The following is a 72,089-nucleotide window of genomic DNA, read 5'->3' as shown; positions in this document are numbered from 1 at the left end:
ACACCAGGATGTCATCAATGAATACAACGACGAATGAGTCCAAATAGGGATGGAATACACTATTCATCAAATGCATGAACGCTGCTGGGGCATTGGTCAGCCCAAAAGACATCACCAAGAACTCATAATGGACATATCAGGTTCTGAAAGCTATCTTGAGAATATCTGAATCCCGAATCTTCAGTTGGTGATAACTGGACCTCAAATCAATCTTGGAGAACACCCTCACTCCCTGAAGCTGGTCGAATAAATAATCAATACGAGGCAAAGGATACTTGTTCTTGACTGTGACTTTGTTCAACTGCCTGTAATCAATACACATTCTCATGGAACCATCCTTCTTTTTCACAAATAGAACCGGTGCACCCCAAGGTGACACACTAGGCCGAATAAACCACTTATCCAGGAGTTCCTGAAGTTGTTCTTTTAATTCCTTCAACTCCGTCAGTGCCATACGATACGGTGGAATAGAAATGGGCTGAGTGCCCGACACCAAATCAATACCAAAGTCAATATCCCAGTTAGGCAGCATGCCTGGTAGGTCTGCAGGAAACATATCCGGAAAATCACGTACCACCGGAACAGAATCAATGACAGGAGTATTTGTACTAACATCCCTCACAAAAGCCAAATAAGATAGGCAACCCTTCTCAACCATGCACTGAGCCGTCAAATATGAAATCACCCTACTTGGTACATAATCTACAGAACCGCTCCACTCAACCCTCGGAATTCCCGGCATAGCAAACGTCACCGTCTTAGTGTGACGATCTAGAACAGCATGACATGGAGATAACCAATCCATACCCAATATCACATCAAAGTCAACTATACTGAGCAACAATAGATCCACTCGGGTCTCCAGACACCCAATAGTCACCACACATGATCGATATACGCGGTCCACAATAATAGTATTGCCCACAAGAGTAGATACATGTACAGATGAAACTAAGGACTCACGGGGCATATCCAGAAAATGGGCGAAATATGAGTAAACATATGAATACGTGGAACCGGGGTCAAATAATATTGAGGCATCTCTGTGGCAAACTGAGACAATACTTGTAACCACAGCATCTGAAGCAATAGCATCTGGTATGGCAGGGAGAGCATAGAAAAGGGCCTGACCACCCACTGATCTACCTCCCCCTCTAGGGCGACCCCTAGCTGACTGACCTCCACCCCGAGCTGACTGGGTGGGTGGTGAGGTAGCTGGTGATGTAGTCGGAGGCTGACTCCTTTGCTAAGATAGACCTCCATGACAATGAGGACACTGACTCCACATATGCCAAATCTCTCAACACTCAAAATAATTCCATGGTGCTGGCGGCGGAAACTGAAGGGAACCCCTAGTACCGGGGATGACTGATAAAAGAACCTGGCATGGAAGAGCCATGAACAGGTGGAGCACGGGACGAACTCTGAACTGGAAGGGCACTAAGTGATGAGTGGCCCTGATGAGAACTGTGAGAACTATGGCCAGATGATGCACCCCGATGAAATGGCCGAGCTGACTGAGCCTGTCTAAAATGATGACCTCTACCGTGATGGAACTGACCCCCAAAAGGAACACCGCTGAATCCACCCTGACCATGAGGCCTCTTGGCCTCCCGCTCAACCCTCTCCTGACTGCGAACCATCTCAATCTGCAGAGCAATGTCGACAACCTCATCAAAGGTAGTACCTGAAACCCGCTCCCTGGTCATGAGCAACTGTAGCTGATAAGTGAGGCCATCAATAAACTTCATGATCCTCTCTCTGTCCGTGGGAACCAACCAGATAACATGACGGGCCAACTCGGAGAACCGCATCTCATACTGTGTCGCAGACATATCACCCTGGCACAGCCGCTCAAACTGTCTACGCAGCTCCTCTCTGCGGGATCGAGGCACGAACTTCTCCAGAAAGACCACGGAGAACTGCTGCCAAGTAAGGAATGCTGCGCCAATAGGCCTGCGCCTCTCGTAAGTCTCCCACCATCTGAGTGCAGCCACAGAAAACTGAAAGGTAGTGAATGAGACCCCACAAGTCTCCAAAATACCAGCAGTACGGAGTATCCTCTGACTCCTGTCCAAAAAGTTCTTAGCATCTTCTCTCTTTGTGCCACTGAAAGGTGGTGGCTGAAGTCTCCCAAACCTCTCCAACCTACGCTGATTATCCTCAAGCATAGTAGGAACCACATAATCCTGAGCAACAGCAACCGGCTGGGCTGGTGGTGCCTCTGGTGTCTGAAGTCCCTGAATAACCTGCTCGGGTATGCGAGCGACAAGAGTCTGAGTGCCTCCCCTGGCATGAGAAGCAGCTGTGGCCGTCAAAATAGAGACCGCCTGAGCAAGGCCAGTACACGCTGTCAGAATCTGAGCTAGGGCCTCCTGAAGGCCTGGAATCACAATAGGCACAGGTGGTGCCTGAGCTAGTGCATCAACAACTGGAACCTGGTCCTGATCTGGGACAACCGGTGGATCTGTAGGTACTGCCCCAACTGCTGTACGGGCTGCACCTCTGCCCCTACCACGGCCTCTACCGCAGCCTCGGCCTCTCGCGGCCCTGGCTGGTGGTACTGGTGGCTGTCCCTCCTGACCGGTAGTACGAGTCCTCACCATCTATGAGAGAATGAAATAATAGATGTTTAGTTACTATAATCAACAGATTCGCACGACAAGAATTCAAGAATGTGGAGTTTCCTAAAGGTTCTGCAGCCTCTCAAAGATAAGTACAGACGTCTCCATACCGATCCCAAGACTCTACTAAACCCGCTCATGACTCGTGAGACCTACGTAACCTATGCTCTGATACCAATCTGCCATGACCCAAACTAACCTCTGTCGTGATGGCGCCTATCGTGGAACTAGGAAAGCCGACTAATTTCCAAAACAAACCGATACATTCATTTCAAAGATAATTTCAAGGTTATTTAACATAAAACCTCCATTTAAAGAGTTCCAATTAAAGAAAAATAGAAGTGCGGAAAAGAAAAGCCCAACATTGGGGTGTCACTAGTCATGAGCATATACTACAATCGGTCTAACAATAACTAGGGTAACTCAGCCCGAAAAATAGCTAAATACAACTAGAGGAAGATAAGAGGGAGAAGAACAGGCGCTGCGATCTCCAAAAAACTACCTTGCTATCTCCAAGAAAATCTACACCCAAAACACTCAATAACCGCTACCATGTCCAGCTACACCTGGATCTGCACACAAGGTGCAGGGAGTAACGTGAGTATGCCAACTTAGTAAGTAAAAACAATAAATAAATACTGAGCAGTAGTGACGAGCAATAAAGCATATAAAGTTCATATCAGGAAATCTCAGTAAAGTACAACATGTTTTAAAAATCAGTGTTTGAATCAAATCATCTCGTTTAAACCCAATTCCAGTAAAAATCATATAAAGACTTTTTTTTTCCAACAGTTTTTCAAACAAAGGCTCAATGCAAAGGTGAGCAAAAATGATAAAATCATAAACAGCTCCTCGGGCAAAACATCACGCATATATAGCCCCTCGGGCAAACCTCACAGTCACTCGTGCCACTCGGGCATACCTCAATATCACTCTTGATATTCGGGTATACCTCACAATCACTCTTTCTACTCGGGCATACCTCACAATCACTCTTGCCTCCCAGTCACTCAGCACTCGGCACTCGTACTCAGTAGGTACCTGCGCTCACTGGGGGTGTGTATAGACTCCGGAGGGGCTCCTTCAGCCCAAGCGCTATAATCTGCACGGACATCTCACGTGCGATAATAATAAAGTATGTTGCAGGCGGGCAGCCCCGATCCACTCTCATCCTCATAAATCAGGCCCTCGGCCTCACTCAATCATAAAGTATACTGCAGGCGGGCAGCCCCGATCCACACTTATCCTCACAAATCAGGCCACTCGGGGATTTCAGTAAAATAGGGCATTCGGCCCAAAATATTTATATGCATCAAAATAGAGTTATAAAACTGAGTTATGCGGTAAACAAGTATAAACATGACTAAGTATAGATTTTCAATCGAAAACAGTGAGAGGATGGTAAGAAATAGCCCCTAAGGGTCCAAACAGCATTGGCGCAAGGCCCAAACATTGCATTCAACCCCATTTATAGAAAAGTTTTCTAAAACATATAAGTATCAATGGTTTCAACAAAGTATGCAACTTTACAGTTTCTACGGGACGAACGAAGTCACAAATCCCCAACAATGGACGCCCCCATGCCCATCACCTAGCATGTGCGTCACTAAAAATAGTAGAATGATACAAAATCTAGGGTTTTATACCCTCAGGACTAGATTTACAATCGTTACTTACCTCAAACTGGTCAAATCTCTAACCCGCAATGATCTTGCCTCTGGAATCGGCCTCCAAATGCTCCGAATCTATTCACAATTAGTACAATACCATCAATACGCGCTAATGGAATGAATTCCACAAGAAAAACTACAAAATTAGACCAAAACCCGAAATTGTTTCAAACCCGACCCCCGGGCCCACGTCTCAAAATGTGACAAAATTCACAAAACAAGAAAGTTCATTCACTCACGAGTCTAACTATACCAAATTCATCAAAATCCGACATTGTTGGGTCCTTCAAATCCTTAAATTACTCTCCAAAAATTCCCAGCCCTAACCCCTCATTTTCACAAATTACCATGATTAAAACAACTGGAAATCACCATATATACAAGTATTAGGGCTTAAGTAACTTACCTCAATGAAATCCCCTTGATTCCCTCTTCAAACCTCTCCCAAAAGCTCAAAAAACCGAGTTGAAATTGTGAAGAATGACCAAATTTCGCGAAGGGTTCTATTTACGATTTCTACCCAGGTTTTTCGCACCTGCGACCATTTTCTCGCACCCGCGCGACCGCACATGCGGTCCAAGAAGCCGCACCTGCACAACGTACTAAATCACCCAGATTTCACACCCGCAGACCCCTTCCTCGCACCTGCGGACTCGCATTTGCAGTCCCAGGTGCGCATCTGCGAAACCAGTCCAAACTTCTCATCTCCGCATCTGCGCTCAAAGCCTCGCACCTGCGGGCTCGCAGATGCGGCCAATTCTTCGCACCTGCATTCCCAGGGTTGGCCCATTATCTCCCGCACCTACGCACTCCCCACGCGCATTAGCGGCCTCGCAGCTGCGACCCTTTCTTCCGCAGGTGCGGAAATAGCAGAAGCAGCAGCTCCAGCTACAATTTCCAAATTCAACAAATCCGTTAACCACCCGGAATCACCCCGAGGCCCTCGGGACCTCAACCAAAAATACCAACAAGTCATATATCAACATGACAACTTAGTCGAACCTTTGAATTACTCAAAACAACATCAAATCATCAAATTACCATCGGATTCAAGCCTAAGAACTTCTAAATTTCCAAATTCGGCAACCGATGCCAAAACCAACCAAACCACGTCCGAATGACCTCAAATTTTGCACACACTTCACAAATGACACTACGAACCTATTCTGACTTTCGGAATTCCATTCCGACCCCGATATCAAATTTTCCACTGCCGACTAAAATCGTCAAATTTCCAATTTCGCCAACTCAAGCCTAATTTTACCACGGACCTCCAAATCACATTCCTGACGCACTCATAAGTCCAAAATCACCTAACGGAGCTAGGGGAACCATCAGAATTCAAATCCAAGATCGTTTACACATCGGTCAATATCCGGTTGACTTTTCCAACTTAAGTTTCTATTTAAGAGACTAAGTGTCTTAATTCACTCCGAGTTCCTTTCGACCCGAACCAACTAACCCGATATAACATAATATAGCTGAATAACACAAAAAGAAGAAGAAATGGGGAAAATTGGGTTATAATTCTCGAAACGACCGGCCGGGTCGTTACACTTTGTTTTAAATTTTTCTTCTATTTGTTCTAGATGCTTATCTGTAAAATCAAAATTTTCTTCTAATTCGGGAAACTTCTCTTTAGAATATTCTGGAAGTTTTATTATTGGATGTGTTTCGATTTTAGAGGTTGTTATGGATCTTGTGGAGATTCCTAATTTATTAGTATCCTTTAATTGATTTGAAACTACATGTAATTGTCACAACCCAAAACTAACCCCTGTCGTGATGGCGCCTATCGTGGAACTAGGCAAGCCGACTCATTTCCAAAACAAAACGATATTTTCATTTCAAAGATAATTTCAAGGCTATTTAACATAAAACCTCCATTTAAAGAGTTCAAATCAAAGAAGAACAGAAGTGCGGAAAAGAAAAGCCCGACATCGGGGTGTCACTAGTCATGAGCATATACTACAATCTGTCTAACAATATCAAGGCTAACTCAGCCCGAAAAATAGCTAAATACAACTAGAGGAAGATAAGAGGGAGAAGAGCAGGGGCTGCGATCGCCAAACAGCTACCTTGCTATCTCCAAGAAAATCTGCAACCAGAACACTCAATAACCGCTACCGTGTCTAGCTACACCTGGATCTGCACATGAGGTGCGGGGAGTAACGTGAGTATGCCAACTCAGTAAGTAACAACAATAAATAAAGACTGAGTAGTAGTGACGAGCAATAAAACATATAACGTTCATACCAGGAAATCTCAGTAAAATACCACATGCTTTTAAAAATCAGGATTTGAATCAAACATCTCGTTTAAACCCAGTTCTAGTAAAAATCATTTAAAGACATTTTTCCAACAGTTTTTCAACCAAAGGCTCAATGCAAATGTGAGCAAAATGATGAAATCATAAACAACCCCTCGGGCAAAACATCACTCATATACAGCCCCTCGGGAAAACCTCACAGTCAGTCGTGCCACCTGGGCATACCTCACAATCACTCTTCCCACTCGGGCATACCTCACAATCACTCTTGCGACTCGGGCATACCTTACAATCACTCTTGCCTCCCAGTCACTCAGCACTCGGCACTCGTCACTTGCACTCAGTAACCTGCGCTCACTGGGGGTGTGTACAAACTCCGGAGGGGCTCCTTCAGCCCAAGCGCTATAATCTGCACGGACAACTCACGTGCGATAATAATAAAGTATGCTGCAGGAGGGCAACCCCGATCCACACTCATCCTCACCAATCAGGCCCTCGGCCTCACTCAGTCACAAGTATGCTACAGGCGGGCAGCCCCGATCCACACTCATCCTCACCAATCAGGCCCTCGGCCTCACTCAGTCACAAGTATGCTGCAGGCAGGCAGCCCCGATCCACACTCATCCTCACAAATCAAGCCACTCGGGCATTTCAGTAAAACAAGGCATTCGGCCCAAAACATTTATATGCATCAAAATAGAGTCATAAAACTGAGTTATGCAGTAAACAAGTATAAACATGACTGAGTATAAATTTTCAATCGAAAACAGTGAGAGGATCATATGAAATAGCCCCTAAGGGTCCAAACAGCATTGGCGCAAGGCCCAAACATGGCATTCAGCCCAATTTACAGAAAAATTTTCTAAATCATATAAGTATCAATGGTTTCAACAAAGTATGCAACTTTACAGTTTCTACGGGGCGGACCAAGTCACAAATCCCCAACAGTGCACGCCCACACGCCCGTCACCTAGCATGTGCGTCACTTCAAAATAATAGAATAATACGAAATTCGGGGTTTCATACCCTCAGGACTAGATTTACAATCGTTACTTACCTCAAACCGGTCAAATCTCTACCCGCAATGCTCTTGCCACTGGACTCTGCCTCCAAATGCTCCAAATCTATTCACAATCAGCATAATACCATCAATATACGCTAATGGAATGAATTCCACAAGAAAAGCTTCAAAATTAGACCAAAATCCGAAATTGGCTCAAACATCGCCTGTGGGGCCCATGTCTCGAAACCCGACAAAAGTTACAAAATCCAAAAGCCCATCCAACCAAGAGTCTACCCATACCAATTTTACCAAAATTCGACCTCAACTCGACCCTTAAATCTACAAATCTTATTTCCAAATTTCTAAGTTTCAATCTCTGATTTACACCTTAAAATCATGTAATCTAGTCGGATTACTCGATGATAATTCAATATTATGGAGTAGAAATGATCACAAGGGACTTACCTCAAGTTTTCCTTGAAAAATATATCAAAAATCGCCTCTCCCCAAGCTCCAATTGGTCAAAAATGGCAAATGGGACGAAGTCCCTGTTTTATAATTCTGCCCAGACATCCTCGGTTCTGCCTCGATCTTGGCCCTCGATCTTGGCCTTCGATCGAGGTCCTCGATCCTGCCCCTCGATCCTGGTTCACGATCCTAGCCCTCAATTATGTCTTCGACTGTGACCCTCGACCGTGGGCTCGATCATGCCTTCGATCGTGGCCCTCGACTCTAGGCTCGATCATGCCTTCGATCGTGGCCCTCGACTCTGGGCTCGATCATGGCCCTCGACCCTGAGCTCGATCTGGACTTCGATCATGGCCCTCGACTCTGGGCTTGATCATTGCTTCCATCATGGCTTCGATCATGGCCCTCGACCCTGAGCTCGATCTGGGCTTGATTTCTGGGCAGAAGCAATTTCCAACAGAAGGAAATTGCAGCAGCTGTTCTAGTTCAATTTTTGATCCGTTAACCATCCGAAACTCACCCGAGGCCCTCAGGACCTCAACCAAATATACCAACAAGTCCTAAAGCATCATACGAACTTAATCGAATCCTCAAATCACCTCAAACAGCACTAAAATAATGAATTACACCCCAATTCAAGCCTAATGAACGTTGGAATTTCTAATTTCTACAAACAACTCCGGAACCTATCAAATCACGTCCGATTGACCTCAAATTTTGCACACAAGTTCTAAATGGCATAACAAAGGTATTCAAATTTTCAGAATCGGATTCCGACCCCGATATCAAAAAGTCAACCCCCCGGTCAAACTTCTCAAAAATAAAACTTTCGGCATTTCAAACCTAATTCCTCTACGGACTTCCAAATAATATTCCGGACATGCTCCTAAGCCCAAAATCACCATACGGAGCTATTGGAATCATCAAAATTCAAATCAGAGGTTGTTTACATATAGGTCCATATCCGGTCTACTTTTCTAACTTAAAATTTTCAATTATGAGACTAAGTGTCTCATTTCACTCCGAGTTCCTTCCGGACTCGAACCAACTAACCCGATATAACATAATATAGCTGAATAACACAAAAAGAAGTAGGAATGGGGAAAATAGGGTTATAACTCTCGAAACGACCGGCCGGGTCGTTACATCCTCCCCCTCTTAAACATCTGTTCGTCCTCGAACGGGTCTAGAAACATACCTGGAGTCTCGAATAGGCGTGGATATCTACTCCGCATCTCCCGCTTGGTCTCCCAAGTGGCCTCCTCCACAGGCTAACCTCTCCATTGCACCTTCACTAAAGCTATATCCTTTGACCTCAACCTTCGAACCTGCCGATCCAAAATAGCCACCGGCTCCACATCATAAGTCATATCACCCTCTAACTGAACCGTGCTGAAATCCAAAACATGGGACGGATCTCCAATATACTTCCAGAGCATGGAAACATGAAACACTGGATGCACACTCGACAAGCTGGGTGGCAAGGCAAGCTTATAAGCCACATCTCCTATCCTCTGAAGCACCTCAAAAGGCCCAATGAACCGGGGGCTCAACTTGCCCCTCTTCCCAAACCTCATAACACCCTCCATGGGTGATACCTTCAGCAAAACCTTCCCCCTACCCATCAAAGACACATCACGGACCTTCCTATCCGCGTAGCTCTTTTGCCTAGACTGCGTCGTGCGAAGCCGCTCCTGAATCAAGTTCACCTTATCTAATGCGTCCTGGACCAAGTTTGTAACTAGGAGCCTAGCCTCACCCGGCTCAAACCATCCAACCGGAGATCTACACCTCCTCTCATATAAAGCCTCATAGGGAGCCATCTGAATACTCGACTGATAACTGTTATTAAATGCAAACTCCGCGAGTGACCGAAACTGGTCCCACGAACCCCCAAAGTCAATGACACAAGCACGCAACATGTCCTCCAATATTTGAATAATGCGCTCGGACTGCCCGTCCATCTGATGGTGAAAAGTTGTGATTCATTCAACCTGAGTACCTAACTCTCGCTGCACGGCCCTCCAAAACTGCGATGTGAACTGAGTACCCTTATCTGAAATGATGGAAACTGGGACACCATATAGGCGAACGATCTCTTGGATGTAAATTTCAGCCAACCGCTCTGAAGAGTAAGTAGTACCAAATGGAATGAAGTGCGTGGACTTGGTCAGCCAATCCACAATAACCCAAATAGCGTCGAACTTCCTCGAAGTCTGTGGGAGCCCAACTACAAAGTCCATAGTGATCCGCTCCCACTTCCACTCTGGGATCTCTAACCTCTGAAGCAAGCCACCCATTCTCTGATGCTCATACTTAACCTTCTGACAGTTTAGACACCGAGCCACAGACCTAACTATATCCTTCTTCATCCGCCTCCACCAATAGTGCTGCCTCAAATCCTAGTACATCTTCACGGCACCTGGATGGATGGAATACCGCGAGCTGTGGGTCTCCTCAAGAATCAGCTCTCAAAGCCCATCTATATTAGGCACACATATCCGGCCCTGCATTCTCAGCACCCCATTATCACCAATAGTCACATCCCTAGCATCACCTCTCTGAACCCTGTCCTGAAGAACGAGCAAGTGAGGGTCATCATACTGATGCTCCCTGATACGGTCATAAAGAGAAGACTTGGAGACCACACAAGCCAATACCCGACTAGGCTCCAAAATATCAAATCTGACAAGCTGGCCTGCCAAGGTCTGAACATCTAATGCCAATGGTCTCTCTGCTGCTGGAAGATATGCTAAACTCCCCAAACTCTCTACCCGGCGACTCAAGGCATCGGCCACCACATTGGCCTTCCCCGGATGGTACAAGATACTGATATCATAGTCCTTAAGAAGCTCCAACCATCTCCGTTGATGCAAATTAAAATCCTTCTGCTTTAACAGATACTGCAGACTCCAGTGATCAGTATAGATCTCACAATGAACCCCATAAATATAATGACGCCAAATCTTCAAGGCGTGAACAATGGGTGCTAACTCAAGGTCATGGATAAGATAGTTCTTCTCATGGATCTTCAACTGGCGCGAGGCATAGGCAATCACCCTACCCTCCTGCATCAAAAGACAACCAATGCCTATCCTCGAGGCATCACAATACACGACGTAAGAACCTGAAGCTAATGGCAAAACTAACACTTGAGTTGTGGTCAAAGTAGTCTTGAGTGTTACAACCCACATTCGCGTACCTTAGATCACGTCGTAAGTTAGTCGACGTAAATCGAAGAAGATATTATCTTTGAGATGATAAGAAGTTAATCCTATTGGTCTTAAATGATACAAGGGTTTATAAGAGTGGTTAACAAGTATTTGAAGTTAAACGAATCAAGGATGTTTTAACCCGTATTTTCGGGTAACACTAGAGGTGATTAATTGTACCAAGAGGTCATGTTTTAATGTATTTGAATCATATAATATCCATATCATAAGTCTTGAAGTCAAGCGAGTTATGAAACAAAAGTCGATAAAAGTTGTCGCAACTTACGTTTATAATTTTACTTAAACTTTAGGTCAAATGTTACTACATTTTTCTCCCAATGTAATTGGAATTATGGGGTGATATACCTATCAAATTTAATATCTATGAGTCTAGTTTCCAACACATTAAACCGTTCATCGATACGATCTCGTAATAGAGAGATATTCACGTTTTCGCGAGAGTGCGCCAAACAGCTCTCTATGGGGCCCACATAGGTGGTTTAAGACATATGGATATATATATGATACCTCAACCCCGTTTTAAGTCATTATTTTTCAGTATATTCAGACCTTAGAACCCTAAAAACAGTCTCTCAAGGTTCTCTCATGATCCAAGACCCAAACAAAGGGCAAACAACACAAATCAAATGTCGGGAATCCCGTGGCGCTAGTAAGTTTCTTGTTCTTCTTGTTGTTGCTGATTTTTGTGTTGTTCCAGCTCATGTGGGAGGTTGTTTTAAGTGTTTTATGTTCTGTAAATACACCTTAAAGTTTTTAATATCAACCCTAGGTGATTTCAAGTCTTCTAAAGTAATTCTAGTGCCGAAAAACCCGAATTAATTGCTAGTTTTGCTTCCTTGTTCTTGTGGCAGAATTGGAGGGATATTTCGTGGAACATTAAGGTCGAATTAGAGTTTTTCTTTCTGTTTAAAGGTAAGGAACCTCTTACTCTATATATATATATTTAAGATTATCCAAGTTGCGGCTAAGTCGTTGAAGCTAGAACTTGTGAAATATATATCGAAAGGCTTGGTAGTAATGTTGTTGGTTGGTGGACTGTTTTGGAGGCTCAATATGATTATTAATGATGTTGTTTGGGCTGTTTGGTGATTGTATTGACTTGTGGGAAGTCATATAAATAGGGAAGGTGCTGTCCGTTTCATCGTAAAATAGGTTGCGGTCGATACATAATAGTTACGATGCTTAAACGATAATGATAGTGTCATTTGTCTTATTGTAGACTAAGGAGTCATGACATTTGCATAGCTTGAGGTTGGGCAGTATATACAAGGTATGTGAGTCTATCCCCTTCATTCTTTTGCATGACTCCGATTGTACATAATTTAATGAACGAGCTCCCAAAGATACTCTACTCTTAGAAGCTAGCAGTACTTACATTGCTGCCCTTCTTATGAAACGATTGATATTGATGTTACCTCTCTTATTCTTATATTATCAATGTTGTTGGTAGTTCCTGATTCTTATAAGATTCTTGATGAAGAGTTAATCCTAATAACGTGTACGAAGGATACCGACCTTACGTCACTCCGAAAGGTTCAAAATGTGATTCCAATGAGTCCAGCATGCATCATATATATGTATCTATTTTACTCTACCGAGCCGCGCTATAGTCGGTCGGGTATGGCACCTATTGTGCAACCACTGATCAGTTGGGTTTTACCGAGCTCCACATGGCCGGGTACGATTCTACCGAGCCCTATGATGGCCGGGTACGTTTTACCGAGCCTATTACGGCCGGGTACGATATGATGATGGTGATGCCCACAAAGACATATGTTTTAAAAGTTTATGTATATATATATATGTATGTATCATGTATTTCATGTCAGTAGCCCTCAGAGGTACCCAGATGTCACAGGTTGTATATTCTCTATCCCTGTTTACATTACTGTTCTTACTTATGCTTTCCTGCCTCACATACTCAGTACTTTATTCGTACTGACGTCCTTTTTATTTGTGGACGCTGCATGTCGTGCTGCAGGTCCTGATAGACAGGTAGACGCAGCTCCCCCACCACAGTAGGCTGTCCAGTTCAGCGGTTATTGGCGAGATCCCTTCTCCGGATTTGCCATGGTCTTGGTATGCATTTTTGTTATAGACATTATGGGTATGTCAGGGCCCTATTCCGGCAATGTTGTAGCACTTATGTTCCTTTAGAGGCTCATAGACAGGTGTCGACTTATGTATGGTTTAGAATGCCTTGTCGGCTGATTTTTGTTGTGTAGTCTTTCATGGCAGCATGGTAGCTCGTACCTTATATATAGTTTCTTGACAGTCTTGTCGTCCCATGTTATGTATGTTCATGACATTATCTTTCATTGTTGGATGTTCATGATCCACGTCTACTATTTATATTGATCTTGTCGGCCCTTAAAGATAATAAGGAAGGTTAGATAAAATGTACGTTGGTGCTCGGCAAGTATGGCCCGGGTGCTAGTCATGACCCTCCAGTTGGGTCGTGACAAACTTGGTATCAAAGCAAGTCTGTCCTAGGGGTTGTCTATGAGCCGTGTCTAGTAGAGTTTTGATTATGGATGTGTAGCGCGCCACATTTATAATCAGGAGGCTACATGACATCTAGGGTTGTTACCTTCTTCCTAAATCTAGATCGTGCGTAGAGTTGAGTCGTAAGTGTTCATATCTAATAATCACCTTGTTTTCTTTCAGCGATGCCTTCGACTAGGAAGCAAGCGATTAGTAAACGGCTTGATACAGCTGTGGGAGAGGGTAACATTCAGGTGCCTCCAGCCAGAGCAGGCCAAAGTGAGGCTCAGAGTGAGATGCCATCTCATACCTCTCCGTCTCCTCCAGAGGATATTAGGAGGCACCCAGTACATCCAGTTCCTCCGTCTGGCACTACAGACCATGATATGCGCAGTGCGGTGCAATTGTTGACTAGCTTGGTAGCTGCTCAGGCTCAGAGGCAGAATACCGGTGCTGCTGATAAACCGGTTAGTGCGAGAGTTCGTGATTTTATTAATCTAGACCCTCCAGTGTTTACCGGATCAGACCCCAAGGAGGACCCACAAACATTTATTGATCAGATTCATCGTACATTGCGGGTTATGCATGCTAGTGATACGGAGGCAGTAGAGTTGGCTTCTTATCGGTTACGGGATTTAGCGGTTTTCTGGTATGATAGTTGGGAGAGATCTAGGGGTCCGAACGCTCCTCCAGCCGTGTGGAAGGAATTTTCTGAGGCCTTTCTTCGTCACTACTTGCCAGTTGAGATACGACGAGCTAGAGCTGATAAGTTCTTGAACCTTCGACAGGGTAATATGAGTGTACGAGAGTATAGTATACAGTTTGATTCTTTAGCAAGGTATGCTCCCCATATGGTGGCCGAGATGAGTGATAGGGTGCATCTGTTCGTGAACGGGTTGGGACCACATCTGATAAATGAGTGCACAACAGCCTCCTTGGTAGAGGGCATGGATATTTCCCGTATTCAGGCTTATGCCCAGACCCTAGAGGATCGTAAGCGCCAGCAAAGGGCAGATAGGGAGCAGGATAGGGGCCAGCATAAGAGGGCAAGATTTGCAGGGTATTCTGATGAGTTCAGAGGTAGTATCAGGCCCCAATCTTTGAGGAGTTCGGCGCCACCTGTAGCTAGTGCTCCTCCACAGTTTTAGAGGCCTTTGATCGATTTACCTATTCTGGTTCAGGTCAGAGTTCAAGGTCACCAGGCTCACAATTTCATAGAGATACTAGTCAGACGAGACCCCCAACACCTCGTTGTGAGCAATGCGGCAAGGCCCACTTTGGACTGTGCCGTCGAGGTTCCGATGCGTGCTATTCTTGCGGACAGCCTGGCTATATGATGCGGGATTGTCATAACAGAGGAGGTGGTGGTATGGCTCAGCTGACTGGATCTGTGTCTGGTTCTTCCTCATCAGTTCGACCTCCAGCACAAGGTTTTCAACAGTCGACAGGTCATGGTAGAGGTAGAGGTTCAGTGCCGAGTTCGAGTGGTGCTCAAAATCGAACCTATGCTCTAGTAGGTCGACAAGATCTCGAGTCGTCTTCGGATGTTGTTACAGGTATATTGTCTGTGTTTTCTTATGATGTATATGCGCTAATTGATCCAGGATCTACCTTATCATATGTTACACCCTTTGTGGCTAATAAGTTTGGCATTGAACCTGAATTGATAAGTAAACCACTTGCGGTATCCACTCCGATAGGAGATTCTGTGATTGCTAGAAGGGTATATAAAGGTTGCACTGTGATGATTTGTAGTCGTCAAACCTCGGCAAATTTATTTGAGTTAGAAATGGTTGATTTCGATGAGATAATGGGAATGGACTGGTTGGCCTCATGCTATGCAAATGTTGACTGTCGTACGAAGATGGTTAGGTTTCAGTTTCCTGGTGAACCCACCATTGAATGGAAGGGGAACATTGCTACGCTGAAAGGTAAGTTTATTTCCTATCTTAAGGCAAGGAAGATGATCTCAAAAGGTTACATTTATCATCTTGTTCGCGTTAGGGATGCGGAGGCGAAGCCGCCTACTCTACAATTAATCCCCGTGGTCAATGAATTTCCAGATGTTTTCCCAGATGAACTCCCAGGCCTTTCTCCTGAAAGGGAGATTGAGTTTAGCATTGATGCATTGCCTGACACTCAACCGATCTCTATCCCTCCATACAGGATGGCCCCGGCAGAGTTGCGAGAGTTGAAGGCGCAGTTGAAGGACTTGCTGGATAAGGGTTTCATTAGGCCTAGCACTTCACCTTGGGGTGCACCAGTCTTGTTCGTGCGAAAGAAAGATGGGTCGTTAAGGATGTGTATCGATTATCGACAGTTGAATAAGTTTACAATAAAGAACAAGTATCCACTTCCAAGAATTGATGACCTGTTTGACCAACTCCAGGGTGCCAAGTATTTCTCCAAGATTGACTTACGTTCAGGGTATCATCAGGTGAGGGTTAAGGAGAAGGATATTCCAAAGACGGCCTTTCGGACAAGATATGGGCATTTTGAGTTCTTGGTGATGTCGTTCGGGATAACAAATTCCCCAGCAGCTTTTATGGATCTCGTGAATAGTGTATTCATGCCCTATCTTGATGTGTTCGTGATCGTATTCATTGATGACATTCTGGTGTATTCTCGTTCGGAGGCGAAACATGCGGGCCACTTGCGGATAGTATTACAGACCCTTCAGGATCATAAGTTATATGCTAAGCTCTCTAAATGTGAATTCTGGCTGAACTTAGTAGCATTCCTTGGCCATGTGATATCTGATGAGGGTATTAGTGTCGACACTCAAAAGATCGATGCAGTGAAGAATTGGCCGAGACCTACAATACCGTCAGAAGTCCGCAGCTTCCTGGGGCTAGCAGGATATTATAGGCGGTTTGTAGAAGGGTTTTCCTCTATATCAGCACCATTGACTAAGTTAACATAGAAAGCTACCAAGTTCCAGTGGTCTAATGCTTGTTAACATAGTTTTCAGGAGCTAAAGAATCGATTGACATCCGCGCCAGTGCTCACTCTCCTAGAAGGAACAGAAGGTTATGTGGTATATTGTGATGCCTCAGGTATAGGTTTGGGGTGCGTATTGATGCAACGTGGGAAGGTGATTGCTTATGCATCAAGACAATTGAAGAAGCATGAAAAGAATTACCCGACTCATGATTTGGAATTGGCTGCAGTAATATATGCTTTGAAGATATGGCGGCACTACTTATACGGCATCCATGTTGACATCTACACAGATCACAAGAGTTTACAATACATCTTCAAGTAGAAGGAGTTGAATTTGAGGCAGCGTAGGTGGCTTGAATTACTGAAAGACTACGATGTCGAGATATTGTACCATCCCGGTAAAGCTAATGTTGTGGCAGACGCTCTCAGCCGTAAGTCAATGGGAAGCTTAATACATATTGAGGCAGGTAGATAAGGGTTGACCAAAGAGCTTCACCAGCTGGCCAATATGAGAATCAGATTGTTGGACTCTGATGACGGAGGTGTTACTGTACAGAATACAGCAGAATCATCTTTGGTAGCCGAGGTAAAAGCACGGCAATATGAAGATCCTACCTTAGTAAGATTGAGAGAGGGAATTCAGCAGTGTAAGATTACAGCTTTCAAGATCGGAGGAGATGGGACACTGAGATACCAGGGCCGATTATGTGTACCTAGTGTGGCAGGGTTGCGAGAGAAGATTATGATTGAGATTCATCAGTCCCGATATTCTATCCATCCTGGCTCGACAAAGATGTATCATGACGTTAAGGAGCAGTATTGGTGGGATAACATGAAGAAGTCTATTGCAGAATTTGTAGCGCAGTGTCCTAATTGTCAACAAGTAAAGATCGAGCATCAGAAACCTAGTAGATTGATTTAGAATATAGAGATTCCAACCTGGAAATGGGAGGTGATTAATATGGACTTCATTATTGGATTACCTCGCTCTTATCATAAGTTTGACTCCATCTGGGTGATAGTTGATCGACTTACAAAATCTGCCCATTTTCTGCCAGTTAAGACAACTTACACGGCTGAAGATTATGCGAAGTTGTATATCAAGGAGATTGTTAGGCTTCATGGTGTGCCGGAATCTATTATATCAGACAGAGGAGCTCAATTTATGGCTAGCTTTTGGAGGTCTTTTCAGAAGGGTTTAGGCACACAAGTAAATCTCAGTACTGCATTCCATCCGCAGACTGACGGACAGGCTGAACGTACCATTCAGATGCTTGAAGATATGCTACGAGCATGTGTTCTAGATTTCAAGGGGAATTGGGATGACCATCTTGCACTTATAGAATTTGCCTACAATAATAGCTACCATTCCAGTATTAAAATGGCCCCGTATGAGGCACTGTATGGGAGGAGATGTAGATCACCAGTTGGAAGGTTCGAAGTCGGTGAGACGGAATTATATGGGCCAGATTTGATTCACCAAGCCATTGAGAAGGTGAAAGTGATACAAGAGCGACTGAGGACGGCACAAAGCAGGCAAAAGTCTTATTCCGATGTCTGGCGTCGTGATCTGGAATTTGAGGTTGGTGATTGGGTTTTCCTGAAGATCTCGCCGATGAAGGGTGTTATGTGTTTTGGGAAGAAGGGTAAGTTGAGTCCGCGGTATATTGGGCCATACAAAATTCTTCGACGAATTGGACAGGTTGCTTACGAGTTAGAATTGCCATCTGAATTGGAATTTGTCCACCCGGTATTCCATGTATCTATGTTGAGGAAATGTATTGGAGACCCTTCTCGGGTCGTCCCTATCAAAGATGTACAAGTTACAAAGGATCTATCATATGATGAAGTGCCAGTGGGTATATTAGATCGACAAGTCTGCAAGCTGAGAACAAAGGATGTAGCTTCCGTCAAAGTATTATGGAGCAACAAGAATATAGAAGAAATGACATGGGAAACAGAAGAGGAGATGAATTCTAAATACCCTTACCTATTCCAGAGTGAAGATAATGAGGATGCCGGGGGAAAGAAGGATGCATTATAAGGTGAAACGGCTCTATGAGGTAAGCAATAGCTTGTAAATACTCTTTTATTTAATACAAAATGGTGATATGCAGATAATGTACATATCCATAATGCTTTGTATAGTCTTGTAAGGCCATAGGTTGGGTTTAACGGCTTGCAAGTTTGGCTAGTTTCCATTTTATAGGGGAAACTCAGCCGGAAATCTCCGTCGGAATCCACGATGAGTTAGACACGCCATAAACCCTTACATTCGAGGATGAATGTTCCTAAGGGGGAGAGGGTGTTACAACCCACATTCGCGTACCTTAGATCACGTCATAAGTTAGTCGACGTAAATCGAAGAAGAGATTATCTTAGAGATGATAAGAAGTTAATCCTATTGGTCTTAAACGATACAAGGGTGTATAAGAGTGGTTAACAAGTATTTGAAGTTAAACGAATCAAGGATGTTGTAACCCGTATTTTCGGGTAACACTAGAGGTGATTAATTGTCCCAAGAGGTCATGTTTTAATGTATTTGAATCATATAATATCCGTATCATAAGTCTTGAAGTCAAGCGAGTTATGAAACAAAAGTCGATAAAAGTTGTCGCAACTTACGTTTATAATTTTACTTAAACTTTAGGTCAAATGTTACTACGTTTTTCTCCCAATGTACTTGGAATTATGGGGGTGATATACCTATCAAATTGAAGATCTATGAGTCTAGTTTCCAACACATTAAACCGTTCGTCGATACGATCTCGGAATAGAGAGATATTCGCGTTTTTGCGAGAGTGAGCAAAACAGCTCTCTATGGGGCCCACATAGGCAGTTTAAGACATATGGATATATATATATGATACCTCAACCCCGTTTTAAGTCATTATTTTTCAGTATATTCAGACCTTAGAACCCTAAAAATAGTCTCTCAAGGTTCTCTCATGATCCAAGACCCAAACAAAGGGCAAACAACACAAATCAAATGTCGGGAATCCCGTGGCGCTAGTAAGTTTCTTGTTCTTCTTGTTGTTGCTGATTTTTGTGTTGTTCCAGCTCGTGTGGGAGGTTCTTTTAAGTGTTTTATGTTCTGTAAATACACCTTAAAGTTTTTAATATCAAACCTAGGTGATTTCAAGTCTTCTAAAGTAATTCTAGTGCCGAAAAACCCGAATTAATTGCTAGTTTCGCTTCCTTGTTCTTGTGGCAGAATTGAAGGGATATTTCGTGGAAAATTAAGGTCAAATTGGAGTTGTTCTTTCTGTTTAAAGGTAAGGAACCTCTTACTCTATATATATATATTTAAGATTATCCAAGTTGCGGCTAAGTCGTTGAAGCTAGAACTTGTGAAATATATATCGAAAGGCTTGGTAGTAATGTTGTTGGTTGGTGGACTGTTTTGGAGGCTCAATATGATTATTAATGATGTTGTTTGGGCTGTTTGGTGATTGTATTGACTTGTGGGAAGTCATATAAATAGGGGAGGTGCTGTCCGTTTCATCGTAAAATAGGTTGCGGTCGATACATAATAGTTACGACGCTTAAACAATAATGATAGTGTCATTTGTCTTATTGTAGACTAAGGAGTCATGACATTTGCATAGCTTGAGGTTGGGCAGTATATACAAGGTATGTTAGGCTATCCCCTTCATTCTTTTTCATGACTCCGATTGTACATAATTTAATGAACGAGCTCCCAAAGATACTCTACTCTTAGAAGCTAGCAGTACTTACATTGCTGCCCTTCTTATGAAACGATTGATATTGATGTTACTTCTCTTATTCTTATATTATCAATGTTGTTGGTAGTTCCTGATTCATATAAGATTCTTGATGAAGAGTTAATCCTAATAACGTGTACGAAGGATACCGAACTTACGTCACTCCGAAATTTTCAAAATGTGATTCCAATGAGTCCAGCATGCATCATATATATGTATCTATTTTACTCTACCGAGCCGCGCTATAGTCGGCCGGGTATGGCACCTATTGTGCAACCACTGATCAGTTGGGTTTTACCGAGCTCCACGTGGCCGGGTACGATTCTACCGAGCCCTATGATGGCCGGGTACGTTTTACCGAGCCTATTACGGCCGGGTACGATATGATGATGGTGATGCCCACAAAGACGTATGTTTTAAAAGTTTATGTATATATATGTATGTATCATGTATTTCATGTCAGTAGCCCTCAGAGGTACCCAGATGTCACAGGTTGTATATTCTCTATCCCGGTTTACATTACTGTTCTTACTTATGCTTTCCTGCCTCACATACTCAGTACTTTATTCGTACTGACGTCCTTTTTATTTGTGGACGCTGCATGTCATGCTACATGTCCTGATAGACAGGTAGATGCAGCTCCCCCACCACAGTAGGCTGTCCAGTTCAGCGGTTATTGGCGAGATCCCTTCTCCGGATTTGCCGTGGTCTTGGTATGCATTTTTGTTATAGACATTATGGGTATGTCGAGGCCCTGTTCCGACAATGTTGTAGCATTTATGTTCCTTTAGAGGCTCATAGATAGGTGTCGACTTATGTATGGTTTAGAATGCCTTGTCGGCTGATTTTTGTTGTATAGTCTTTCATGGCAGCATGGTAGCTTGTACCTTATATATAGTTTCTTGACAGTCTTGTCGTCCCATGTTATGTATGTTCATGACATTATCTTTCATTGTTGGATGTTCATGATCCACGTCTACTATTTATATTGATCTTGTCGGCCCTTAAAGATAATAAGGAAGGTTAGATAAAATGTACGTTGGTGCTCGGCAAGTATGGCCCGGGTGCTAGTCATGACCCTCTAGTTGGGTCGTGACATTGAGCTTCTGAAAGCTCTCCTCACATTCATCCGACCACCTAAATGGAGCACCCTTTTGGGTCAATTTGATCAAGAGCGATGCAATAGATGAAAATCCCTCCACAAAGCGATGGTAGTAACCCACCGAACCAAGAAAGCTCTTAATCTCCGTGGCTGAGAACGGTCTGGGCCAACTCTACACCGCCTCTATCTTCTTCGAATCCACCTAAATACCCTCACTGGACACCACGCGCCCCAAGAATTCTACTGAACTGAGCCAAAACTCACATTTAGAGAACTTTGCATAAAGCTTCTCCTCCCTCAATCTCTGCAATACAACCCCCAAATGCTGAGAGTGCTCTCCCTGGCTACGAGAGTACACCGGGATGTTGTCAATGAATACAACGATGAATGAGTCCAAATAGGGCTGGAATACACTGTTCATCAGATGCATGAAAGCTGCTGGGGCATTGGTCAGCCCAAAAGACATCACCAAAAACTCATAATGGCGATATCGGGTTCTGAAGGCTGTCTTGAGAATATCTAAATCCCGAATCTTCAGCTGGTGATAACCGAACCTCAAATCAATCTTGGAGAACACCCTCGCTCCCTGAAGCTGGTCGAATAAATCATCAATACGAGGCAAAGGAAACTTGTTCTTAACTGTGACCTTGTTCAACTGCCTATAATCAATACACATTCTCATGGAACCATCCTTCTTTTTCACAAATAAAACCGGTGCACCCCAAGGTGACACACTAGGCCGAATAAACCCCTTATCAAGGAGTCCCTGGAGCTATTCTTTCAATTCCTTCAACTCCGCCGGTGCCATATGATACGGTGGAATAGAAATGGGCTGGGTGCCCAGCACCAAATCAATGCCAAAGTCAATATCCCTGTCAGGTGGCATGCCCGGTAGGTCTGCAGGAAACACATTCGGAAAATCACGTACCACCAGAACAGAATAAATGACAGGAGTCTCTGCACTAACATCCCTCACAAAAGCCAAATAAGATACGCAACCCTTCTCAACCATGTGCTGAGCCTTCAAATATGAAATCACCCTACTTGGTACATAATTTACAGAACCGCTCCACTCAAACCTCGGAATTCCTGGCATAGCCAACGTCACCATCTTAGCATGAAAATCTAGAATAGCATGACATGGAGATAACCAATCCATACCCAATATCACATCAAAGTCAACCATACTAAGCAACAATAGATCTACTCGGGTCTCCAGACCCCCAATAGTCACCACACATGACCAATATACGCAGTCCACAATAATAGTATCGCCCACAGGAGTAGATACATGTACAGATGAAACTAAGGACTCACGGGGCATATCCAGAAAATGGGCGAAATACGAGGAAACATATGAATACGTGGAACCAGGGTCAAATAATACTGAGGCATCTCTGTGGAAAACTGAGACAATACCTGTAATCACAGCATCTGAAGCAATAGCATCTGGTCTGGCAGGGAGAGCATAGAAATGAGCCTGACCACCCCCTGATCTGCCTTCCCCTCTAGGGCGACCCCTAGCTGACTGACCTCTACCCCGAGCTGACTGAGTGAATGGTGAGGTAGTTGGTGCTATAGTCGGAGGCTGACTCCTTTGCTGAGATAGATCTCCATGATGACGAGGAAACTGCCTCCACATATGCCCAAGCTCCCCACACTCAAAACAACTCCCTGGTGCTGGCGGCGGAAACTGAAGGGAACCACTAGCACCAGGATGACTGGTAGAAGAACCTGGCATGGAAGAGCCCTAAACAGGTAGAGAACGGGACGAACTCTGAACTGGAAGGGCACTAAGTGATGAGTGGCCCTGATGAGAACTGTGAGAACCATGGCCAGATGATGTACCCCGATGAAATGGCCGAGCTGACTGAGCCTGTCTGAAATGTCGATCTCTACCGTATTGGAACTGACCCCCAAGAGGAGCACCGCTGAATCCACCCTGACCACGAGGCCTCTTGGCCTCCCTCTCAACCCTCTCCTGACTGCGAACCATCTCAATCTGCCGAGCAATGTCGATAACCTCATCAAAGGTAGCACCTGAAACCCGCTCCCCGGTCATGAGCAATTGTAGCTGATAAGTGAGGCCATCAATAAACCTCATGATCCTCTCTCTGTCCGTGGGAACCAACTTGATAGCATGACGGGCCAACTCGAAGAACCGCATCTCATACTGCGTCACAGACATATCACCCTGGCATAGCCGCTCAAACTGTCTATGCAGCTCCTCTCTGCGGGATCGAGGCACGAACTTCTCTAAAAAGACCACGGAGAACTGCTGCCAAGTAAGGGGTGTTGCGCCAACAGGCCTACGCCTCTCGTAAGTCTCCCACCATCTGAGTGCAACCCCAGAAAACTGAAAGGTAGTGAATGAGACCCCACAAGTCTCCAAAATACCAGCAGTACGGAGTATCCTCTGACACCTGTCCAAAAAGTCCTAAGCATCCTCTCTCTGTGTGCCACTGAAAGGTGGTGGCTGAAGTCTCCCAAACCTCTCCAACCTACGCTGATCATCCTTAGGCATAGTAGGAACCACATAATCCTGAGCAACAACAACCGGCTGGGCTGGTGGTGCCTCTGGTGTCTGAAGTCCCTGAATAACCTGCTCGGGTGTGCGAGCGACGGGAGTCTGAGTGCCTCCCCTGGCCTGAGAAGTGGTTGCGGCCGTCGAAATAGAGACCGGCTAAGCAAGGCCAGTACACGCTGTCAGAATCTGAGCTAGGGCGTCCTGAAGGCCTGGAATCACGATAGGCACAGGTGGTGCTTGAACTGGTGCATCAATAACTGGAACTTGGTTCTGATCTGGGACAACCGGTGGATCTGTAGGTACTGCCCCAACAATTGTACGGGATGCACCTCTTCCCCTTACACAACCTCTACCGCGGCCTAGGCCTTTCACGGCCCTGGATGGTGGTACTGGTAGCTGGCCCTCCTGACCGGTAGCATGAGTCCTCACCATCTGTGAGAGAATGAAACAATAGATGTTTAGTTACTAGAATCAATAGATTCGCACGACAAAAATTCAAGAATGTGAAGTTTCCTAAAGGTTCTGCAACCTCCTGAAGATAAGTACAGACGTCTCCGTACCGATCCGCAAGACTCTACTAAACCCGCTCATGACTTGTGAGACCTATGTAACCTAGTCTCTGATGCCAATTTGTCACGACCCAAAACTAACCCCAGTCGTGATGGCGCCTATCGTGGAACTAGGCAAGCCGACTCATTTTCAAAACAAAATGATATTTTCATTTCAAAGATAATTTTAAGGTTATTTAACATAAAACCTCCATTTAAAGAGTTCAAATCAAAGAAGAACAGAAGTGCGGAAAATAAAAGTCCGACATCGGGGTGTCACTAGTCATGAGCATATACTACAATCTGTCTAACAATAACTAGGGTAACTCAGCGCGAAAAATAGCTAAATACAACTAGAGGAAGATAAGAGGGAGAAGAGCAGGGGCTGCGATCGCCAAATAGCTACCTTGCTATCTCCAAGAAAATCTACAACCAGAACACTCACTAACCGCTACCATGTCCAGCTACACCTGGATCTGCACACAAGGTGCAGGGAGTAATGTAAGTACGCCAACTCAGTAAGTAACAACAATAAATAAAGACTGAGCAGTAGTGACGAACAATAAAGCATATAACGTTCATATCAGGAAATCTCAGTAAAATACCACATGCTTTTAAAAATCAGGATTTGAATCAAACATCTCGTTTAGACCCAGTTCCAGTAAAAATCATTTAAAGACATTTTTCCAACAGTTTTTCAACCAAAGGCTCAATGCAAAGGTAAGCAAAATGATGAAATCATAAACAGCCCCTCGGGCAAAACATCACTCATATACAGCCCCTCAGGCAAACCTCACAGTCAGTCGTGCCACTCGGGCATACCTCACAATCACTCTTGCCACTCGGACATACCTCACAATCACTCTTGCCACTCGGGCATACCTCACAATCATTCTTGCCTCCCAGTCACTCAGTACTCGGCACTCGCACTCAGTAGGTACCTGCGCTCACTGGGGGTGTGTACAGACTCCGAAGGGGCTCCTTCAGCCCAAGCGCTATAATCTGCACGGACAACTCACCTGCGATAATAATAAAGTATGTTGCAGGCGGGCATCCCCGATCCACACTCATCCTCACCAATCAGGCCCTCGGCATCACACAGTCACAAGTATGCTGCAGGCGGCCAGCTCCGATCCACACTCATCCTCACCAATCAGGCCCTCGGCCTCACTCAGTCACAAGTATGCTGCAGGCGGGCAGCCCCGATCCACACTCATCCTCACAAATCAAGCCACTCGGGCATTTCAGTAAAATAGGGCATTTGGCCCAAAATATTTATATGCATCAAAATAGAGTCATAAAACTGAGTTATGCAGTAAACAAGTATAAACATGACTGAGTATAGATTTTCAATCGAAAATAGTGAGAGGATGATACGAAACAGCCCCTAAGGGTCCAAACAGTATTGGCGCAAAGCCCAAACATAGCATTCAGCCCAATTTACAGAAAATCTTTCTAAATCATATAAGTATCAATGGTTTCAACAAAGTATACAACTTTACAGTTGCTACGGGGCGGACCAAGTCACAAATCCCCAACAGTGCACGCCCACACGCCCATCACCTAGCATGTGTGTCACTTCAAAATAATAGAATGATACGAAATTCGGGGTTTCATACCCTCAGGACTAGATTTACAATCGTTACTTACCTCAAACCAGTCAAATCTCTACCCCGCAATGCTCTTGCCTCTGGACTCTGCCTCCAAATTCTCCAAATCTATTCACAATCAGTATAATACCATCAATATACGCTAATGGAATGAATTCCACAAGAAAAGCTTCAAAATTAAACCAAAACCCGAAATTGGCTCAAAATTGCCTGTGGGGCCCACATCTCGGAACCTGACAAAAGTTACAAAATCCAAAAGTCCATCCAACCACGAGTCTACCCATACCAATTTTACAAAAATCCGACCTCAACTCGACCCTCAAATCTACAAATCTTATTTCCAAATTTCTAAGTTTCAATCTCTGATTTACAGCTCAAAATCATGTAATCTAGTCGGATTACTCGATGATAATTCAATATTATGGAGTAGAAATGATCACAAGGGACTTACCTCAAGTTTTTCTTGAAAATATATCAAAAATCGCCTCTCCTCAAGTCCCAAATCACGATACGGAGTTACCGAAACTGTCAAAACTCCGATCCGGGTCCGTTTGCTAAAAATGTTGACTAAGGTCAACTCACTTGAATTTTAAAGCTCTATTTCCCATTTTAATCCATTTTTCACATAAAAACTTTCCGAAAAATTGTACGGACTGCGCACGCAAGTCGAGGAATGATAAATGGTGCTTTTCGAGGTCTTAGAACACAGAATTATTTATTAAATTTAAAGATGACATTTTGGGTCATCACATTCTCCACCTCTAAAACAAACGTTCGTCCTCGAACGGAGTTAGAAAGAAGTACCAGAGCTTTTGAATAAGTGTGGATATTTACTCCGCATGTCTGACTCGGACTCCCAGTTAGATGCCTCTACCGACTGACCTCTCCATTGCACTCGAACTGAAGGATAACTCTTTGACCTCAACTGTCGGGCCTGCCAGGCTAGAATATCCACCGACTCCTCCTCGTAAGTCAAATCTTTGTCCAATTGGAGTGAGATGAAATCAAACACATGGGACGGATCACCATGATATTTTCGGAGCATAGACACATGGAACACTAGTTGAACCACTGATAAACTAGGTGGTAATGCAAGCCTATAGGCTACTTCGCCCACCCTTTCAAGAATTCCAAAGGGTCCGATATACCTAGGGCTTAACTTACCCTTCTTCCCGAACCACATTACACCTTTCATAGGTAAAACCCGGAGCAATATTCTTTTTCCAACCATGAATGCAATATCACGAACTTTTTGATCGGCATAACTCTTTTGCCTAGACTGAGCTGTGCGAAGTCGATCCTGAATAATGTTGACCTTATCCAAGGCATCTTGTACCAAATCGGTACCCAACAACCGAGCCTCTCCCGGTTCAAACCAACCAACTAGCGATTGGCATCGCCTTCCGTATAATGCCTCATATGGAGCCATCTGAATGCTCGACTGGTAGTTATTATTATAAGCAAACTCTGCAAGTGGCAAGAAATGATCCCAAAAATCTACAAAGTCTATAACACAAGCGCAGAGCATATCTTCCAATATCTGAATAATGCGCTCTGACTGTCCGTCTGTCGGTGGATGAAATGTTGTACTCAACTCCACCCGCGTGCCTAACTCATGCTGTACAGCCCTCCAGAAATGTGAGGTAAACTGCGTACCTCGATCCAAAATAATAGACACGGGCACACCGTGAAGGCGGACAATCTCACGAATGTAATTTTCAGCTAACCTCTCTGAATAATAGGCAACTACCACTGGAATGAAATGTGCTGACTTGATCAACCTGTCCACAATGACCAAAACTGTGTCAAATTTTTCTCTGAGTCCGTGGGAGCCCAACAATAAATCCATAGTGATACGCTCCCACTTCCACTCAGGAATTTATAACTTCTGAAGTAAACCACCAGGTCTTTGATGCTCGTACTTAACTTGCTAACAATTCAGACACCGAGCTACATATGCAACTATATCCTTTTTCATTCTACTCCACCAATAATGTTGCCGCAAATCTTGATACATTTTGGCAGTACCTGGATGAATAGAATACCTGGAACTGTGTGCTTCTTCAAGAATTAATTCACGAAGCCCATCCACATTAGGAACACAAATACGGCCCTGCATTCGTAGAACACCATCTTCCCCTACAGCAACCTCTTCGGCATCACCGTGCCACACCGTGTCCTTAAGGATAAGTAAATGAGGATCATCATACTGCCTCTCTCTAATGCGCTCATATAAAGAAGACCAAGCGACTGTGCAAGCTAGAACCCGGCTGGGTTCTGAAACATCTAACCTCATGAACTGATTAGCCAAAGTTTGAACATCTGTAGCTAAGGGTCTCTCACCAACCAGAATATACGCAAGACTACCCATACTCACAGCCTTTCTACTCAAGGCATCGGCCACCATATTGGCCTTTTCGGGGTGATACAAAATGGTGATATCATAGTCTTTCAACAACTCCATCCATTTCACTGCCTCAGATTAAGATCCTATTGTTTGAACAGATACTGGAGGCTACGATGATCAGTAAATACCTCACACGAGACACCGTAGAGGTAATGCCTCCAAATCTTCAGCGCATGAACAATGGCTGCCAATTCTACGTCATGAACAGGATAATTCTTCTCGTGAACTTTCAACTGCCGCGACGCATATGCAATTAACTTGCCATCTTGCATTAATACTACACCAAGCCCAATGTGAGATGCGTCACAATATACCGTATACGATCCTGAACCTGTGAGTAATACCAATGTTGGCGCCGTAGTCAAAGCGGTCTTGAGCTTCTGAAAGCTCAACTCACACTCATCTGACCATCTGAATGGAACACCCTGGGTTAGTCTGGTCAAGGTGCTTGCTATAGATGAAAACCCTTCCACGAACCGACGATAATAACCTGCCAAACCCAGGAAACTTCGAATCTCTGTAACCGAAGTAGGTATAGGCCAATTCTGAATAGCCTTAATCTTCTTAGGATCCACCTTTATGCCTTCTGCCGATACAACATGTCCCAAAAAGGCAACTGAGTCTAACCAAAACTCGCATTTTGAAAATTTGGCATATAAGTAATTATTCTTCAAGGTGTGAAGCACACTTCGAAGATGCTGCTCATGCTCCTCTCGACTGCTGGAGTAAATCAAGATATCATCAATGAATACAACCATAAAAGAATCCAAATAAGGCTTGAACACCCGATTCATCAAATCCATAAATGCTGCTGGAGCATTTGTCAACCCAAATGACATCACTAGGAACTCGTAATGCCCGTACCGAGTCTGAAAAGCTGTCTTAGGGACATCAGACGCCCTAATCTTCAACTGATGGTAACCAGATCTCAAATCAATCTTCGAAAATACCTTGGCACCCTGAAGCTGATCAAATAAGTCATCAATTCTTGGCAACAGATATTTGTTCTTAATAGTTGTTCATGAGCAATTACCGAACTGCAAATTAACCTCATGTAAAAAAAATCTCGTTGCAAACCTTCACAATACTGATAACAATATGCGAGGCATGAAGACCTCATAATTATTTACCCGAATTAACGAGTAACATTTAACGCCACCTGGGCGAGCACCTACTTCGTAGGTTAAAATTCAATAATTACAAACACGAATTTTGGCAAATGTGCACAGAGAATTTCATACAAGAATTCTCAAATAAGCCTAACAAGAATGACTCCCTATTAGTACTATAGTACAAATTTAATTTCACAAGGGAGAGCTTAAACACAAGAATTTTCATCACAAGGATCTCGTCCTTATATAACTTCCACTGCAGCTCGTAGCCCGGTTTAAACATATCAATTTATTTTCCTTTAAAAAGGGAGGATCTCATCCTCAGTTCTGAATCACAAGTAATATGCATATCGTGCCAATCGAAAATTTTCATTTTTCTCCTTTTAAATAATTTCGGTTACACAAAATCACAACAAATAATGAACCCCATACCGATAGGGCATATAATTCATAATTTGTAATTAATTATCCATAAATCACATCAAAGCTTACCGAAATGAGTAACAGAAAGCGACATTTAGCCTTACAGCTCTTATTAGTGACCAACATGGAATGATATGCGTAGTTATCTCCATAGAATCTCCCAACAGGAGTAAACACATAAGTAGATTATAGAATTACGAAGCTTTTACATACGTGGGGCACAATAAGATGAATCATCTTGGCACTCAGAATCGAATCAAGTTAAGGAAATTATTCCTATATTTTAAATTGAGGTCGTACCCATAATGAAACCACCTGATGTAACGACCTCCGCCATACCATAAAACAAATATAACAACGACTGGGTCTCCACCTCTAGGACGCCTTCTACCTGCTTGTCCTCCACCTCTAACGGTCTGACCTCCACCTCTAGGTACCTGACCCCTGGCATAAGTACCCCTACCTCTAGACGAGGAACCACCGAAACCACCGAACTGACGAGCCCTCTTATCAGACCTCTGTCCTCTCCCCTGTGCAAGAACCATCTCGATCTTTCTCGCGACATTAGCAGTCGCCTAAAAAGAAATCTCACTCCTAGTCTCCTTGGCCATCTTATGTTTGATAGGATGAGTGAGTCCCTCCATAAACCTCCTTAGTTTCTCTCCCTCAGTAGGTAGTAAAAGGAGAGCATGACCGGTAAAATCCACTAAACGGGACTCATACTGAGTAGCAGTCATACTGCCCTGCTGTAGATGTTCAAATTGTTTTCGGTAATCCTCCCTCAATGTGATAGGAAGGAACTTCTCCAAAAATAGCTGAGAGAACTGCTCCCAGGTAAGTGCAGGCGATCCAACTGGTCTAGTCAATGTATAATCCCTCCACCACCTCATGGCAGAACCCCTCATCTGAAATGCAGCAAAATCAACCCCATTGGTCTCAACTATACCCATGTTCCGTAGCACCTCATGGCAGCGTTCTAGATACTCCTGTGGGTCCTCGGAAGGGGTACCACTAAAGTGAACTAGAAAGAGCTTGGTAAACTTATCCAGTCTCAATAAAGCCTCAAAGACATGGCAGCCTATCACTGGTATGTGCCGCAACAACTGGCTGAACTACCCCAACTAGCAGGGCTGCTGGAGTGGCTATGAACCTTCCGGGACCTGAACTGGTCCAATTGGTAAATTTTGAACTGCAACCTCCTCCTGAAGATCCACCTAAGGTTCTACAACAGGTGCGGATGCTCGAGCTCGACCTCGGCCTTTGGCACGACTTTGTCCTCGGCCTTTGCCCCTAATCATAGCTATCACTGGGGGCTCTGGCTCCTGTCCAGTTATAGACGCAGTGCGTGTTCTCGCCATTTGCGAGAGGACAAGAATAGAAGAGTTCAATCGTCAATGATAGAAATAAATCACACGACAGAGTAGAATAGAAGTGAAACTTGTTCCTACACTTCATAGCCTCTAGAAGATAAGCACAGACATCTCCGTACCAATCCTTCAAACTCTACTAAGCTTGCTCGTGACTCGTGAGACCTATGTAACCTAGGGCTCTGATACCAGCTGTCACGACCCGAAATTCCCACCTTCGGACCATGATGGTGCCTAACATTTCACTTACTAGACAAGCCAACGTTAGAATAATATTATCCATTTTTAAAACAATTTTAAATTTATTAATAACAAGGAAACAAATACGGAAGCAAAGTTTGAAATATAGTGAAATAATCCATCAAGCAACGGTGTCTAAATACCATCCTAGAATTGGTGTCACAAGTGCACGAGCTTCTAGAATAAATACAAATAAAGGTCTGAATAAAATAAAGTTGTCTAGAAATAAACACACAACCAAAGTAAAATAGACGGGGACTTCAGAACTGCGGATGCCATGCAATTATAACTCAAGTCTCCTCTGAATAACTGAAATCTGAGCAAAACTATGGTACGCCGCTGGGACCAACTCCAAAATCTGCACAAGAAGTGCAGAGTGTAGTATTAGTACAACCGGCCCCATGTACTGGTAAGTGCTGAGCCTAACCTCGACGAAGTAGTGATGAGGCTAAGGCGGGCCACTTACATTACCTGTATGCAATATTAGAAACAATAACAATAATAGAAATAAATCAAGTAACTCATTTATAATAATCGAAGCCAACTCAGTAATCATAATCAATTATCATTTCCATCAATTCAGTTGCAGCGTGCAACCCGCTCTCACAATATATTCATTTTAACAAGTCTGTTGCGGCGTGCAACCCGATCCTCCAATATTGACTTTTAATAAGTCTGTTGCGGCGTGCAACCCAATCCTCCAATATTGACTTTTAAGAAGCCAACTCAGTAATCATAATCAATTATCATTTCCATCAATTCAGTTGCAGCGTGCAACCCGCTCTCACAATATATTCATTTTAACAAGTCTGTTGCGGCGTGCAACCCGATCCTCCAATATTGACTTTTAATAAGTCTGTTGCGGCGTGCAACCCAATCCTCCAATATTGACTTTTAATAAGTCTGTTGCGGCGTGCAACCCGATCCTCCAATATAGACTTTTAATAAGTCTGTTGCGGCGTGCAACCCGATCCTCCAATATAGACTTTTAATAAGTCTGTTGCGGCGTGCAACCCGATCCTCCAATATAGACTTTTAATAAGTCTGTTGCGGCGTGCAAGCCGATCCTCCAATATTGACTTTTAATAAGTCTGTTGCGGCGTGCAACCCGATCCTCCAATATTGACTTTTAATAAGTCTGTTGCGGCGTACAACCCGATCATCCATTATTGACTTTTAATAAGTCTGTTGCGGCGTGCAACCTGATCCTCCAATATATTCATTATAATCAATCATGTTGCGGCGTGCAACCCACTCCTCCAACATTTTCATTTACCAATTCTTATAGAAGAAATTTTCCCAATAAATGTAACAATTAATATAAAATTACATGACAACAAGCATACAATAATTATTATTTAATTATGAAGCAAACAATGATAAATAGCAAATTATTATGAAAATCAGGGAGCAAATAGGCAGTTTAATATTTAATATGCTAAATGTCAAATAACAATTAAGGCACATAATTCAAATAGCATGTAACAATTAATGCAGGAATTCAAGAATTTATATTTGCAAAGAATAAGTGAGAAACAATTATTATAATAATTAATTTATGATTAAAAATAATTTATGATTTTTCAAGTAAGCAGACAAACAATTAATTTGACGACGTATAGACACTCGTCACCTCGCCTATACGTCGTTTACATGCAATTCACATAACAAAAAATTTAAGGGTTCTATTCCCTCAAGTCAAGGTTAACCCCGACACTTACCTCGCTTTGCAAATTCCAATCAATTATTCAACCACAGCTTTTCCTTTTAAATTTGCCTCCGAAAGCTTCAAATCTATTCACAAATAATTCAATATATTCAATACTAATCATAGGAATTAATTCCATATGAATTTATAATTTTTTCGGATAAAAATCTGAAATTCATTAAAATATTCGACAGTGGGACCCACGTCTCAAATCCCGAAAAAACTCTCGAAATTCGAACACTCGTTTCTGATACGAGTTCAACCATACAAAATTTGTCCAATTCCGATATCAAATGGACCTTCAAATCTTAATTTTTTATTTTTGGAAAGTTTTACAAAAATTCCAATTTCTTCCATCTAAATCCGAAATAAATGATGAATATAGACATGGATTTGTGAAATATAATCACTTTATGATAAAGAACACTTACCCAGTTCAAAGTCGTGAAAATTCCCTTTGAAATCGCCCAAATCCGAGACTTAAAACTCAAAAATGAGTAAAAATGTGCTAAGACCCGATTTTATGTATTCTGCCCAGCATTTTCGCATTTGCGGGCTATATTTTCACACCTGCAGTCTCGCATTTGCGAGACAAAGCTTACATTTGCGAAATGGGGCTGCCAGACGAGGTTCCGCACCTGCGGACAAAATGTTGCAGCTGTGACGTCCGCTTCTGCGCAAAAGGGTCGCACCTGTGAAGACCGCATCTGTGATCGAAGTCTCGCTTCTGCGAGCTTGCACCTGCGGTCAAAATTCCGCAGGTGGGATTACACCAGAACTCAAAATTTCAGATTTTGCTTAAGTCCAATTCTTGTTCCGATTTCGATTCGTTTCACTCTCGGGGTACTCGGGACCCCGCTCGAATATACCAACAAGTCCCGTAACATAATACGAACTGACTCGGGGTCTAAAATCACGTCAAACAACACTGAAATTACAATTCACACCCCGATTCGAACTTTGAGTTTTAAACTTTTAATTTGTAAATCTCGTGCCAAAACATATTAAATAAATCCGGAATGACTTCAAATTTGGCACACAAGTCATAAATGACATAACGGAGCTGTTCAAATTTCCAGAATCGTATTCCGGCTCCGATATAAAAAAGTCAACCCCGGGGTCAAACTTGGAACATTTAGCCTTTAAATTGCTAGTTCCGTTAAATGGTCATAACTTGAGCTACGGACCTCTAAATTAGATTCCGGACATACGCCCAAGTCCCAAATTACGATACGGAGTTATCGGAACTGTCAAAATACCGATCCGGATCCGTTTGCTAAACATGTTGACTAAAGTCAACTCACTTGAATTTTAAAGCTCTATTTCCCATTTTAATTTATTTTTCACATAAAAACTTTCCGAAAAATTATACGGACTGTGCACGCAAGTCTAGAAATGATAAATGGTGCTTTTTGAGGTCTTAGAACACAGAATTATTTATTAAATTTATAGATGACATTTTGGGTCATCACAACCATGTGTGTGAACCAGGGCGTAGGTAAATAAAGTTATACCAAGCGTCCATGTAATCTTTGAAATTATATGTTTGGGGTCTGAATTGTACAGAGAGCACTATCAGGGTGTGCAAATGATCCATTCCCCATTCAAAAGGGCTTATAATTTTGTTAATGGTAAATTTAGAATACCTAATACTGTTAGGATCTTTGTCATCTCTAAGGGTATGCTCAAAAGTGACTGATCCTGTATCTGTAAGAATAAATTCGTAATACCTCCTTGATTTTAGGGGGTTACTGGTTTCAACATAGTTTCTGTTGGTGTAACAGGGTCTTATTAAATCTTGTTTATCAAAGTTTTCGTAACCTTTGTGTAGTGCTACCATTTTAATTGGTGCCTTGGAGATTATTTCAAATGTTTCTTTTTCCTGAGAAACTGGTTTTTTACCTTCCTTTTTGGATGGTGTCTCTGGCTTGACTGCTTGTGCGAATGACTCTGGGGTCTTCGTTATGTAATCTGAACTGGTCTGTATCTTACTAGTTTGGCTTGTCGAAGCTTTGGAAGAAGCTTGTTGGAACGGTCCTTCTATCTTTAAGATAGTACCAAGGACACTCATTTTTACTGGTTTATTTGTGGTGGGAACTCTCGGAGGGGTTACCATTATATATATAGGTGGTCTCACGGGTAAAGGTGGGCAGTAATCTACAAGTGCAGAGTACCTATTCTCTCTTATTGGTGAGGCCCTGAAGGGACCCTTCTGATTTGGTCTCATTTTTTCCCTATAGGAATTCTCTGGTTAGAAAGTCGGGTAAAGAGTTTTCTTCACCTTTAATAAAATCAATTTGAAAATCAAAACTAGATAATAATGCTTGCCATCTGGTAAAAATCTGTTTTGAAATGAGGTTTTTAACATCTTTTTTGTAAAATCTCTTTAGCTGATTTGCAATCAACTCTTAATAAAAATTCTTTATTTATTAAATCATCTTGAAACTTTGTAATACATAGTACTATAGACAAAATCTCTTTTTTGACTGTACTATAATTTTTCTGAGCCGAATTCTAGATTCCGGAAGTGAAACGAACTAAGTGTTCTGAAGAGTTTGAAGAGATTCGTTGTTTGAGAATACCACCATACCCTTCATCAGAAGCGTCGGTTTCAACTATCATGAATGCCATAGGATTCGGAATACCTAGACAAGGAAGTTTTTGAATAATAGAGTCAGTTTGTTCTTGACTCCATGGGACCGGATTCTTTCTGAGACGTCTGTATAGTGGTTCACAGATTTTCCTAATATCACGAATGAAGTCTGCTACATAATTAAGGCTTCCTAAGAACCTTTGTAATTGTGTTTTATCTAAGATTTCATCAGGGAATTTAGATGAGAACTCAATGGCTCTATAGATTGGTTTATCGGTGCCTTGGTATAGGTCATGTCCCAAGAATCTAATAGTTGTTTGGAATAACTTAATCTTCTTAGCACTCACCACTAATCCATTATGTTTTACAACTTTAAAGAACGTATTTAAATGTTTAAAGTGAGAGTCTATATCTTCAGAAAATATTAAAACGTCATCAATGTAAACAATTGACATATTACTGTATGGATTGAATATGTTGTTCATAATGTTTTGAAATGCTGATGGGGCATTTTTTAACCCGAAAGGCATAACATTCCATTCATATTGTCCAAATGGGACATTGAAAGCAGTTTTGTATTTATCTTTCTCGCTAATTTGGATTTGCCAGAATCCTGACTTCATATCAAATTTGCTGTAGATATTGGCTTCATAAGTTCTTTTTAATAAATCTCTTTTATTAGGTATCGGGCACCTAATCCATTGTAGGACCTTGTTTAATGGTTTATAATTAATAACAAGTTTGGGAGCTCCTCTTTCTTTTCAAAATTTGTAACTCTAATGATTTACATGGCTCTGATACCATTAAGAGGATCATAAGTTTTATCTTTAAAACAGATAAAATAAGTGTGGAATTAAAATAGTAAGACAGAAATACTTACTTGTTAAAAGCTTTATTCAAACATAAGAGAAATTTTTATAGAGGGGGGAGAAAAGATAGGGAAAAATCTTAGGAAATTTTTCGGATGGATTCTATTACAATTTTTGGAAGTCTTATATAGACTTCAGATTTCTGTTGAGTTAATCTCAATCGTATAAATGGACGATCTCAGTTTGCTGTCTGTTGCTTTACTGAAAGGTCGTCTGCTACTTTTTTGAAGAGGCAGGTACTGTTTTTGTCTTCTTGTGGTTGTCATTGTCAGGTGACGGCTTCTTTTTTGAAGAGTCGTTTGTCTTTGTCTGGAGAGTCATTGTCTTCAGATGCTATTCTTCTTCTGCATAGGCACGATAGGCTTGGGCTATACCGTGTGGGTCCTCCATGTCCTCATTGTCTTGGTTCTCCGTGGAGGAGGATGCTGATACTATGTCTAACATAGCCTGTACTTCTACTGGGCTTGCTGTATCAATATTTGCTAAGACTTCCAAGAGTCTCTTTTTTAATTCTGCTTGTGAACTGGTAGATCCACTTCTGCTAGCTGGTTTGGGTTTCTTTATTTCTCTTGATTCAGGAACCCATCCTTTGATTTTTGGTAATTTAACTAAATATTGAATCCGTTCGATCTGTTCAATTTCGAACGTCCAACTAATTATAAATAAAATTATTGTGCAAAATAATTTTATTAATATCTTTGTTAGTTGGTCTACTATCTGTGTGAACACTTTCTCTTTTTAAAGGGGAAGTTGTGGTTACTTTACTTTGAACTGGTATTAGAATTTCTTCTAAAGGTGGATTAATGACTTCTATTATACCTTTGTTTTTGGTATACCATTTATTAACTAACATTTGAAGAGATTCTTTTTGATTTGGAATCTGTCCTGTTATTTCAAACCATTTAAAGAATTCAATATCACATTTGATTCTTTTTACTATATATCACATTCTTTAAATGGTTTGAAATAACAGGACAAATTCCAAATAAAAAAGAATCTCTTCAAATGTTAGTTAATAAATGGTATACCAAAAATAAAGGTATAATAGAAGCCATTAATCCACCCTTAGAAGAAATTCTAATGCCAGCTCAAAGTAAAGTAATCACAGCTTCCCCTTTTAAAAGAGAAAGTGTTCACACAGATAGTGGACCAACTAACAAAGATATTAATAAAATTATTGTGCAAAATAATTATACTAATAACTTATTGCATGTAGTTTCAAATCAATTAAAGAATACTAATAAATTAGGAATCCCCACAAGATCCATAACAACCTCTAAAATCGAAACACATCCAATAATAAAACTTCCAGAATATTCTAAAGAGAAGTTTCACGAATTAGAAGAAAAATTCGATTTTACAGATAAGCTTCTAGAAAATAATAGAAGAAAAACTTTAAACAAAGATAACAATCTCTAAACCGGAGGCTACTTTTAATCAGGCTAGTACTAGTAAGAATAATAAAACTATAGAACTTCATAATTTAATAAACAAATTAAGTTCTATTGAAAAAGAATACACTGCTTTAAGAGCAAAAGAATATTTCCCTGGTAAAAAGGAAAAACTCGAGAATCTATTACAAAATTCCAAAGAAACTTCTGAAGCTATTAGTGAAATAGAAACAGTCTCCACAATCAAATCCATTGATTCTGAAATCAATAGAATTACTAATGATCCAAGACATTCTAATAAGAAGAATTACAATGGAAGAGAATCTTTCCCAGATGTTCAATTTGAAGAAGATATCTATTTAACTAGTTCTAGTCATGAAGGAACTGGAATCACAAAATGGAACATAGATGGATTAGCAGAAAGCCAAATCTATAAAAAATTACATGAAGTAGGTATTGCAGTAACTACTTATAAAATGAAAAGAGCTTCAGATAAATATGCCGCAACATTAATAATTTCAGGATTTACTGGAATGTTAAAAAACTGGTGGGATAGTTATCTTACATAAGAAAATAGAAATCAAATTCTAGGAGCCACTACAATTGAAACTGTAATAAAAACTGAATCAGGAATGCAAGTTGCAGAACAAGAAGCTAGAGAAGATGTTTCTGCAACTTTAATCTACTGTATTGCTAAACACTTCATTGGAGAACCAAAACTTTTCCAAGACAGGAGTTTAGAACTTCTCAATAATCTTAACTGTCCAAAATTAACAGATTTTAGATGGTATAAAGATATGTTTATAGAAAAGGTAATGATTAGAGAAGACTGCGGTAGTGCTTTCTGGAAAGAAAGATTTATCAGCAGTTTATAGAAAAGGTAACAGGTCTTGACTTATGTAAAGACCTAAAAGTTAAAAGTCTTATTAAAAAATACAGACCCCAATCCAAAACAGAATTAGGAAGCTTTTGTCAAGACTTCGTCTTTAAAACAATTGCTTCTCCATCTAAAAGTGCAAAACAACATAAAAAATCTTCTGAAAAATCCAAAAGACGCCATAAGCGTAAAGAAAAGAAAGAAGGAACTCCTAAAAAGAGAAGATTCAGAAGACGTTCTAAAAAAGAACATGTTGACAAATGTTGGTCATGTGGAAAGACAGGGCATAGAGCAAATGAATGCCCAGTCACCAACAAGAAAAAGAAAAAGGTTAATACCTTAGAAATTGATGAAAACATTAAAGAAAAGCTATTCGCTATTCTTGAACAAAATGAAAATAGCACATCATCGTCATCATCAGATGAAAGCTATTCTGACAGTGACGATGAAATGCTAAACATGGCATATAGCTCAGACAGTAGCAGTAGTTCTAAAGAAGACAACTGTAACTACACTGGTGCAATATGTGTATGCGGACAAATTTCTATTAAAGTCCTTACTAACGACTCTAAAGAAGTCTTATTTGATATCATTAATCACATAGATGATGAAGATATTAAAACAAAATACTTAAAAGAATAAAAAAATATCATCATTAATCAGAAAGAAAATTATCATAAAATAGAACCCTTTAATATGAAAGAGGTCATGAATAGATTTTCAATCAAAGACGATAAACCCACTATTCAACATCTCCAAACAGAATTGAAATCTGTAAAAGATGAAATAAAAATGGTTAAGCTTAGACTTGACAAAATAGAAATGAAAAATCTTACAAGAGAAGTATTACAAGCAGCCAATAAGAAAGAAATAATTGGTGAATACTTCACAGAAGATGATAATTCAAAGAATGATGAAGAATCAATTAGTGGAACAGCTGTGGCAAAAATTACTAAAGTAAGAGCCCACAGTTATCATATTCCTATTACCTTAAAGGTAAAAGATATTATGATAAATAAATTAGCATTATTAGACTCAGATGCAGATAGAAACTGCATAATGGAAGGAATAATACCAACCAAGTATTTTGAAAAAAGTACTACAAAATTATATTCCGCCACAGAAAAAAAAATTAAAAATAGATTATAAATTATCAAAAGCCCACATTTGTAATGATGGAATCTGCTTTATAAATGATTTTGCGGTAACCATGGATATTAATGAAGAAATTATCCTAGGAATACCCTTTATAACACAGATTAAACCTTATCACGATAATTAGAAGCTATTTTCACCACAATACTAGGAAAGGAAATAAAATTCCCTTATCTTAATTCCATCTCCAAAGAGGAAAGTGATTCCCTCAAATCCAAGACTATTTTTAAAATAAACCTGCTTTCAAATCAGGTAAACTATTTTAAAAACAATATAAAAGTTCACAAAATTGAACAAACTTTAAAAACCCCGGGAATGGAGGAAAAGATTAAAATTTTCCAAGAAAAACTCGAATTTGAAGTTTGTTCAGAATTACCCAACACCTTCTGGGAAAGAAAAAGGCATGTAGTCTAACTTCCTTATATAAATGTGTCATGACCCAATTTTTCCTCCGTTGGGTATCGTGATGGCACCTAGTCTTAGGGACTAGGTAAGCCTAACAATAATTAAAACAACAACATTATTTAAATAGAATCTCTTAAAAGTCCCAAAACCGGTAGTACAAATCATAAGCTCTACAGAGTGTTTGCTAGAAAACTTCTAAATACAACTGTCTAGAAATAAGAATAAACAGTGCAAAACGAAAACTGGAAGGTGACTCCGAAGCCTGCGAACGAAGCAGCAGGTTTACCTTGAGTCTCCATAGCAATAGTCCACACAGCTAGCTAACGAACAAGTACCTGGATCTACACAAAAATGTGCAGAAGAGTAGAATAAGCACACCACAGCGGTGCCCAGTAAGTATCAAGACTAACCTCGGTGGAGTAGTGACGAGGAACAATCAAGACACCACTGGTCTAATAAACTGAATAGATATAAGTACATGAATAACAGAAGTATGATGTCTACATAAAGACTATGCAATATGGCTCACAATACAGTAATGGCATTAAAGCAAGAAACAACAAGTATCAGCGGAATATCATGAAAATGACGCAGACAAAGTGAATGGAACACAACCTAAATCCGGAATCACGAATACAGCAATGACAAGTAATAACTAAGTAATTACAACCGCTTTTACATCAGGTTTTAGTCAACAACTCCATGAGGTACCGAACCTCTGACAAATTCACAACTCACGGGTCTCAACACCTGAACCCTAACACTTGGCATCCTGTTCCCTCATAACACCTCATAACCACATTGACGACTCACGTGCCAATAGAGCCATTCTCACATAGAAGGCAAGTAAACAAGGGTAAGCATCTATGCTCAACAATATCAAGAACACCTCTTATCCGATAAGAGTGCTTAACTACGTGTATGCTTATACAAGTGTCGTAACATAGTCCATACCAACAAATAAGCATAAGGAAGAAGAAGAACGGACAACACGTAGAATATTTTCTCACAGCTTTCACAAGATCAAGCTCACATAGGTACATATAACACTACACAAATATCAACAACAAGAATGCCCCCAGGCCATAAATCATCAGATATCAATCCCTGACACAGCCCACCTTGTCTCACCACGTGTGCAATAGTAACATAAATGCCCGTCTTGTCTCACCACACGTGCATAATAATATTCCCACCTTGTCTTGCCACATGCACAACCCATAAATATATATACATATCCTGCCTTGTCACGCCGCATGTGCAAATATCAATGGTAACAATAGCACGGCAGAAACTCGTGCAACCCCATAGTAACAACCGCACGGCAGAACCTCATGCATCACAATAATAACAACCGCATGGCAGAAACCTCATGCCTCACAATAATAACAACCGCACGGCGGAAACCTCATGCATCTCCACAACAAGTACCATATCAACAATGAAAATAATACAAAGTACGACAAGTAAATCAACTCAAGAACTTTAATTCACAAAGAAACGGTAGAACCAATTCACAAGGAATAACCACAATAAAGAATGCTAGGCGTAAAGAGAACAGCTCAACAAAGGAAAAACTAATGTGTAGCAACGATCCCACAATTTACACTTCAACAATAGGGAAGCTAACACGCATCAAATAATTCCAAATAAAATAAGTCGACTAAGATATAGGATATCTAAACCTCTTTTAAGGTTGAGGAATTACTAAGGATTTTAAACAATTTAATTATGGATAAACAGCGGAAAGATAATCATAACCTCAATTAAGACTGAACAAATTATAAGATGATATAATAATAATTTCAAATAAAGATAAGAAGTTATGAAAAGATAGCATGACAATAGAGGAGGTGAAATCTTCAGTTAAGTCACATAAGAGTCAAATAGGCAATAAGAGTGAATCCTAAAAGCAATTAATTCTAATTAAAGCATGTAGAGGTGAAACTAGTAAATAGGAACTCAATCATATCAAGAACAACTTCATACTCACTGAATATAAGGACATAAGAATCCTAAAAGGCTAACTTTTCACAAATAAGTCCGAGCACGCACTCGTCACCTCGTGTGCATGGACTACAATCAACATAGAAGACTCAATCCTAAGGGAAAAATCCCCCACACAAGGTTAGGTAAGATACTTACCTCGAACCAAGCTCAAACAGTCCGTAAGAATGCCCTTTCCTCAATTATCCGACTCTGAATGGTCCAAATCTAACCAAACACAATTGCATATCATGAATACAACGATAATAGACTCATCTAATTAATGAAATCAATATTTTAACAAAAATTCTAAAATTTGCCCTAAAAAGTCGACCTGAGCTCACATCTCGGATTTACAGTCCGGACACGCTCCTAAGTCCAAAATCACCCAACAGAGCTAATGGAACCGACGGAACTCCATTCCGGAGTCGTCTTCACATAGTTCCGACTACGGTCAAAATCCTAAGACTTAAGCTTCCGTTTTAGGGACTAAGTGTCCCAAATCACTCTGAATCATCCAGTAACTGAATTCAACCACGCACACAAGTCAATACACATAATATGAAGCTGCTCAGGGCCTTATGCCGCCGAACGAGACTTAAGTTCTCAAAACAACCGGCCGGGTAGTTACAAAATGAATTCACTGAACAAGCCATACCCACTAAGGCTAGGCCTATTAAAATGAATCATGAACTCATGGAAGTTTGTAAAAATGAAATTAATGATCTCCTTAAAAAGAAGATAATAAGACCATCTAAATCACCTTGGAGATATGCAACTTTCTACGTTAACAACAGCGCAGAAAAAGAAAGAGGAGCTCCCAGACTTGTTATTAATTATAAACCATTAAAAAAGGTCCTACAATGGATTAGGTACCCGATACCTAATAAAAGAGATTTATTAAAAAAAACTTATAAAGCCAATATCTACAGCAAATTTGACATGAAGTCAGGATTCTAGCAAATTCAAATTAGCGAAAAAGATAAATATAAAACTGCTTTCAATGTCCCATTTGGACAATATGAATGTAATGTTATGCCTTTTGGGTTAAAAAATGCCCCATCAGAATTTTAAAACATTATGAACAACATATTCAATCCATACAGTAATATGTCAATTGTTTACATTGATGATGTTTTAATATTTTCTGAAGATATAGATTTTCACTTTAAACATTTAAATATGTTCTTTAAAGTCGTAAAACATAATGGATTAGTGGTGAGTGCTAAGAAGATTTAGTTGTTCCAAACAACTATTAGATTCTTAGGACATGACTTATACCAAGGCACCTGTAAACCAATCTGTAGAGCCATTGAGTTCTCATCTAAATTCCCTGATGAAATCTTAGATAAAACACAATTACAAAGGTTCTTAGGAAGCCTTAATTATGTAGCAGACTTCATTACTAATATTAGGAAAATCTGTGAACCACTATACAGACGTCTCAGAAAGAATCCAGTCCCATGGAGTCAAGAACAAACTGACACTGTCAAAAGAGTCAAATCTATTGTTCAAAAACTTCCTTGTCTAGGTATTCCTAATCCTGAGGCATTCATGATAGTTGAAACTGACGCTTCTGATGAAGGGTACGGTGGTATTCTCAAACAACGAATCTCTTCAAACTCTTCAGAACACTTAGTTTGTTTCACTTCCGGAATCTAGAATTCGGCTCAGAAAAATTATAGTACAGTCAAAAAAGAGATTTTGTCTATAGTACTATGTATTACAAAGTTTCAAGACGATTTAATAAATAAAGAATTTTTATTAAGAGTTTACTGCAAATCAGCTAAAGAGATTTTACAAAAAGATGTTAAAAACCTCATTTCAAAACAGATTTTTGCCAGATGGCAAGCATTATTATCTAGTTTTGATTTTCAAATTGATTTTATTAAAGGTGAAGAAAACTCTTTACCCGACTTTCTAACCATAGAATTCCTACAGGAAAAAAATGAGACCAAATCAGAAGGGTCCCTTCAGGGCCTCACCAAAAAGAGAGAATAGGTACTCTGCACTTGTAGATTACTGCCCACCTTTACCCGTGAGACCACCTATAAATGTAATGGTAACCCCTCTGAGAGTTTCCACCACAAATAAACCAGCAACAATGACAGTCCTTGGTACTATCCCAAAGATAGAAGGACCGTTCCAACAAGATTCTTCAAAAGCTTCGACAAGCCAAACTGGTAAGATACTGACCAGTTCAGATTACGCAATGAATACCCAAGAGTCATTCGCATAAGCAGTCAAGCTAGAGACACCATCCAAAAAGGAAGGTAAAAAACCAGTTTCTCAGGAAAAAGAAATATTTGAAATAATCTCCAAGACACCAATTAAAGTGGCAGCACTAGACAAAGGTTACAAAAACTTTGATAAACAAGATTTAATAAGAACCTGTTACACCAACATAAACTATGTTGAAACCAGTGACCCCCTAAAATCAAGGACGTATTACGAATTTATTCTTACAGATATAGGATCAGTCACTTTTGAGCATAACTTTAGAGGTGACAAAGACCCTGACAGTATTAGGTATTCTAAATTTACCATTAACAAAATTATAAGTCCTTTTGAATGGGGAATGGATCATTTGCACACCCCGATAGTGCTCTCTATACAATTCAGACCCCAAATATATAATTTCAAATATTACATGGACGCTTGGTATAAATTTATTTACCTACGCCCTGGTTCACACACATGGTTCGTAAAATATAGCGAACAAGCAGCAAAATCAGTCATACCAAGATGGTTCTATGACAAGTGGAAAACATTTGGAGGAACAGAGCAATCAATGCCTCGGAGCTTCCATATTCATTATGAGAGATTCCAGAAAGAACATGAAATCTCTACTTTACCGGATCATATTAAAATCTGCAAATATTATTTTGCAAAAAGAATTTCATTTATAATTTGTTGGACGTTCGAAATTGAACAGATCGAACGGATTCAATATTTAGTTAAATTACCAAAAATCAAAGGATGGGTTCCTGAATCAAGAGAAATAAAGAAACCCAAACCAGCTAGCAGAAGTGGATCTACCAGTTCACAAGCAGAATTAAAAAAGAGACTCTTGGAAGTCTTAGCAAATATTGATACAGCAAGCCCAGTAGAAGTACAGGCTATGTTAGACATAGTATCAGCATCCTCCTCCACGGAGAACCAAGACAATAGGGACATGGAGGACCCACACGGTATAGCCCAAGCCCACCGTGCCTATGCAGAAGAAGAATAGCATATGAAGACAATGACTCTCCAGACAAAGACAAACGACTCTTCAAAAAAGAAGGAGTCACATGACAACGGCAACCACAAGAAGACAAAAACATTACCTACCTCTTAAAAAAAGCAGCAGACGACCTTTCAGTAAAGCAACAGACAGCAAACTGAGATCATCCATTTAGACGGTTGAGATTAACTCAACAGAAATCTGAAGTGTATATAAGACTTCCAAAATTGTAATAGAATCCATTCGAATTCCTAAGATTTTTCCCTATCTTTTCTCTCCCCTCTGTAAAAATGTTCTCTTATGTGTGAATAAAGCTTTTAACAAGTAAGTATTTTTGTCTTACTCTTTTAATTCCGCACTTATTTTATCTGTTTTAAAGATAAAACTTATGATCCTTTTAATGGTATCAGAGATTATAAAATCAAAACTTGTGAATCAACTATTGCACAAGATATTCAACAATACAGAAAGAAATTCAATTTCCTTCACATCGGATTAGTACAAGTGGCAGTCAAACCTTTATATAGATTAGGTTTAGACACCCCCCCTCTATCTCTTACTAAGAGATGACAGACTTCTTAACTTTGATGATTCATTATTAGGAGTTCTGCAAAGTAACCTAGCCCAAGGCCGGGTATACTTTAATTGTTATCCAAACTTTTCAGTTGACATAAATGACCAGAATGTTTTGGATACATTAACTATTAATATAAAAACTAAAAACATGAATAGCAAAGTTAATACAAGAGAAATAGCTGTAATATATAGAGTATATTACAGACTAATGAGAACAACTTTAGCCCCAAAAGCTAAAATTGAAAGTAATAAAGGAGTTACTATGCTCATGGAAGCAAACCAAGAACATAGTAATACCTTCATCCCTAGAATGATTCAGTGGGATGAAATTCTTTCAAAAGATGAATGGAGTTTTAGCGCCATCACCCAACCAAAATATGAACCTGAAAGTTCATACATTGAACAAGTCATTCAATATCCTTCTCGAGTCATAGACTTAAAGTTTTTAAGTCCAGGTTTAGCTAGTGAAACTTCTTCCAGCAGAAGAATGTCCTTCACTAGACCTACTTCCTCTAAGGATAATAGAAGTGACGAAGAATTAATTGAAGAAATTAATACAAAACTTAAGGGAGTAGACTTTAATAAAACTGTTCCCAAAGTTATTTATCAAAATAGACCCTTTGTAGCTACTCCAAAAAGCTCAGCTACAGAGATAGTTGATCAATTAACAGTACTCCAAGTCGATGACTTTGAAATTGATAGGAAAAGTCTAGATGATCAGTGGTTACATCCCAACAACATCATTAATAGAAAATGGTACGTAAATACCTATTCTTTAAAACAAAGATTATCTTATAAAGATAAATAGATTAAGGATTTCAAAAGAATCAAATGATATTGAATTCTTTAAATGGTTTGAAATAACAGGACAGATTCCAAATCAAAATGAATCTCTTCAAATGTTAGTTAATAAATGGTATACCAAAAACAAAGGTATAATAGAAGCCATTAATCCACCCTTAGAAGAAATTCTAATACCAGTTCAAAGTGAAGTAATCATAGCTTCCCCTTTTAAAAGAGAAAGTGTTCACACAGATAGTGGACCAACTAACAAAGATATTAATAAAATTATTGTGCAAAATAATTACACTAATAATGTCACGACCCAAAATATCCCTCCATAAGGTGTCGTGATGGCACCTAGTCGTAAGCCTAATATTGCTAAAAAATATAAAGAAACACAACATTTTAAAGATAAACAACATATTATAAATAGCCAAGAGTAGTACCACTTGGCATATACAAAATAATTTCCCAAGACCTGGAATATCACTAAGTCACAAGCTGCTTTAATATATGTAGCTCTATACAAAAGTCTGAAGATAATAAAGAAAGTCTCTAGGCGAGGGAGTAGAAAGGGACTCTGAAGATCTGCGGACGCAAGAAGAAGTACCTTGAAGTCTCCTAGAAACAGCAGCACGCACTAACCCCAAGGCTGATAGCTCGTACCTGGATCTGCACACGAAAACATGTGCAGGAAGGGCATGAGTACACCACAATGGTACCCAGTAAGTGCCAAGCCTAACCTCGGTCGAGTAGTGACGAGGTTAGGTCAAGGCCCTACCGGAGTAAATATAATAAATTAAACAGTAAAAGAAATAAGTGAAATTTACGATAACATAGTTAAAGAAATTCTCGAAAATTTAACAGTTAAGGGAGCCCTCCGCTCAAAACAAGGTAAACACAGTGGGAAAATCTCTCGGGATACCGTCCCGTAGTTTCAAATGAATATGCAGTACAGGGGGAATCTCCAGGAATACGTCCGTAGTCCCAAAGTAAATATACAGTACAGGGGGATCTCCCGGAATACGTCCCTAGACCCAAAGAAAATATGCAGTACAGGGGGATCTCCCGGAATACGTCGGTAGTCCCAAAGTAAATATGCAGTACATGGGGGATCTCCCGGAATACGTCCGTAGTCCCAAAATAAATATGCAGTACAGGGGGATCTCCCGAAATACGTCTGTAGTCCCAAAGTAAATATGCAGTGATAGGGGGATCTCCCGAAATACATCTGTAGTCCCAAAGTAAATATGCAGTGCTGGGGGATCTTCCGGAATACGTCCGTAGTCCCAAAGTAAATATGCAACGCAAGATGAAATGACAGGTATGACATCGAGTTATACAGTTTATACTGGACACAGATAGGGCAAATGAGGACTTAGCTAAACATGACACACAGAATGTCAATTAGGCAGTTAAAACACGTAAACATGCTTTTCTAGTCTAAACTACACAATTAAACATATTAGTACGACTTAATAAGAAAAAAACTTTATGATTTAAGAAGTTTAAACATGATTTTTGCAATAATAGCCCGTGTACGTACTCGTCATCTCACGTACACGGCGCCCACACACCAAATAATATAAAGATATCCTAAGGGGGAAAGTCCCCAACACAAGGTTAGGCAAGCCACTTACCTCGAACCGCTCAAATCACCTCGATAACACGTTCTTGCCAAATATAACTACGAGTAACTAATTTAATTAATTCGAAGCTAAAGCGTGAAATTTGGAAAAATACCCAAAAAGTCACCCCGGGCCCACGTCTCGGAATCGGGTAAAAGTCACAAAATACGAGCACACATTCACTCATGAGTTACTCGTACCAAAATTGCTCAAATCCGATATCAAAATCTCGATCAAAACCCCAAAATTCGGCCTAAGAACGTTTTCTCAATTTTTCACCCCAAATCCGAAATTTAACGATGAATTCAAGCATAGATTAGTGGAATATAACCATAAAGGAGTTAAGAATCGTTACCCAATCGATATCTCTGAAAATCCCTCAACCCCTCGTCCAAAATCCGAGCTCCTAACTTAAGTTTTTTATAAAAATGGCATAACCTCCATTTTTGGAACTTTAATACTGCCCAAACGCGTCCTTCTTCGCGAACGCGGCCACACCCTCGCGTTCGCGAAGTACAATATACTTCGGCCCAAACATAATCCTCCATCGCGAACGCGATGCACATGTCGCGAACACGAAGACCACTCAGCTTGACCCTTCGCGAACGCGGGATCTCCATCGCAAATGCGAAGCACGAAATCTCGCCTGCCTCCTGTTCTTCTTCGCAAACGCGAGGACCATGTCGCGAATGCGTAGCTTCGAGGTTCCACACCTTCGCGAATGCGAGAGTGAAATCGCGGACGTGAAGAGTAATTCAGCTGCCCTTCCCATATACCTTACGCAAATGGGAGGACTCCCTCGCGAACGAGATGAAGAAAATGACTGCAACAGAACACCAGAAATCTGCTGCTTCTCTAAGTCCAAAGATGACTCCTTGAGCATCTGAAACACACCTGAGGCCCCCGGGACCTCGACCAAATATACCAACCAATCCTAAAACACCGTACGAACTTAGTCGAGCTCTCAAATCCCATCAAACAACCCTAAAATCATGAATCACCCTCCAATTCAAACTTAAAGAACTTGAAACTTCAAAATTCTACAACCGATGCCGAAACCTATCAAATCATGTCCGATTGACCTCAAATTTTGCGCACAAGTCATAATTAACATTACGGACCTACTCCAATTTCCGAAATCGGAAAATGAACACGATATAAAAAATTCCACTACCGGCCCAAAACTCCAAAAATTCGACTTTCGCCATTTCAAGCCTAAATGAGCTACGAACCTCCAAAACACAATCCGGACACACTCCTAACCCCAAAATCACCTAACGGAGCTAACGGAACTGACAGAATTCCATTCCGGAGTCATCTTCCAACAGTTCTGACTACGGTCCAAATCCTAAGGCTTAAGATCTCAATTAGGGGCTAAGTGTCCCAAAACATTCTGTAACTCAAAACCAATCATCCCGGCAAGTCAAAATAGCAGAAAAGATTTAGGAAAAGCAGTTAATAGGGGATCGGGGCTATTACTCTCAAAATAACCGGCCGGGTTGTTACATCCTCCCCCTCTTAAAACAATTATTCGTCCTCAAACGAGTATAAAGACATACCTGAAACTGTGAAAAGATGAGGGTACTGGCTGCGCATATCCTGCTCAGTCTCCCAAGTCGCCTCCTCGACCGGTTGACCCCTCCACTGGACCTTTACTGAAGCAATATTTTTTAACCTGAGCTTTCTGACCTGCCTATCCAAAATGGCTACTGGCTCCTCAACATAATATAGATCTTTGTCCCACTAGACTGAGCTGAAATCCAATACATGAGTCGGATCACCGTGATACTTTCGGAGCATAGACACGTGGAATACCGGGTGAACTCCTACTAGGTTGGGAGGCAAGGCAAGCTCATAAGCAACCTCCCCAACTCGCCGCAATATCTCAAAAGGACCAATGAACCTCGGGCTCAGCTTTCCCTTCTTCCCGAACCTCATGACACCCTTCATAGGCGATACCCGAAGCAAGACCCGCTCACCAACCATAAATGCCAAATCACGAACCTTACAGTCTGCATAACTCTTCTGCCTGGACTAGGCTGTGCGAAGTCTCTCCTGAATCACCTTTACCTTATCCAGGGCATCCTGGACCAAGTCTGTACCCAACAATCGGGCCTCGCCCGGCTCAAACCATCCCACTAGGGACCGACACTGCCTACCATACAAAGCCTTATACGGTGCCATCTGAATGCTAGAGTGGTGTCACGACCCAAACTAACCTCTATCGTGATGGCGCCTATCGTGGAACTAGGCAAGCTAACTCATTTCCAAAACAAACCGATATTTCCATTTCAAAGATAATTTCAAGGTTATTTAACATAAAACCTCCATTTAAAGAGTTCAAATCAAAGAAAAACAGAAGTGCGGAAAAGAAAAGCCCGATATCGGGGTGTCACTAGTCTTGAACATATACTATAATCTGTCTAACAATATCAAGGCTAACTCAGCCCGGAAAATAGATAAATACAACTAGATGAAGATAAGAGGGAGAAGAGCAGGGACTACGATCGCCAAATAGCTGCCTTGCTATCTCCAAGAAAATCTGCAACTAGGACACTCAATAACCGCTACCGTGTCCAGCTATACCTGAATCTACACACAAGGTGCAGGGAGTAACGTGAGTACGCCAACTCAGTAAGTAACAAAAATAAATAAAGTCTGAGCAGTAGTGACGAGCAATAAAGCGTATAATGTTCATAAAAGGAAATCTCAGTAAAATACCACATGCTTTTAAAATCAGGATTTGAATCAAACATCTCGTTTAAACCCAGTTCCAGTAAAAATCATTTAAATATATTTTTCCAACAGTTTTTCAAACAAAGGCTCAATGCAAAGGTGAGCAAAAATGATGAAATTATAAACAGCCCCTCAGGCAAAACATCACTCATATACAGCCCCTCAGGAAAACCTCATAGTCATTCGTGCCACTCGGGCATACCTCACAATAACTCTTGCCACTCGGGCATACCTCACAATCACTCTTGCCTCCCAGTCACTCAGCACTCGGCACTCGCACTCAGTAGGTACCTGCGCTCACTGGGTGTGTGTACAGACTCCAGCGGGGCTCCTTCAGCCCTAGAACTATAATCTGCATGGACAACTCACGTGCGATAATAATAAAGTATGCTGCAGGCGGGCAGCCCCGATCCACACTCATCCTCCCCAATCAGGCCCTCAGCCTCACTCAGTCATAAGTAACTCAAGCCTCTCGGGCATTTCAGTAAAACAGGGCATTCGGCCCAAAACATTTATATGCATCAAAATAGAGTCATAAAATTGAGTTATGCGGTACGCAAGTATAAACATGACTAAGTATAGATTTTCAATCAAAAACAATGAGAGGATGGTAAGAAACAGCTCCTAAGGGTCCAAACAGCATTGGCGCAAGGCCCAAACATGGCATTCAGCCCAATTTACAGAAAATATTTCTAAAATATATAAGTATCAATGGTTTCAACAAAGTATGCAACTTTACAGTTGCTATGGGGTGGACCAAAGCACAAATCCCCAACAGTGCATGCCCACATGCCCGTAACCTAGCATGTGCGTCACTAAAATAGTAGAATGATATAAAATCCGGGGTTTCATACCCTCGGGACTAGATTTACAATCGTTACTTACATCAAACCGGTCAAATCTCTACCCAGCAATGCTCTTGCCTCTGGACTCGGCCTCCAAATGCTCCAAATCTATTCACAATCAGTATAATACCATCAATATAAGCTAATGGAATGTATTCCACAAGAAAAGCTTCAAAATTAGACCAAAACCCCAAATTGGCTCAAAAATTACCTGTGGGGCCCACGTCTCGGAACCCGAAAAAAGTTACAAAATTTGAAATCCCATTCAGCCACGAGTCTACCCATACCAACTTTACCAAAATTTGACCTCAACTCGACCTTCAAATCGACAAATCTTATTTCCAAATGTCTAAGTTCCAATCTCCGATTTACACCTCAAAATCATGTAATCTAATCGGATTATTCGATGATAATTCAATATTATGCAGTAGAAATGATCACAAGGGATTTACCTCAAGTTTTCCATGAAAATATATCAAAAATCGCCTCTCCTCAAGCTCCAATTTGTCAAAAATTGCAAATTGGACGAAGTCCCCATTTTTATAATTCTACCCAGACATCCTCGGTTCTGCCTCGATCTTGGCCTTCGATCTTGGCCTTCGAACTAGGTCCTCGATCTTGGTTCTCGGTCCTGTCCCTCAATTATGTCTTCGACCCGGCCTTCGACCGTGACCCTCGTCCCTGGGCTCGATCATGCCTTCGATCGTGGCCATCGACTCTGGGCTCAATCATGCCTTCGATCGTGGCCCTCGACTCTGGGCTCGGTCATGTCTTCGATCGTGGCCCTCGACCCTTAGCTCGATCTGGGCTTCGGTCGTGGCCCATGACCCTGAGCTTGATCTGGGCTTACATCTGGGCAGAAGTAATTTCCAACAGAAGGAAATTGCAGCAGCGGTTCTAGTTCAATTTTTGATCTGTTAATTATCCGAAACTCACCCGAGGCCCTCGGGACCTCAACCAAATATACCAACAAGTCCTAAAACATCATACGAACTTAGTCGAATCATCAATTCACCTCAAACAACGCTATAAAAAATGAATTACACCCCAATTCAAGCCTAATGAACTTTGAAATTTCTAATTTCTACAAACAACTCCGGAACCTATCAAATCACGTCCGATTGACCTCAAATTTTGCACACAAGTCCTAAATGACATAACAGAGGTATTCCAATTTTTAGAATTGGATTCTGACCCCAATATCAAAAAGTCAACCCCCGGTCAAACTTCTCAAAAATAAAACTTTCGGCATTTCAAGCCTAATTCCTCTACGGACTTCCAAATAATATTCCGGACATGCTCCTAAGCCCAAAATCACCATACGGAGCTATTGGAATCATCAAAATTCAAATCCGAGGTCGATTACACATATGTCCATATCTGGTCCACTTTTCTAACTCAATTTTTCAATTATGAGACTAAGTGTCTCATTTCATTCCGAGTTCCTTCTGGACTCGAACCCACTAACCCGATATAACATAATACAGCTGAATAACACAAAACGAAGTAGAAATGGGGAAAACGGGGTTATAACTCTCGAAACGACCGGCCGTGTCATTACATCCACCCTCTCTTAAATATCCGTTCGTCCTCAAATGGGTCTAGAAACATACCTGGAGTCTCGAATAGGCATGGATATCTGCTCCGCATCTCCCGCTCGGTCTCCCAGGTGGCCTCCTCCACAGGCTGACCTCTCCATTGCACCTTCACTGAAGCTATATCCTTTGACCTCAACCTTCGAACATGCCGATCCAAAATAGCCATCGGCTCCACATCATAAGTAATATCACCCTCCAACTGAACCGTGCTGAAATCCAAAACATGGGATGGATCTCCAATATACTTCCGAAGCATGGAAACATGAAACACTGGATGCACACTCGACAAGCTGGGTGGCAAGGCAAGCTTATAAGCCACCTCTCCTATCCTCTGAAGCACCTCAAAAGGCCCAATGAACCGGAGGCTCAACTTGCCCCTCTTCCCAAACTTCATAACACCCTTCATGGGTGATACCTTCAGCAAAACCTTCTCCCCAACCATAAAAGACACATCACAGACCTTCCTATCCGCGTAGCTCTTCTGCCTAGACTGCGCCATGCAAAGCCGCTCCTGAATCAATTTCACCTTATCTAATGCGTCCTGGACCAAGTCTGTACCTAAGATCCTAGCCTCACCCGGCTCAAACCATCCAACCAGAGATCTATACCTCCTCCCATGCAAAGCCTCGTACGGAGCCATCTGAATACTCGACTGATAACTGTTGTTATATGCAAACTCCGCGAGTGGCAGAAACTGGACCCATGAACCCCCAAAGTCAATAACACAAGCACGCAACATGTCCTCCAATATCTGAATAGTGCGCTTGGACTGCCCATCCATCTGAGGGTGAAAAGTTGTGCTTAACTCAACCTGAGTACCCAACTCTCGCTGCACGGCCCTCCAAAACTGTGATGTGAACTGAGTACCCCTATCTGAAATGATGGAAACTGGGACACCATGCAGGCGAACGATCTCTCGGATGTAAATTTCAGCCAACCGCTCTGAAGAGTAAGTAGTACCAATTGGAATGAAGTGCGTGGACTTGGTCAGCCGATCCACAATAACCCAAATAGCGTCGAACTTCCTCGAAGTCCGTGGGAGCCCAACTACAAAGTCCATAGTGATCTGCTCCCACTTCCACTCTGGGATCTCTAACCTCTGAAGCAAGCCACCCGGTCTCTGATGCTCATACTTAACTTGCTGATAGTTTAGACACCGAGCCACAAACCCAACTATATCCTTCTTCATCCGCCTCAACCAATAGTGCTGCCTCAAATCCTGGTACATCTTCGCGGCACCTGGATGAATGGAATACCGCGAGCTGTGGGCCTCCTCAAGAATCAGCTTTCGAAGCCCATCTACATTAGGCATACATATCCGACCCTACATTCTCAGCACCCCGTCATCGCCAATAGTCACATCCCTAGCATCACCTCTCTGAACCCTGTCCTGAAGAACGAGCAAGTGAGAGTCATCATACTGACGCTCCTTGATACGGTCATAAAGAGAAGACCTGGAGACCACACAAGCCAATACCCGACTAGGCTTCGAAATATCCAATCTGACAAGCTGGCCTACCAAGGACTGAACATCTAATGCCAAAGGTCTCTCTGCTACTGGAAGATATGCTAAACTCCTCAAACTCTCTGCCCGGCGACTCAAAGCATCGACCACCACATTGGCCTTCCCCGGATGGTACAAAATAGTTATATCATAGTCCTTAAGAAGATCCAACCATCTCTGCTGACTCAAATTAAGATCCTTCTACTTTAACAGATACTGTAGACTCCGGTGATCAGTATAGATCTCACAATGAACCCCATACAAATAATGATGCCAAATCTTCAAGGCGTGAACAATGGCTGCTAACTCAAGATTATGGATAAGATAGTTCTTCTCATGGGTCTTCAACTGGCGCGAGGCATAGGCAATCACCCTACCCTCCTGCATCAAAACACAACCAATGCCTATCCTCGAGGCATCACAATACACGGTGTAAGAATCTGAAGCTGATGGAAAAACTAATAATGGAGCTGTGGTCAAAGCAGTCTTGAGCTTCTGAAAGATCTCCTCACATTCATCCGACCACCTGAATGGAGCACCCTTTTGGGTCAATTTGGTCAAGGTCGATGCAATAGATGAAAATCCCTCCACAAAGTGACGGTAGTAACCCGCCAACCCAAGAAAGCTCCTAATCTCCGTGGCTGAGGACGGTCTGGGCCAACTCTGCACCGCCTCTATCTTCTTCAGATCCACCTGAATACCCTCACTGGACACCACGTGCCCTAAGAATGCTACTGAACTGAGCCAAAACTCGTATTTGGAGAACTTTGCATAAAGATTCTCCTCCCTCAATCTCTGTAATGCAATCTTCAAATGCTGAGCGTGCTCCTCCTGGCTACGAGAGTACACCAGGATGTCATCAATGAATACAACGACGAATGAGTCCAAATAAGGCTGGAATACACTGTTCATCAAATGCACGAACGCTGTTGGGGCATTGGTCAGCCCAAAAGACATCACCAAGAACTCATAATGGCCATATCGGGTCCTGAAAGCTGTTATAAGAATATCTCAATCCCGAATCTTCAGCTGGTGATAACCGGACCTCAAATCGATCTTGGAGAACACCCTCGCTCCCTGAAGTTGGTCGAATAAATCATCAATACGAGGCAAAGGATACTTGTTCTTAACTGTGACCTTGTTCAACTGCCTGTAATCAATACACATTCTCATGGAACCATCCTTCTTTTTCACAAATAGAACTGGTGCACCCCAAGGTGACACACTAGGCCGAATAAACCCCTTATCAAGGAGTTCCTGAAGTTGTTCTTTCAATTCCTTCAACTCCGCCGGTGCCATACGATACGGTGGAATAGAAATGGGCTGAGTGCCCGGCACCAAATTAATACTAAAGTCAATATCCCTGTCAGGCGGCATGCCCGATAGGTCTGCAGGAAACACATCTGGAGAATCACGTACCACCGGAACAGAATAAATGACAGGAGTCTCCGGACTAGCATCCCTCACAAAAGCCAAATAAGATAGGCAACCTTTCTCAACCATGCGCTGAGCCTTCAAATATGAAATCACCCTACTTGGTACATAATCTATAGAACCGCTCCACTCAACCCTCGGAATTCTCGGCATAGCCAACGTCACCGTCTTAGTGTGACAATCTAGAACAACGTGACATGGAGATAACCAATCCATACCCAATATCACATCAAAGTCAACCATACTGAGCAGCAAAAGGTCCACTCGGGTCTCCAAACCCCCAATAGTCACCACACATGACCGATATACGCGGTCCACAATAATAGTATCGCCCACAGGAGTAGATACATGTACAGATAAAACTAAGGACTCATGGGGCATATCTAGAAAATGGGCAAAATACGAGGAAATATATGAATACGTGGAACCAGGGTCAAATAATACTGAGGCATCTCTGTGGCAAACTGAGACAATACCTGTAATCACAGTATCTGGTCTGGCAGGGAGAGCATAGAAACGGGCCTGACCACCCCCTGATCTGCCTCCCCCTCTAGGGCGACCCCTAGCTGACTGACCTCCACCCCGAGCTGACTGGGCGGGTGGTGAGGTAGCTGGTGCTGTAGTCGGAGGCTGACTCCTCTGCTGAGATAGACCTCCATGACGATGAGGACACTACCTACACAATGCCCAAGCTCCCCACACTCAAAATAACTCCCTGGTGCTGGCGACGGAAACTGAAGGGAACCCCTAGCACCGGGATGACTGGTAGAAGAACCTAGCATAGAAGAGCCCTGAACAGGTGGAGCACGGGATGAACTCTGAACTGGAAGGGCACTAAGTGATGAGTGGCCCTGATGAGAACTGTGAGAACTATGGCCAGATGATGCACCCCGATGAAATGGCCGAGCTGACTGAGCCTGTCTGAAATGACGACCTCTACTGTGATTGAACTGACCCCCAAAATGAGCACCGCTGAATCCACCCTGACCACTAGGCCTCTTGGCCTCCCACTCAACCCTCTCCTGACCGTGAACCATCTCAATCTGCCGAGCAATGTCGACAACATCATAAAAGGTAGCACCCGAAACCCGCTCCCTTGTTATGAGCAACTGTAGCTGATAAGTGATGCCATCAATACACCTAATGATCCTCTCTCAGTCCTTGGGAACCAACCAGATAGCATGACGGGCCAACTCGGAGAACCACATCTCATAATGCATCACAGACATATCACCCTGGCGAAGCCGCTCAAACTGTCTACGCAGCTCCTTTCTGCGGGATCGAGGCACGAACTTCTTCAAAAAGACGACGGAGAACTGCTGCCAAGTAAGGGGTGCTATGCCAACAGGCCTATGCCTCTCATAAGTCTCCCACCATCTGAGTGCAGTCCCAGAAAACTGAAAGGTAGTGAATGAGACCCCACAAGTCTCCAAAATACCAGCAATACGGAGTATCCTCTGACACCTGTCCAAAAAGTCCTGAGCATCCTCTCTCTCTGTGTCTCTGAAAGGTGGTGGTTGAAGTCTCCCAAACCTCTCCAACCTGCGCTGATCATCCTCAGGCATAGCAGGAACCACATAATCCTGAGCAACAGCAACCGGCTGGGCTGGTGGTAGCTCTGGTGTCTGAAGTCCCTGAATAACCTGCTCGGGTGTGCGAGCGACAGGAGTCTGGGTGCCTCCCCTGGCCTGAGAAGTGGTTGCGGCCGTCGAAATAGAGATCGCCTGAGCAAGGCCAGTACACGCTATCAGAATCTGAGCTTGGGCCTCCTGAAGGCCTAGAATCACAATAGACACAGGTGGTGCCTGAGCTGGTGCATCAACAACTGGAAGTTGGTCCTGATCTGGGACAACCGGTGGATCTGTAGGTACTGCCCCAACTATTGTATGAGTTGAACCTCTGCCCCTACCATGGCCTCTGCCGCGGCCTCGGCTACTCGTGACCCTGGCTGGTGGTACTGGTGGCTGGCCCTCCTGACCGGTAGTACGAGTCCTCACCATCTGTGAGAGAATGAAACAACAGATGTTTAACTACTAGAATCAACAAATTCGCATGATAAGAATCTAAGAATGTGAAGTTTCCTAAAGGTTTTGCAGCCTCCTGAAGATAAATGCAGACATCTCCGTACCGATCCGCAAGACTACTAAACCCGCTCATGACTTGTGAGACCTATGTAACCTAAGCTCTGATACCAATCTTTCACGACCCAAACTAACCTCTATCGTGATGGAGCCTATCATGGAACTAGGCAAGCCGACTCATTTCCAAAACAAATTGATATTTCCATTTCAAAGATAATTTCAAGGTTATTTAACATAAAACCTCCATTTAAAGAGTTCAAATCAAAGAAAAACAGAAGTGCGGAAAAGAAAAGCCCGACATCGGGGAGTCACTAGTCTTGAAAATATACTATAATCTGTCTAAATTATCAAGGCTAACTCAGCCTGGAAAATAGCTAAATACAACTGGATGAAGATAAGGGGGAGAAGAGCAGGGACTGCGATCGCCAAACAGCTACCTTGCTATCTCCAAGAAAATCTGCAACCAGGACACTCAATAACCGCTACCGTGTCCAGCTATACCTGAATCTGCACACAAGGTGCAGGGAGTAACGTGAGTACGCCAACTCAATAAGTAACAACAATAAATAAAGACTGAGCAGTAGTGACGAGCAATAAAGAGTATAAAGTTCATATCAGGAAATCTCAGTAAAATACCACATGCTTTTATAATCAGGATTTGAATCAAACATCTCATTTAAACCCAGTTCCAGTAAAAATCACTTAAAGATATTTTTCCAACAGTTTTTCAAACAAAGGCTCAATGCAAAGGTGAGCAAAAATGATGAAATCATAAACAGCCCCTCGGGCAAAACATCACTCATATACAGCCCCTCGGGCAAACCTCACAGTCACTCGTGCCACTCAGGCATACCTCACAATCACTCTTGCCACTCGGGCATACCTCACAATCACTCTTGCCTCCCAGTCACTCAGCACTCGACACTCGCACTCAGTAGGTACCTGCGCTCACTGGGGGTGTGTACAAACTCCGGAGGGGCTCCTTCAGCCCAAGCGCTATAATCTGCACGGACAACTCACGTGCGATAATAATAAAGTATGATGCAGGCGGGCAGCCCCGATCCACACTCATCCTCATCAATCAGGCCCTCGACCTCACTCAGTCATAAGTATGCTGCAGGCGGGAAGCCCCGATCCATACTCATCCTCACCAATCAGGCCCTCGGGCTCACTCAGTCATAAGTAACTCAAGCCTCTCGGGCATTTTAGTAAAACAGGGCATTCGGCCCAAAACATTTATATGCATCAAAATAGAGTCATAAAATTGAGTTATGCGGTAAACAAGTATAAACATGACTGAGTATAGATTTTCAATCGAAAACAATGAGAGGATGGTAAGAAACAGCCCCTAAGGGTCCAAACAGGATTGGCCCAAGGCCCAAACATGACATTCAGCCCAATTTACAGAAAATCTTTCTAAAACATATAAGTATCAATGATTTCAATAAACTATGCAACTTTACAGTTGCTACGGGGCGGACCAAGTTATAAATCCCCAATAGTGCACGCCCACACACCCATCACCTAGCATGTGCATCACTAAAATAGTAGAATGATACAAAATCCGGGGTTTCATACCCTCAGGACTAGATTTACAATCGTTACTTACCTCAAATCGGTCAAATCTCTACCCCGCAATGCTCTTGCCTCTGGACTCGGCTTCCAAATGCTCCAAATCTATTCACGATCAGTATAATACCATCAATATACGCTAATGGAATACATTCCACAAGAAAAGCTTCAAAATTAGACCAAAACCTGAAATTGGCTCAAAAATTGCCTGTGGGAACAACGTCTCGGAACCCGACAAACGTTACAAAATCCGAAATCACATTCAACCACGAGTCTACCCATACCAATTTTACCAAAATCCGACCTCAACTCGACCCTCAAATCGACAAATCTTATTTCCAAATTTCTAAGTTCCAATCTCCGATTTACATCTCAAAATCATATAATCTAGTCGGATTATTCGATGATAATTCAATATTGTGGAGTAGAAATGATCACAAGGGACTTACCTCAAGTTTTCCTTGAAAATATATCAAAAATTGCCTCTCCTCAAGCTCTAATTTGTCGAAAATGGCAAATGGGACGAAGTCCCCGTTTTTATAATTCTGCCTATACATCCTCGGTTCTGCCTCGATCTTGGCCTTCGATCGAGGTCCTCGATCCTGGTTCTCAGTCCTGGCCCTCGATTATGTCTTCGACCCGGCCTTCGACCGTGACCATCGACCATGGGCTCGATCATGCCTTCGATCGTGGCCATCGACTCTGGGCTCGATCATGCCTTCGATCGTGGCCCTCGACTCTGGGCTCAGTCATGGCTTCAATCGTGGCCCTCGACCCTGAGCTCGATCTAGGCTTACATCTGGGCAGAAGCAATTTTCAATAGAAGGAAATTGCAGCAGCTGTTCTAGTTCAATTTTTGATCTGTTAACCATCTGAAACTCACCCGAGGCCTTCGGGACCTCAACCAAATATATCAACAAGTCCTAAAACATCATACGAACTTAGTCGAATCCTCAATTCACTTTAAACAATGCTAAAACCATGAATTACACCACAATTCAAGCCTAATGAACTTTGAAATTTCTAATTCTACAAACAACTCCGGAACCTATCAAATCACGTCCGATTGACCTCAAATTTTGCACACAAGTCCTAAATGACATAAGAGAGGTATTTCAATTTTCAGAATCAGATTCCGACCCCAATATCAAAAAGTCAACCCCCCGGTCAAACTTCTCAAAAATAAAAATTTTGGCATTTCAAGCGTAATTCCTCTACGGACTTCCAAATAATATTCCGGACATGCTCCTAAGCCCAAAATCACCATACGGAGCTATTGGAATCATCAAAATTTAAATCTGAGGTCATTTACACATAGGTCCATATCCGGTCCACTTTTCTAACTCAATTTTTTAATTTTGAGACTAAGTGTCTCATTTCACTCCGAGTTCCTTCTGGACTCGAACCCACTAACCTGATATAACATAATATAGCTGAATAACACAAAAAGAAGTAGCAATAAGGAAAACATGGTTATAACTCTCGAAACGACCGGTCGGGTCGTTACAACTGGTAACTGTTGTTGTAAGCAAACTCTGCAAGTGGAAAGTATTGGTCCCATGACCCTCCGAACTCCATTACACGGGCACAGAGCATATCCTCAAGAATCTGAATCGTGCACTCGGACTGCCCATCAGTCTGAGGTTGAAAGGCTGTGCTCAGCTCCACCCTAGTACCCAACTCCTACTGTACGGCTCTCCAAAATCGGGATGTGAACTATGTACCTCTGTCTGAAATGATGGATACTGGAATACCATGAAGGCAGACAATCTCTTTGATATAAATCTCAGCCAACCTCTCATAAGAATAAGTGGTCAACACTGGAATAAAATGAGCTGACTTGGTCAGCCGAGCCACGATCACCCAAATAGCACCGAACCTTCTCAAAGTCCGTGGAAGTCCAACTACAAAGTCCATGGTGATCTACTCCTACTTCCACTCTGGGATCTCTAACCTCTGAAGTAATCCACCCGGCTTTTGGTGCTCATATTTGACCTGCTGATAGTTGAGGCACATGGCCACAAACCCAACTATATCATTTTTCATCCTCCTCCACCAGTAGTGCTGTCTCAAATCATGGTACATCTTTGCAGCACCGGGATGAATGGAGTACTACGAGCTGTGGGCCTCCTCGAGAATCAACTCCCGAAGCCCATCTACATTGGGCACACAGACCCGGCCCTGCATCCTCATCACACCGTTATCACCAATAGTCACATCTCTGGCATCACCTCTCCGAACCCTGTCATGAAGAACTAGAAGATGAGGATCATTATACTGGCGCTCCCTAATACGGTCATAAAGAGAAGACCGAGTAACCACACAAGCTAATACCCGGCTAGGCTTTGAAATATTCAATCTCATGAACTGGCTGGCAAAGGCCTAAACATCCAAGGCTAAGGGCCTCTCAGCTACCGGAAGATATGCCAAACTCCCCAAACTCTCTGCCCGGCGACCCAAGGCATCGGCCATAACATTGGCCTTCCCCGGGTGGTACAATATAGTGATATCATAGTCCTTAAGTAGCTCGAACCACCTCCACTGATGCAAATTGAGGTCCTTCTGCCTGGACAAGTACTGCAAACTTCGGTGGTCAGTGTGAATCTCACAGGGAACACCGTACAAATAATGACACCAGATCTTTAGGGCGTGAACAATAGCTGCTAACTCGAGATCATGAACTGGATAATTCTTCTCATGCACATTCAACTATCTAGACGTGTAGGCAATCACCCTACAATCCTGCATCAATACCGCTCCAAGGACAATCCTCGAGGCATCACAATAGACAGTGTAGGACCCCGAACGTGTAGGCAATACAAATACTGGGGCTGTAGTCAAAGTTGTCTTGAGCTTCTAAAAGCTCTGCTCACACTCCTCGGCCCACCTGAACGGAGTACCCTTCTGGTTCAGCCTGGTCATAGGTGCTGCAATGGATGAAAATCCATCCACAAAGCGACAGTAATACCCCGCCAAACAAAGGAAACTACGGATCTCCGTAGCTGATGACAGTCTAGACCAACTCTGCACTGCCTCCACCTTTTTCGGATCAACCTTGATCCCATAACAAGACACTATGTGGCCCAAGAATGCCACTGAATCAAGCCAGAATTCACACTTAGAAAATTTTGCATACAACCTCTTCTCCCTCAAAGTCTGAAGCACGGTCTTCAGGTTCTGCTCATGATCTTCCCGAGACCGGGAATATACCAGGATGTCGTCAATAAACACAATGACGAAGGAATCAAGATAAGGCTGGAATACACTGTGCATCAAATGTATAAAGGCTGCTGGGGCATTGGTCAGCACAAATGACATGACAAGAAACTCATAGTGACCATGTCTGGTCCTGAAAGTAGTCTTCGGGATATCCGGCTCCCGAATCTTCAACTGATGATAGCCAGAATGCAAGTCAATCTTGGAAAACACCCTGGCACCCTGTAACTGATCAAATAAATCATCAACGCGAGGCAAAGGGTACCTGTTCTTCACTGTAACCTTGTTCAGCTTTGGATAGTCAATACACATACGCATAGAACCATCCTTCTTCTTCTTCACAAATAAGACCAGAAAACCCCAAGGTGATACACTGGGCCTAATGAAACCCTTATCAAGCAACTCCTGCAACTACTCCTTCAATTTCTTCAACACAGGAGGAGCCATACGGTATGGAGGAATAGAGATGGGCTGAGTGCCCTGCAGCAAATCAATGCCAAAATCAATATCTCTATCGGGCGACATGCCCGGAAGATCAACTGGAAACACATCTGGGAAGTCCCTCACTACTAGAACCGACTCGACTGTAGGGATATCAATACTGAAGTCTCTCACATAGGCCAAATACGCATCACACCCCTTCTCAACCATTCGCTGAGCCTTAAGAAATGAAATGACCCTACGGGGAGTATACTCTAAGGTACTTCTCCACTCTAATCTCGGCAAACCTGGCATAGCCAGCATCACGGTCTTAGCGTGACAATCAAGAATAGCATAATGAGGCGACAACCAGTCAATGCCCAAGATAACATCAAAATCTACCATACTAAGTAATAACAAATCGGCTCTAGTCTTAAAACCACTAAGATTAATCAAACACGACCGATATACGCGGTCCACAATGAGAGAATCTCCCACAGGAGTAGATACATAAATAGGGGAACTCAAATAACCCCGAGATATCCCCAAATGTGGAGCAAAATAAGAAGACATATATGAATATGTAGAGCCTGGGTCAAATAATACTGATGCATCCCTATGACAGACAGGGACGATACCTATGATGACTGAATCTGAAGCAACGGCCTCTGAACGGGCTGGAAGGGCATAGTACCTAGCCTGGCCTCCCCCTCTAGGGCGACCTCGACCTCCCCGACCTCCACCTCGAGCTGGCTGAGGAGGTAGGGTGGCAGCTGGTGCTGAAAGAATGGCCGGAGGACCGGGTGGAGCACGTGAAGGCTGATAAATCTGTGGAGGTGCACCCCTCCTGGCTCTGGGGCAATCTCTAACCAGGTGACGAATGTCACCACACTCAAAAAAACATCTCAGAGGACGTGGCGGCTGAGACTGACTCGGACCTATCCTGCTAGACTGGCCGGTAATAACACCTCGAGTAGGAGGTATACTTGATACTGGCGGTGCATAATAGGGCTCCTGAGGTCTAGGAGGAGCTGGAACACCGCTGGTTGCTGGAAGAGCTGAATGAACAGGGCGACTCACAAAACCCCTACCATAGCGTGCTGCTGCTGCACGAGCTCCTGAATAATGACCAGTCTCTCGAGACCTCTTGGCCTCTCTCTCTTCTCTGTCCCGGGCAAACATGCCCTCCACTCTCCTGGCAATGCTCACTGCCTGCTGATATGTGATGTCCATCTGCAACTCCCTAGCAATACTGGTCCGAATACTGGGGTGGAGTCCCTCAATGAAGTGACGAACCCTCTCTCTGACTGTAGCAACCAGAGCCGGCGCATGGCAAGCTAACTCACTGAAACGGACTGCATACTCTGACACAGTCATAGCACCCCGACGCAACTGCTCAAACTCTGCGCGCCAAGCATCCTTGAGGCTCTGAGGAACATACTCACACAAGAACATCTTTGAAAACTGAGTCCAAGTGAGTGAGGCTGCCTCGTCCGGACTACTCAGCTCATAGGCATGCCACCATTGATATGCTGCTCCCCTCAGCTGGAAAGTGGTGAAAGAAACCCCACTCGTCTCCACAATGCCCATAGTGTGGAGAATACGATGACACTAATCAAGAAAACCCAGATCATCATCTGAAGCTAGTCCGCTGAAAGTAGGTGGGTGGTACTTCTTGTACCTCTCAAGTCTGAGCTGCTCTACCTCAGAAGCAGCTACCCTAATCTCATGCTGAACCGGAGCCACTGGGGCATAGGAATATACTCTGGGTGCCTGATCAACCTGGACCCTCTACTCAGGAGTGTGGGCTGCGGGAGTCTGTGCCCCTCCCCCGGCCTGAGATGTAGCGGGAGCTGTCGAAAATAGTCCAGCCTGAGCCAGCGTGCTGAACATGCTCAAGAACTGAGCTAAAGTCTCCTGGAGGGCTGGAGTAGCAATAGGGATCTCCGGTGCTGGCCCTCCAGCTGGAGCTGATGGGGGCTCCTCTGACGTAGCTCTCGCAGGTGCTCGGGCTGCACCGCGTGGTCGTCCTCTACCCCGACCCCGGCCTCTGGCAGCTCTGGCAGGGAGCTAGGGTGCCTGATCGTCGGTCCTCCCAGTACAGGTCCTCACCATCTGTGAGAAAGAATAGAATAGAATATTAGAATTTCTGATGTCAATAACTTGCACGATAAGGAAATCAAGAAATATAATTGTTCTTAACAGTTACGTAGCCTCCGGAAGATAAATACGGATGTCTCCGCACCGATCCGCGAGACTCTAATAAATCGGCTTGTGACTCGCGACTCCTATGAACCTAGTGCTCTGATACCAACTTGTCACGACCCAAATTATCCCTCCATAAGGTGTCGTGATGACACCTAGTCTTTACGAATAGGTAAGCCTAATATTTCAAAAAATATAAAGAAACACAACATTTTAAAGATAAACAACATATTATAAATAGCCAAGAATAGTACCACTCGGCATATACAAAATAATTTCCCAAGACCCGTAATCTCACTAAGTCACAAGCTGCTATAATCTATGTAGCTTTATACAAAAGTCTGAAGATAATAAAGAAAGTCTCTAGGCGAAGGAGTAGAAAGGGACTCTGAAGATCTGTGGACGCAAGCAGAAGTACCTTGAAGTCTCTTAGAATCAGCAGCACGCACTAACCCCAAGGCTGATAGCTCGCACTTGGATCTGCACACGAAAACATGTGCAGGAAGGGCATGAGTACACCACAATGGTACCCAGTAAGTGCCAAGCCTAACCTCGGTCGAGTAGTGACGAGGTCAGGTCAAGGCCCTATCGGAGTAAATATAATAAATTAAACAGTAAAAGATATAAGTGAAATTTACGGTAACATAGTTAAAGAAATTCTCGAAAATTTAACAGTTAAGGGAGCCCTCCGCTAAAAACAAGGTAAACACAATGGGAAAATCTCTCGGGATACCGTCCCGTAGTTTCAAATGAATATGCAGTACAGGGGGAATCTCCCGGAATACGTCTGTAGTCCCAAAGTAAATATGGAGTACAGGGGGATCTCCCAGAATACGTCCGTAGTCCCAAAGAAAATATGCAGTACAGGGGGATCTCCCAGAATACGTCCGTAGTCCCAAAGTAAATATGCAGTACAGGGGGATCTCCCGGAATACGTCCGTAGTCCCAAAATAAATATGCAGTACAGGGGGATCTCCCGGAATACGTCCGTAGTCCCAAAATAAATATGCAACGCAAGATGAAATGACATGTATGACATCGAGTTATACAGTTTATACTGGACATAGATCGGGAAAATGAGGACTTAGCTAAACATGACGCATAGAATGTCAATTAGGCAGTTAAAACACGTAAACATGCTTTTCTAATCTAAACTACACAATTAAACATATTAGTACGACTTAATAAGAAAAACAATTTATGATTTAAGAAGGTTAAACAAGATTTTTGTAATAATAGCTCGTGTACGTACTCGTCACCTCACATTCACAGTGACCACACACTAAATAATATCAAGATATCCTAAGGGGTAAGTCCCCAACACAAGGTTAGGCAAGCCACTTACCTCGAATCGCTCAAATCACCTCGATAACACGTTCTTTCCACGAGTATTTAACTCAAAATGGCCCGAATCTATTCAAATAAATTGCATAATGTAAAGATAACTACGAGTAACTAATTTAGCTAATTAATTCAAAGCTAAAGCGTGAAATTAGGAAAAACATCCAAAAGGTCACCCCGGGCCCACGTCTAGGAATCGGGTAATAGTCACAAAATACGAACACCCATTCACTCACGAGTTACTCGTACCAAAATTTCTCAAATCCGATACCAAAATCTCGATCAAAACCCCAAAATTCGGCCTAAGAACTTTTTCTCAATTTTTCACCCCAAATCCGAAATTTAACGATGAATTCAAGCATAGATTAGTGGAATATAACCATAAAGGAGTTAAGAATCGTTACCCAATCGATATCTATGAAAATCCTTCAATCCCTCATCAAAAATACGAGCTCCCAACTTAAGTTTTTGATAAAAATGGCATAACATCCATTTTTGGAACTTTAATACTTCCCAGACGCATCCTTCTTCGCGAATGCGACCACGCCCTTGGGTTCGTGAAGTACAATATAATTCGGCCCAAAAATAATCCTCCATCATGAACGCGAAGACCACTCAGCTTGACCCTTCGCGAACGCGGGATCTCCATCGCGAATGCGAAGCACGAAATCTCGCCTGCCTCCAGTTCTTCTTCGCGAACGCGAGGACCATGTCGTGAACGTGTAGCTTCGAGGTTCCACACCTTCGTGAATGCGAGAGCAACATCACGGACGTGAAGAGTAATTCAGCTGCCCTTCCCATATACCTTACACGAACGTGAGGACTCCCTCGCGAACGCGATGAAGAAAATGCCTGCAACAGAACACCAGAAATCTGCTACTTCTCTAAGTCCAAAGATGACTCGTTGAGCATCCGAAACACACCCGAGGCCCCCGGGACCTCGACCAAACATACAAACCAATCCTCAAACACCATACAAACTTACTCGAGCTCTCAAATCCCATCAAACAATGCTAAAATCACGAATCACCCTCCAATTCAAACTTAAAGAACTTGAAACTTCAAAATTCTACAACCGACGCCCAAACCTATCAAATCACGTCCGATTGACCTCAAATTTTGCACACAGGTCATAATTAACATTATGAACCTACTCCAACTTCCGGAATCGGAAAACGACCTCGATATCAAAAATTTCACTACCGGCCCAAAACTCCAAAAATTCGACTTTCGCCATTTCAAGCCTAAATGAGCTACGAACCTCCAAAACACAATCTGGACACGCTCCCAACCCCAAAATCACCTAACGGAGCTAAAGGAACCGATTGAATTCCATTCCAGAGTCGTCTTCACACAGTTCCAACTACGGTCCAAATCCTAAGGCTTAAGTAACTCATTTAGGGACTGGTTTTGAGTTCTGGACTATTTTGGGACACTTAGTCCCTAAATGAGATTTTAAGTCTTAGGATTTGGACCGTAGTCAGAACTGTGTGAAGACGACTCTGAAATAGAATTTTTTTCTATTCCGTTAGCTCCGTTAGGTGATTTTGGGTTTAGGAGCGTATACGGATTGTGTTTTGGAGGTTCGTAGCTCATTTAGGCTTGAAATGGCGAAAGTCAAATTTTTTGAGTTTTGGGCCAGTAGTGGAATTTTTGATATCGGGGCTGTTTTCCAATTCCGGAAGTTGGAGTAGGTCCGTAATGTTGATTATGACTTGTGCACAAAATTTGAGATCAATCAGACGTGATTTGATAGGTTTCGGCATCAGTTGTAGAATTTTGAAGTTTCAAGTTCTTTAAGTTTGAATTGGATGGTGATTCGTGATTTTAGTGTTGTTTGATGGGATTTGAGAGCTTGACTAAGTTCGTACGGTATTTTAGGATTGGTTGGTATGTTTGGTCGAGGTCCCGGGGGCCTCGGGTGCGTTTCGGATGCTTAACGAGTCATCTTTGGACTTAGAGAAGTGGTAGATTTTTGGTGTTTTATTGCAGAAAATTCATTCATCGCGTTCGCGAGAGGTGCCTCGCGATCGCGTAGTGCATTTGGGAAAGGCATCGAAGTTGTTCTTCACATTCGCGAGGTTGTTCCCGTGTTCGCGAAGGTGTGGGACCTTAAGCCTACGCGTTTGCGATATGGTCCTCGCGTTCGCGTAGAGGAACGGGGCAGAAGAAGCTTCGGCATTAAGCCTACGCGTTCGCAAAGAGATTCCCGCGTTCGCGAAGGGTCCGTCAGTGGAAGGTACGCGTTCGCGAGAGTCCCCTCGCGTTCGAGAAGGAATAATTTTGGGCCAGTGAAAGATTGTTCATCGCGTTCACGATCGTGATGTCGCATTCGCGAAGAAGAACGCACCTGGGCAGAATTTAAGGTTCAAAAATGAGGGTTGAGTTCATAACACAAAAATTTGATTGAGAGCTCGGTAGAAGGCGAAATTTGGAGAGATTTTCATAGGAAGTTTTTGGGTGATGATTCCTAACTCCTTTATGGTTATATTCCACTAATCTATGGTTGATTTCATCATTTAATTTCGGATTTGGGGTGAAAAATTGAGAAAGATTCTTAGGCCGAGTTTTGGAGTTTTGATAGAGATTTTGGTATTGGATTTGAGCAATTTTGGTACGAGTAAACTCGTGAGTGAATGGGTGTTCGTATTTTTCGACTTTTACCTTTCCGAAACGTGGTCCCGGGTGACTTTTTGGGCGTTTTCCCTAATTTCACGCTTTAGCTTCGAATTAATTAGCTAAATTAGTTACTCGTAATTATATTTACATTATGCAATTTATTTGAATAGATTCGGGCCATTTGGAGTCGGATACTCGTGGAAAGAACGTGTTATCGAGGTGATTTGAGCGGTTCGAGGTAAGTGGCATGCTTAACCTTGTGTTGGGGACTTCCCCCTTAGGATATCTTGATATTATTTGGTGTGTGGCGCCGTGTACGTGAGGTGACGAGTATGTACATGTGCTATTATTGCAAAAAATCTTGTTTAACCTTTTTAAATCATAAATTGTTTCTCTTATTAAGTCGTACTAATATGTTTAATTGTGTAGTTTAGACTAGAAAAGCATGTTTACGTGTTTTAACTGCCTAATTGACATTCTGTGCGTCATGTTTAGCTAAGTCCTCATTTTCCCGATCTGTGTCCAGTATAAACTGTATAACTTGATGTCATACATGTCATTTCATCTTGCGTTGCATATTTACTTTGGGACTACGGACGTATTCCGGGAGATCCCCCAGCTCTGCATATTTACTTTGGGACTACGGACGTATTCTGGGAGATCCCCCTTACTGCATATTTATTTTGGGACTACGGAAGTATTCCGGGAGATCCTTCTGTACTGAATACTTACTTTGGGACTACGGACGTATTCCGTGAGATCCCCCTATACTGCATACTCATTTAAAACTATGGGACGGTATCCCGAGAGAATTTCCCACTGTGTTTACCTTGTTTTGAGCCGAGGGCTCCCTTAACTGTTAAATTTTCGAGAATTTCTTTAACTATGTTACCGTAAATTTCACTTATATCTTTTACTGTTTAATTTATTATATTTACTCCGGTAGGGCCTTGACCTGACCTCATCACTACTCGATCGAAGTTAGGCTTGGCACTTACTGGGTACCATTGTGGTGTACTCATGCCCTTCCCTGCACATTTTTTCGTGTGCAGATCCAGGTGCGAGCTCTCAGCATCGGGGTTAGTACGTGCTGCTGATTCTAGGAGACTTCAAGGTACTTCTTCTTGCGTCCGTAGATCTTCAGAGTCCCCTTCTACTCCCTCGCCTAGATACTTTCTTTATTATCTTCAGACTTTTGTATAGAGCTACATAGATTATAGCAGCTTATGACTTAGTAATATTCCGGGTCATGGAAAATTATTTTGTATATGTCGAGTAGTACTACTCTTGGCTATTTATAATATGTTGTTTATCTTTAAAATGTTGTGTTTCTTTATATTTTTTGCAATATTAGGCTTACCTAGTCGTAAAGACTAGGTGCCATCACGACACCTTACGGAGGGATAATTTGGGGTCGTGACAAGTTGGTATCAGAGCACTAGGTTCATAGGAGTTGTGAGTCACAAGCCGATTTGTTAGAGTCTCGTGGATCGGTGCAGAGACGTCCGTACTTATCTTCGGGAGGCTATGTAACTATTAACAACAATCATATTTCTTGATTTCCTT

Source organism: Nicotiana tabacum, chromosome 4 (genome assembly GCF_000715075.1).
Source record: "Nicotiana tabacum cultivar K326 chromosome 4, ASM71507v2, whole genome shotgun sequence".
Taxonomy (NCBI): domain Eukaryota; kingdom Viridiplantae; phylum Streptophyta; class Magnoliopsida; order Solanales; family Solanaceae; genus Nicotiana; species Nicotiana tabacum.
This window is presented reverse-complemented; position numbering follows the sequence as displayed.